The sequence below is a fragment of the Balaenoptera physalus genome (assembly GCF_965194825.1).
Source record: "Balaenoptera physalus genome assembly, contig: HAP1_SCAFFOLD_1307, whole genome shotgun sequence".
NCBI lineage: Eukaryota > Metazoa > Chordata > Mammalia > Artiodactyla > Balaenopteridae > Balaenoptera > Balaenoptera physalus.
Window position 1 is genome coordinate 137,967 of NW_028125489.1, and position 72,089 is coordinate 210,055.

The 72,089-nt window shown below is 41.5% G+C and overlaps 2 protein-coding genes across 2 annotated transcripts; one reads left to right on the plus strand and one right to left on the minus strand.

Moving 5' to 3' along the window:
* Positions 1-2,094: 2,094 nt before the first annotated feature.
* On the minus strand, positions 2,095-58,220 carry LOC309653852 (cyclin-Y-like protein 1; the record flags this gene model as incomplete). The annotated part of the gene is made up of 10 exons (XM_082478643.1): positions 2,095-2,515; positions 4,084-4,246; positions 7,528-7,694; positions 11,518-11,637; positions 12,610-12,661; positions 14,863-14,898; positions 18,451-18,551; positions 24,607-24,641; positions 26,527-26,601; positions 58,005-58,220. Coding segments are annotated over 10 exons (1,082 nt in total), but the record flags the coding sequence as incomplete, so codon positions are not given.
* On the plus strand, positions 20,927-21,670 carry LOC309653850 (10 kDa heat shock protein, mitochondrial). The gene has a single exon (XM_082478642.1). The coding sequence runs from the start codon at positions 21,359-21,361 to the stop codon at positions 21,665-21,667; it is 309 nt and encodes a 102-aa protein (XP_082334768.1). The 5' UTR covers positions 20,927-21,358; the 3' UTR covers positions 21,668-21,670.
* Positions 58,221-72,089: the final 13,869 nt, after the last annotated feature.

The window sequence follows — 72,089 nt, forward strand, 5'->3', positions numbered from 1 at the left end:
TAATTAAAACAGAGTTTATTAGCTTTTCTTTTAATATAAACATGAGGAAGAAAAACCACATAAGTTGTAGCATTCTTTTCAAAATAAAACTGCAATCAGTACTTGAATTTCCAAGCTCCAAACTCCATAAACAATATTTTTTGAGGTGGTAGATTGTAGTATTTTATATACCATAATTTATCATTTATGTCTCTGTCCCTTAAAAATGATGGAACCTGCAGCACTCAGTATAATGTGAAGCCTTGCTATAAAGAGAGAAAGTACTTCTGGCCCAGAAATGCTTTGTTTACAGGCAAAATTCCTAGGATTACATTTGAGAAGGTAGGAGGAGAAAGATTTCACATAGTTGAGAACACTTTTTTTTTTTTTTTTTTTTTAATATTTCAAGTTTAGGTGACATCGTTACCAATCTCCAAAAAGACTGATTACTGGACCTCCCTGCCTTTTAAAGCCTGAGGTAAGGGTTCCTAAGGTTTATATGTTTCCTCTTACATAGAACTTGAAGTGAGACACCTACAGCCAGGTTAACACACAGGATAGAAAAGCTGTTTCGTATCACTTACTCTCCTGTCACTACTACTAGGGTCCAGTTCTTTTCAATTTATTACATGTGAATTAACACTGTTGTTCATAATTCCTTCACCAAATCTAGAAAAAAGAAACTTAGGTGATCAAGCAGGTAAGCAGCCCAGCCTTGCAAAGGACTATTTTAAAAAGAGGAGGGGAGGTATCCCCTCAAGTCTTAGTGCAATTTTAAGCTTTGATACTTGTAGAAGTATAAATGCCACAAACTTACGAAACATCATTTGAAAGTTTAATCGAATTTCTTCTAAACTCATTTAGTTTTGTAAATTTTAAACGTTAAGCGTTTATTGTTTTATTTTTTATTTTTTAAAATTTATGTATTTATTTATTTATGGCTGTGTTGGGTCTTCGTTTCTGTGCGAGGGCTTTCTCTAGTTGTGGCAAGCGGGGGCCACTCTTCATCGCGGTGCGCGGGCCTCTCATTATCGCGGCCTCTCTTGTTGCGGAGCACAGGCTCCAGACGCGCAGGCTCAGTAATTGTGGCTCACGGGCCTTCCCAAGCCAGGGCTCGAACCTGTGTCCCCAACAAGAGAGCCTGCGACAGTGAGAGGCCCGCGCACCGCGATGAAGAGTGGCCCCCGCTTGCCACAACTAGAGAAAGCCCTCACACAGAAACGACCCAACACGCCATTAAATAAATTAATTCATTTAAAAAAATAAAAAATAAAAAAATAAAAGCTTAATGTTTAAAATGTACAAAAGTAAATGAGTTTAGAAGAAATTCGATTAAAGTTTCAAGTGATGTTTTGCCAGTCTAGCATTTATACTTCTGCGACACTGTTCTGGAGTATCCAAGCACACTATATTAAAGCTTAAAATTGTTCTAAGACTTTTGGGACACCTTCTATTTCATCACCGGCTTGTTAATTACTGGACCACCATGTTGGCTGGAATTATGAAAATATCCTTTAACACAAGTACATAACAAAGAGGAAAATCATCACAAAATCAGAAGCACCATTATAGTTAACAAGAAATGCAGCACGGACCCAATAGAAGGAAATAACCTACTTTCTCTGTTTATGATCGCAAACATGCTAATATGCTAATAAGTACTGCCTGCAAAGAATTTGGATGACATGTGTTATTCAGCAGCTTTTTGGTTTAAATTGATTGCCAATAATGACTAGCAGCTTCAATGATATAGTAGGGAGGAAGAACCCTGCAAAACCTAACGATGCTACAACAGTCTGTTCCGAAGTTTGGCTTTATGAGTTGTTAGGAGTCCCATGTTTTTTTTTTGTTTTTTTTTTTGGGTTTTTTTTCTTTTTTGTTTTTTTTTGTTTTTTTTTCTTTTTTGTTTTTTTTTTGTTTTTTTGGTTTTTTTTCTTTTTTTGTTTTTTTACTTTTTTTTTTTTTTGGAGTCCCATTTTTTGATGGTAATACTGCACTGATTCTAAAGGAATATGCAGCAGTATGGGACAGTGAGGTAAGAAAAACATAGAAGTTATATAGCTAGTGTCTTTAAAGTCTAAAAATCTAAACTATTAATTAAAAAACCTCACATAGCTCACAGCTATCAGATATCTGTGCATGGATTGGGAGCAGATATCTGTGCGTGGATTGGGAGCTTTTAGCTTTGGAGTGGTTTTTGTAACTCTGTTTACAATAAAAAGGACAGAAGAGCGTGTTACATTGACGAGGTCCCGTTCTTTCCTATGAGCATAATCTTCGCTTGTCCATGAGTCTCTTGAATTCAATGTCTTTCTTTAAGGTGAAAATACTAACTTTGCTGGTTTCTGAGCAGGAGAGGTGATATTTCTCCAGTCTTTGTTTCGAGGGGTTTATGATGTTACAACCCCTCACTTCTCCCTTAAGAGAGGATGGCATTGGAGCGCCGAATACCAATGAAATGATCAGCGCTGAAAGACCTTCTCATAGCAGCTCTACACACGTCTTTGTATTTGTCGTCACACAATCTGGAAATGGCCTAGGAAAGTCAATCAGGTAGAACATAGGTATAATTAGGGGGGGAAAAAAATGTTCGGACCTTAGAAAAACAAAAAAAGCATCATTGATAAGCCACACATCTCCATTCGTTTAGATAGTTCATAGTTACTGCTACTTTGGATAGCTGATATCTACACTAACTGACAGTTCCCTAAGGTAATAACCTTTAAGGGCTATGATTAGATTGCTGGGGCAAGGGGTAACTTGCCCTAATAACTTAGAGTTACTTAAAAATTGGCTTCCTAATGATAGGCTCCTAATAGCAATATCATCTGTTACCTACACACGTGATCCTTAAACGTAATGGACATACACTTGGGCAAAATCAGTGTTTACTCAGCTATTCAACTTCTCTTCAGTTTTCATTAGTTATTACATACTCTAAGAAAATTTTAATCAGGTAGGTATGTGCTGAAGGTAGGAGAGGTCTAATGACAAGCGCTGAAAGGTGCTATTTCACTTGCACATAAATTATGGTAGAAAAACATCTTATTCTAAAGTACCACCAAGGTACCACAGAAAGTATCAATTTTAAATGTGTTCATTTCAGTTGTGAATTTTGCTGTATACCCACCAAAAATCATAAGCCATAAGTTTTACGTTGTTCCATGTACGTTACCATTTATATTAAAAACTCATGTACTTTCTACATCCAGTATCTGAATCCACATTATACCTTCCAAGTATAGGTCTCTCAGGTTAGCCACGGATGCTTTGTCTAATAAACTCATGGGACTGAACTGTGATACACACACACACACACACACACACACACACACACATACACACACACACACACACACACACGAACTGCAAGCTGAGTAAAAAACAGTTAAGAGGGAATTCCCTGGTGGCGCAGTGGTTAAGAATCCGCCTGCCAATGCAGGGGACACGGATTTGGGCCCTGGTCCGGGAAGATCCCACATGCCGAGGAGCAACTAAGCCCGTGCGCCACAACTACTGACCCTGCGCTCTAGAGCCCGTGCTCTGCAACAAGGGCAGCCACTGCAATGAGAAGCCTGCGCACCGCAATGAAGAGCAGCCCCCGCCCGCCGCAGCTAGAGAAAGCCCGCGTGCAGCAGCGAAGACCCAATGCAGCCATAAATAAATAAATACATTTATTTATTTATTAAAAATATCAAGACAGTAGAAATAGTCCAAAACATCAATTATTAAAAAAAAAACAGACAGTTAAGAGTGGTAAGTAGATTATGTAGGTACATCTGATTAGGGATACAATTTTAAGAAATTATTCATGTATGGTTATATGTAAGTGTAGAGGTTCAAATGGAAAACCATTAAGAACAGATTAAATATGATTGAAAGTATTCTGAATTATGGTTACAGAAGAGACAATTTTTTTTTTTTATAATGTGGGATCCCTGTATAAACCATAAAAGACACAGGAAATATGATGCCAACGGGTCAATAAGCTCTTCAAACTGTTAACAGCTTTCCATTTTCCTAATCACTGCTTAATATAATTTAGCTACAGGTGTGGCTTCGGTGGCTGACAGAAAACCCCAGTTAGTGATTTCACAGCCTTACCTCTAAGTTCTGTGCTCTTTCTTTGCTAAGAGGAGTGAATAGAACATTCAGGTTGTTGTCATCTGCTAAGGAGCGAAGGTCAAAGTAGTATTTGGCATACACACTGAAAGGAACATTAATATTAAACTGAAGTAGCTCCACGAAGTGCCTTTCCATCTCATTCCTGGGGGAGGAGGAGAAGACAAAACCAACACAGGACAATTTTAGTCAACTGGGCTATCTTCAAAAATACCATTCTGAGCTACTAGGATGGCTCTAAATACTGTTTTGAAACCAATAATGGCTACCCAGCTGGATTAATACCCTAATGTGCAAACAAGGTACAGCTATTTGTGGTCCTTTCTGCGTCCCAGCACTTTGAGTCTGGGACAAGGGGGAAGAGGTCACGGCCCTCTTATGCACTCATGCTGCTGACTCAGGGGCTCATTCTTCAGAGTTCCATTAGTGCAGCTGTACGATTCATGCTCCACACTCACTCACGAGGCCCCGCTCTAGTGATCAGTTGAAAGGAATGATGTATGCTGTTTATTAGCTCTGAAGAACTTGCAGACATTTTCACCGGGCTGATGACAGGAAGGGGCTTACTGAAGTAGAGACGAGCCAACAAAAGGAGTGGGCACATCACCACGGCAACAAATGGATCCATCGAGAGCCACTGCTATTATCTCTGAGGGGGGAAAACTCTTGAGGCAACAAGGATTCATCTCAAGTAAATAAATAAATAAGCTACATTCGATGGGAAAGGGAATCCCCCCACCCCCACCCCCACCCCGTGCATGGGGCTGTGTCAAAGGGCATAATGCAAGTTTCTGTTCACCTTAAAACCTTACTAGGGTGAGTTGTCGTCACCATGACAGGACAGGATGCACTTTTTAAGCTTAGGAAGGCAGTAAGATTATGTCTCAGCTAGACTAAACCCACTTTACGATACGACCTCTGATAGAGCAGTTGTTGCCCCCGGTGTTAGGAGAGCAGCCCAGAATGTTCAGACCTACCGCCCCTTGCCAGGACAGACTGCACACGCCCACAGAGGGCGAATTCAATGAAGTGGGAAAGTAGAGTGCTGGGAGCAGGCTTCTGCTATATGACCATATCCAGCCATTTGCTTGCCAAATGTTTAAGTAAATAAATATAAAGTTAGAGTAAATCTTACCACTTTTCACAGCAATCACTTTAGAGAGTTGATTAGATAAAAATGATAAATACCCAAACAAACATGCAAGTGGCTTATTTTACAATACATTTGGTTTCTTGGTTTTCAAGTGTTAATATTTTATCCATTGGATAAATCAACAAATGCTCCATGTTCTCCTGTATGGAGAGCAGAGTATGAGCAGAAATGAGGTTTCTCATTTGTTGAACTTTAAACCTAACTGAACCTACTTCCAAAATTAATTTCCTGTTCATACGGCCAGAAGTCTATAGAAATGTAAATCAGATAATGTTTTGATAATCAGCTAATCAGGACTTAATTTACTACAGGAATAAATGCACTTCACTATCCCTTTTATATTTTCTCCACTAATACATTTTAATTGTGTGGAAATACAGTACTTCATAGGATTAACATGTCTATTAATAGAGCTTTAATCACTGAAGAAAAGCATTATGCCTACAGAATATGCATCTTCTGTGTTTTTTGCTGTTTGTAAATGGCTAGGTGGCTGAAGAGCCTACCACTTACAGGCGCAGCAAACTGTCTGAACAGCAGCTGCTCAGTTTAACTTACTCTTTTGAAGGGAAATATATATTTAACAAGACACAGAGATGTTAGAAAGTTTTAAGGAAAAGCTGATAGACAGCAATTTTTCAATTCAGACTCAAAATGAGACCATTACAAATAGTAGTCAACAGCAGAGGGATGAAACAAATGTGTATTAAACACTTTGTTGTAATGCTTTCCAACTCCCAAAGATCATAAACAAAAGCAGCCTATTATAAACATAACTCCTGGTGATTCTCCGTTCTACACAGAAAAGCGTTGTTTAGAATTAGTTTCTTCATAGCTGGACAGTGCCGCCAATGCTCCTGGGCTCAATGTCTATGAACACCCACACGTTTCCCTGCATGTTCTCGGATGTTGTACCTGGAACCAGAGCCCCAGTCAGCTCAGCTGCAGATTCTGAGAAAATTTCAGCTGCCATCATGGCAGGGATGGTGTTCACGATTACAAATTTTCCTTCCTTCAAGGGACCAGTTCAAAGACTGATGATAGTGTTGGTCAACGTCACTTTAGTTTCTGCAACTTCCAAAAGTACTTCTATTCATTTCAAATTCATTATCTGCTGTTCCACTGTTTGCTAAGATTGCTACCAGCAATATCACCACGACCACCTGGTTTACATGATCACCAAAGTGGGCATTTTCACCAAAAGCCACTTTGACAGCTACTGACAGTCACTGGTCCCTTCTCTTAGTCACAGCTTTCCTCGCTTCAGCTGTAAATATGCACTTTGGTAATTGTGAATTATCTAGGGTAAGGGGCAAAGGTAACAAAAACAAACTCTTGCCCCTGCCTGCCATCTTGATCGGCCTCTGCTGTCCAATATAATCAAGAGGTGTCCTTTCACATTTTCCTGAATGCCACCCACAAAGACAGGTTCACTGTCAAGCGGGCACTTCGAGAGTCTGCTGGAATTACCTCTCTGGCTCATCCTGCTTCCCACCCTTGGGGCCCTTCACCAGAGCCAGATTGGAAGCCTGGCGTTTCATGCCAATGTGAGCGTGCCATCTGTGAGGAGAACCTGCCTAGTTAACTCAAGGCCCCACAAAGTGCCGCTGTGTTTGCTGAGTGCCCTGGGTGAGGCCCCAGGGATGCTTCCCGGACGACCTGAGAGGTAGGTGTTTCCTAGCTCAGCAGACTTTAGGGGAGGAGACAGGAACACAGGGATCTGAAACCTTTATATGTGGCTACCTGTACATCATAGTTTCTGTAACAACAGAACCTCAGATAAAAAGGAGAAAAAGACCAGCAAAAGCAAATACACAATGTGTGACTCAGGTTGAAATTATAACCTGTCAGTAGTCTAGAGGCCCTAAGACCTTAACAGTGGCCACTTGCTTCAAAGACCAGGCATGTGCCCCTTAAAAATGGACTGGACCTGGTAGACAGCTTTAAGAAAGCTGTCAAGTTACTTACTGTACCATGTTGCTCTGGTAGTGAGCTTGTAAAATGTTTGGCAAAAACCACCAGAAAAATAATTTCAATTTCTCAAGCAGAATATTACAACAATAACACATCAAGACCTACCAATGAATGAGGGGAAATACAAATTGTTATACTACAGCTAGATAGAAAGAAGGCTGTAATTTTATGTCTATTTCAGCTCTCTGCACAAGGTAACCTTTCTTAAAATGTAACATTTCTTAAAAATGTAAACTTTATGAGAGCAAATGAGGTATTGGAAAATGGTTAGAAAGTTCACGGTAACCTTACAAACTCACATGTCCTCAACTGTAACGTCCTTGAGGATCTGGCAGTCGTCCACATTCCATACAGCCCGATCGTCCCAAAACTCGGAGGCAAGAAGAATGGCTCCCAAAACAATTCTTTTCCAGTTAGTGGGGCAAATGTCGATCTCAGCATAAGTTAAAAGCCTTTCTAAGTAAACCTGCAAAAGTAGAGCACTGATCTTTGATTTTCGTTCAGTTTAAGTGCTGTGATAAGAATTGTTAGGAATGACAGATTTCATCTCTTTTTGACACCCCTTTTATTCCTAGGTTCTACAAAGACTTTGCTCAGCCAAGCCAAGGCCAGAGGCCAGGTCACAGTTGTAAGTCAGATATTTCTGTGAGTCTGATATTTCTACTCTGCCCGTGTGAATTTCCAACCCAATTTTGGTCACAGGAATGAAAGGACATCTCAGCAAAGGGCATTCTAAAGACACGCATTGTATTATTACCTTCCCACTTGTCAAGGGCAGCACATACAGCCCAGTGTCGACTTCAACTGTTCAGTAAATGCTTGAGTGCCTATCACGTGCAATGTTAACTACAAGACTGGTGGTGGTTGCATGGCGATTTTACATAACGCTTGAGTGTGTAAAATTCTGGTAAGACTGAGCACATCTTTACCTTCTCTTCAGAGTCAGTCACCAGTCCTTTTGTGGCATGAACTTGAAGATAAAAACTGGTGGTCAAGAGAGCCTCCCAGTGGCTGCTGCGTGGCACAGCAGGACAGGCAGTACAAAGGGGCTTTACAACTGTCAAGTATTCCCATATTTTAGTGCCTTTTGAAGGAACACACATGCATACAAAGGGTAGTCCTTTTCATAGCCCCAATTTTTCACATCTCCATTATCATTTCATTATTCATTTCTGTCTTACATAATCTGCAGCTTAGTCAATTCTTTTGGTTTTAAGGTGGGAAGACCTGCCTGTGTCTGTATCCCTGGGGCTCCTCTAAACCTGCCGGTTTGTGAGATGATTTCACGGTTTCTTTTACATGTATCAAATGTCTACCCTACAAAGAACTGGATGGAGTTAACAGCTGAGCAAAGATTAGAGAGGTAAGCTGTGATTTGTTGTTACCTCTGTAGAAGAGTGTATATGCCATTTGACAAAAAGAAAAATGTCCAGTTTGAAAGAGTCTGTTTACTCTCTGAAGGGTTATCAGATTGACAGCTCAGATTCGCCCATGCCCTCCAAACTCTACTGTGTTTTCAAACATGGGTATTGAGATTATATGTTCTTAGTGAAATTCGGCTCCCATTCCCCAAAGAACTCAGCACTCTCTAGTACCCTAAGAACGACTCTCCCCGCAAGGTTCAACTCTCTACTTTATGGGACTCATCAGAGGCACTGAAACGACACTGGCAATCTCTCAACTTCCTCTCACCTTTGTACTGGCAAACTTGGTACACGTGCTGATATTCATTTATCCCACTTGCCCTCCTGTCTCGGAGGAAGCGAGATTTCTTTCTTTTCACTGAAGCTAACTCTCCTATGAATGAAGTTGATCCCACCTCACTTCTGCAGAGCACTGTGCCCACAGTTAGTCTCCTTTTGAACAACTTCTCCCTGTCAGAGGCTTCCTCCAGTGTGAATGCTTCCATGTCCCCAGCCTGTCCCCCACTGCCCCTAGACGGCGTCCTCAGGCCTGAGGCCAGCTCCTCATCTCCCATCCTCTCCTTAACCCACTTCAGTCAGCCTCCTGCTGCTACCACTCTACAGAGACTACTCTTGCCGTGGTCACCGGTGCCTTCACACAAACAACCCAGAGCTCTTCGTCCCAGAGCTCCACTCCCCAGGCCTTCCCTCATAAATGAAAGAGCACTGCCACACGCCCAGTCGCTGAGACCAAAAACCTGCACTTGAGTGTATCCTGCTCCAATCTGTTAGGACTTCTTGCTATCTCTACCTTCACTGGTACCCTGACCGCTTTTCTGTCTGTCACTTCTGACTTGTATCGCTGCCACTGCCTAACTTCTCTGCCTCCCAACAGACTACAGTCTGTTCTCCCCAAAGCAGCCAGGAGAGCCTCTTAAATTAAGAGTACTTTATGCGCCTGCTCCAGATCTGCCAGAGGCTTCCCATCAAACAAATACCTTCTTCCCGTGGCCTGCAAGTTACGAGGCCCTGTGCGGTACGGCCTTGTCCTTCCGTGACCTCATCACCTATGCTCTTTCCCTCATTCCCCGCTCGGATCACAATGGCCACCTTGCTTTTCCTTGAACACACAGAACAAGTTCCTGTCTCAGAGCCTTGCACTTGTCCCCTCTGCCCGTAATGCCAGCGTACCTGATCTTCCTCAGTTCAGCCAGGTCCTGGGTTCAAACATTACCTCTTTAAAGAGGCTCTTCCTGAGCTTTCTAGTAAGCCCCTCTAATCACTTTATCCCTTTACCTTGCTTTCTCTTCATGGTTTTTACCACCACTTGAAATAGTCATCTTTTAAAAAACACTCATTAAAAAAAAACACTTATACTTTGCTATACACCTGAAACTAACACAACACTGTAAATCAACTGTACTCCGATAAAAAAAAAAAAAAAAAAAAAAAAATTTACGTCTTCCACACTTGCTCCATAAAGGCAAGAACTTTATTTATCCAACTTGTTCTCTCCTCCACCCCCCACATGTAGAAAAGTGACACAGAGTAGGTATTCAGTGACATGGTATTTATGACATGAGCAACTTCTTGGTAGCATTTAGCGTTTGGACCATACTCTCCTTCTTGAACCTCTCCTGGTGTCTCTTAGGGTTCTCTGCTGGGTTTCCTACCACTGTAGCCACTCCTCTGGGGATCTGTCCCTTAAGTGCTGACAGTCCCTAGTAGGATCTATCTTCTACCCACTTTTTATTTTACATACTTTCTCTGCATTTGAACAGCTACACTTAATTCCCTCCCTCTAGCTCAGATTCATGCTCCAATCCCATATATTCAAATGATTACTAGACACTGCCATTCTGCTGTCTCGCAGGTACATCAAGCTTAACTTGTCTACAAAGAAATGCCCCTCTTCCAACCCAAATACTCTCCTTCCTGCATTTCCTAGCTCTCCATATGCAAGCACCATTCCTGCCTCTCTCAAGCATGTGCTAAGCACTCCAAGTGGCCCGTAGCGCCAAGAAAAGGCCTGTGTCTGATCCAGTACCCACTGAGGGGTCTCTTTTCAAAAGGACAAGCCTCCTGTCCTAAATTCTGCCTTGATAGGAGCAGGCAGTGAGTGGCCTAAGTATTCCTTCCCTGCAGACCACGCAGCTGACTTTCCCCCCTACAGGTTTGCTATAGGGAGGAGTAAAACAATCCCAACTACCTCTCACTTGAATATGATTTATTATTCAAATGATAAAATCTTACCATAGGAATTAGGAATGGATGACAAAAAGGTCCTTACACAGCTGTAGCTTAGCAGGCTAACTAGAGTAAAGCCTTCTGAAGTCCTACTGGCACCCTAGTCCTGGGCAACTTCACATGCAGGCAATAAGAGGACAGCAGGGATGGTTAACACCATTATCCATTATCCAAGGAACAGAGAACTGAGGGCAGTAGTTCTCAGTCAGGACACACATCAGAACTGCCTAGGCAGTGCAGTCTGGGACTCAGCTTCAAACTGCCCGGAACCTGTTTCTGCCTGTGGACCAGAGCGCTCAGTGATTGCCCCGCCCCACCACCACCACACGCGTCGTCTGTGTGTGCGTGTGTGCACTGTGCGTGCGTGTGTCCCCTCAGGTGTGGAAGGAGAAACCAGAAATCTCTCCTGCTGCCTTTAATAGCAATTGTTTTCTGATGAGAAAAGCAATGGCAACGTTTTAAATCATAATGATGATTAAAGCTCAAATGTGTATACTTTACTTTCTTTTGATAGGTTTCTCTTAATAAAGTTCTAATGATCGTTTCAGGAACCTACTTTCATTTGGGAAAAACAGGACCATACCATGTGTACAAGACAGAAATTTCTACAGATGCTTTATGAAAGAAAAAATATCTTACCAAAGTTACTACTGCACCTTCAGCAGTTAGCTGTGCGGCACTAGAAAGAGTATGAACAAATCCGTAAATGAATTTGTGTTCAGGATCATGCTCGAAGTATTCCTCTGGAATCTTTTCTCGCTGAAGGGAGAAAAAATGCAATTTAAGTATCCACGGAAGAAAAATACTTAAAAGTACCCTTAAGATAGCAGTCTTCACACTTGGGCCCACGTGCCCCTTAAAATAATTCTGATTGGGTGACATGTCTTGTAGTCTTTTAAATCTAAACAATGGGATCCTAAAATACCACAGTGATCCAGTACTCACCACCATTCATTAAAGAAAAATACAGGCACAACCGCAGAAAATTTATGTATTTCCACGTTCCTCCCCACAGAATTCTAACCAAATGTAAACTATTGGGTTGGCCAAAAAGTTCATTTGGTTTTAAGTAAAAATAAAAGACACAGTTTTCATTTTCACCAAGCATTTTATTGAACAATATATTCACTAACCAAACAAACTTTTTGGCCAACCCAATACTTTTAGGCTCAAAAGTCTTGCTGATCACCATATGTCATACTTTTCTGTAGTCAACTTTGAAAACACATTTCCAGTGTCCTGTAACCATAAGGCTCTAAGAATGTGCTGTCCTGTACAGCAGTCGCCAGCCACGTGTGGCCACAGAGCACCCGGAGAAGTGAATTTTAAAACTTTGTCATTTTAATTCGTTTAAAATGTAAACAGTTTTCTAATTTTCTTCTTAGAGGCCTTATCATATTAGGTTTATTTACAAATATTTATATTGTTTGATGCTATGGAACATCATCCTTTAAAAAGATACATTTTCTGTTACTTGGGTATGTTTACTTACCTGCTCACTATTCACACAAAGTGCAACTCGGTTCATATCCATCAACCCCTTATACAACACGCCTTCGGGAAAATGACTAGACACAACATGGCGTGGGGAAGAAGACTTAAAGGAAGATGAATTTGACTTCGAGCTGGAGGAAGTAATTTTCTTCTAGTAATTAATTTCAAAGCAAATCAGCATGAAATAAACACAACTGTATAAGAGAAAAATACCACTTCAATAAAACTGACACTTACTGTGAGTGGATGTAATCTCTCATCAAAAATATCCAAGGATCTATCTGCAACTCTATAAAATAAGAATGTGCATTTAAAAAATTAATTCAGGACTTACTATCTTAGTAAAATATCGGCTAGGAGTAGAGAGAGGGGTAGAGGAAGCTTAACCTTCAACGAAGCAAACAGTTTTATAAATTCTTCTCCTGGATTCCACCCTTAGAAAGGTTTCCTGACCTATTTTTACTCAGCACATCAAGTTCTGTGAAACCTTTTCTACAACAACCAGCCAGAGTTGCCTCTATAAGCACTGACCCTCCCTAACAGGCAATGCTAGTAAACCAATATATTTTCACCCCTCTAACCTCACACTGGAATATGCAAGAACATTTTATGAAGCAGTGGTGGTGGGCAATAAATTCTTCTCACTTCAATCAATGTGAATATGAGATTCATGGTTTTTTCCCGTTTTTTTCTCTTTAGTTCTTTATATCCTTATTGTGTATTTCTTCTTGTCTCTTTTAAATAGTTTGAGTTAAAAATGTAATTGTCTTTTTATTTTAAAAGAAACCAGGCTTTTTAATTTAAAATTTCACCACACTAATACACTGCGCTCATTTGAACAGCGGTTCTCTAAATGTGGTCTGCAGGCCTCTGGGATTCTCCCCTATCCCCTCCTTCAGGAGGCCCAAGAGGTCAAAACTGCTTTTATAAGAATACTAAGACACTACCTGCCCTTCACATTGTGTGACATTTGCTATGGATGTATAAAAGCAAAAGTGGGTAAAACTGCTGGTTTCTGAGCATGAATCAAGGCAGTGGTACCAAACTGAATTAGAAGTCATTCAATTATTCACTGCCACTTGCAGTTAAAAAATCTGCTTGAAGAACATCCTTGATAAAAGAGTAAAAATTAATAGTGTTCTTAAACCTTGGTCCTTCTTTTTAATATTCTGAATAAGTGGAAAGTATGCATTAAGCACTTTTACATACTGAAATATGGCTGTGTTAAGGAAAAGCACTTGTGACTTGGCGGTAAGTCATTTTTTTCATAGAACACCATCTTTATTTGAAACACTTTTTTCATCGAACACCATCGTTATTTGAATGTACAACTGACACAGTCATTCTTTCAAAAATGAACAAAGTGAGCCTGTCACTTCAAGGAAAATAACTCTAAAGTTATTTGTTGCCAATGATAAAATTCAAGCCATCAAGCTAAAAATATCAGGAGTTTTGGAAAACTTCTACCTTCGATTGTGAACTTGACAACTTCTCAACACTTAAAAGACTTTTCTGGTAAGACTGGTGGTGATACTAACAAAAGTGAGTTTTTGACACTGTCTAAAGAAATGTGAACCAATACTTTCCAAATGACCAATGTATAATATTATAAAGTCAGGTACAGGTAAAAAGATCTACTCAGTATGCATGACAGATCAATGGGTATTAATTTAACATAGTATTTATTACAAGTTCATTGATATGATTTAGAATTCCATTTTAACTAATTTAAGAAACTAGCACATGCAGACTTTTGGTACAGTATCAAAGAATATACCAAATTATCTGAAGGCTTTAAAAATACATCTTTTTCCAACTATATATCTGCAAGCGGCTGGATCTTCTTCATATTGTTTCTTCAAAACAAATGACTGAAGACAGAAGAGATATGAGAATCAGCTGTCTTCTATTGAGGAGATACTTTTCTCTCAATATTTTTTGTTGTGGAAAATAGTTATTTTTCATTAAAAAAAATGATTTATGTTGAACACTGGGGTTCCCAATCAGGGGTGATTTCGTCCCCCAGGGGACTTCTGGCCATGGCTGGAGACAGTTTTGGTTGTCGTAATGTGGAGGGAAGAAGGTGCTACTGGCATCTAGTGAGTAGAGGCCAAGGGTGCTGCTATATATCCTATAACACACAGGACGACACCCCACAACAAAGCATTATCTAGCTCAAAATTTCAGTAGTGCTAAGGCACACCCTGTTTTAATATACAATGAATTTAATTTTTTAAATTCTCAATTTCAATTTCTAATACAGTAAATTATCAATATAACCCATATAAACAAATACTCTTTGGGATGCTCAGTAACCTAAGAATTAAGGGTCCTAAGAGAAAAATAAATGATTCACTTCTATATTGTAATAAAAGCACTCTAATAATAAAAGCTTATGCCAGTAACATCTATAGTTATTACCTAACACTAAACTTGATACCTTGTAAATTAATTAGCTGGAATAACAAGATAGGTTTCAAAAGAGCTCACCTGTTCTTGATGTGGTAATATATTGCTAAAGTCATACTGTGGAGGAAAAAAAATACATTGTCATCACTGATTTTTATCATATCAGGCCTGAAGACATTTTTAAAAAGGGGTTAGCAAGGAGGGAAGACCTTCCAGAGGCCCAGTGGCCCCGAAATCCTCGAATTCAGAACAGTACCACATGGGTGCTTTCCCCCTTGTTTTAGGTTCTTCAGCTTTTAGCAAAATTAGGAGACCCAAAATGCTAGATATGCTGTTAGAAGGCATGTTTTGGTTGATTATTATAATATATAAATTATTACATATGTCCCCTGTCATTTGTCCTTCTACCCACAAAACCTTCTGTCCTGTACAAGTTATATCTATATATACACATGCTTAAATTTAAGCCATATAGTAGTTTGTGTGTGGGGGTGTGTGTGTGTGTGTGTGGTTTTTTTGTTAGCCCCTGCATTTCAGTTGATTTAGTTCGCTATCCACCTACCCATCCGTTTTCCATTATTTCCTTAAAAGTAAATAATAAAAGTGCTCTATACCAAAATGATTTCAAATCACTTTTACATAATTATTAGAAAATTTAATAGCAAAATTTTATAGCCACAAAACTGATGATAGGTCTAGCTATCCTGAAATAAGCAGTGCTAATAAGACAGCATAATACTACACAGTATCCTATTAATGACAGGTATTTCCAAATTATTTTAAATAAAGTATTAACGAACAGATAGATACAAGTCCTTAGGTAGTCTTTTTTAAGTTACTATATTCCTAAGTTATTCACAGATGTTGTATATTAGGCAACAAAGGGGTTCTCTGGTTAAGTTATATGCTCCCCTTTGTTCTCAGTGTCTAAAATGAAACTCAAAATAATTGAGGGAAGGCAAATCTGAATTTTAGAATAGGTCTATAGAATCTTAGCACTTGTATAAAGGCCTGTAACACCGTTAGCATCAAAGATGGATACTTCTATAGTGCTTCAAAGTTTCATCTTCAAATTGATTTTAAAATCACAGCATTAGAAGTTTTATGATGGAAAGGACCACTGAACCGTAGATGACATTTAATTAAACCACCCATTTTACAGATAAGGGAACCAAGGCTTAAAACTGACTTACCTAAGGTCCCACTAATTATCAGAAGCAGTTCTCTTTCTCCTGCCCTCTAACCAAATAGTGGCTCCCAAGCTCAGCTGCACACTGGGATCATCTGAGAAGCTTTAAAAACTGCCTGGCTTCTGCTTCAAGATGTTCTGATTTAACCGGCACTGGGTATGACTTGGGCATCAGGACTGTTTTTAAAGAGCCCCAGATGACTGCAGCGTGCAGCAAAGTTTAGGGATGAATGAGTTAGGGTTAAGATCGGAGAATCACTCGGGATGCTTTTGTCCATATAATCATGCTTCACATCATTCCCCATCTTGTCAACAGGTGTGTGTGCGTGGGTGAGAGAGAGACAGACAGACAGACAGACACACAGACACTGTGTCTTGGAGGCGGGGGCAGGCGGGTGGACTTTGTGCATCCAGAAACATATATCTTGAAAAGTTGCATAAGTGATTCTAATAAGGCTCACCTACCCCACTGAGAACAACTACCCCACTGAAAAGTAACCCCATGATAAACATTTTCAAAATCATTCCTAAAAGCCAATTGGCCCTATTAATTTTCTCAGTAAACCTTTATTTCACCAATAATGAATGTGATGAATGATCATTTCTAAAACTTCATGAGAGCAAATTAAAATTTACTGTACTTCCAAAAATTAGACTAGGTCGGGAAAAAAAAGGATGAAACCTTCTTGTCTGAGCAAGGTTAATCTTTTTTTTTTTTTTTTAATTTTATTTAATTTTACTTAATTTGGGCTGCATGGGGTCTTTGTTACTGCGCGCGGGCTTTCTCTAGTTGCCAAGAGCGGGGGCTGCTCTTTGTCGTGGTGCGCGGCCTTCTCACTGTGGTGGCTTCTCTTGTTGCACGGCACGGGCTCTAGGTGCGTGGGCTTCAGTAGTTGTGGCACACGGGCTCAGTAGTTGTGGCTCGCGGGCTCTATGGCACAGGCTCAGTAGTTGTGGCGCACGGGTTTAATTGCTCTGCGGCATGTGGGATCTTCCCAGACCAGGGCTCGAACCTGTGTCCCCTGCGTTGGCAGGCAGATTCTTAAACCACTACACCACCAGGGAAGTCCCTGAGCAAGGTTTACTTTCAAAGTACTTTTGAATTATATACTGGACATCAGACTCTTTTGAATTCAAAAGAAGCTGCGACTCTAGCCAAAGTAGAGTGGTTTTTGTACCCACAGATTCAGTGTCTTGGCTGAATAAAAACATTCAGTGATTATGTGATAAGTGCCCAAACTCAGGACTTTAGAGATGGGGCTCAATTTTTGCTGAAACATGACTTGACTGCAACTATTATTGTAAGCACAAGAGGAAAGTTACATTATTATGACTGTGAACTTGCTGTCTTTAATTAAAGTAGAAGTTACTGATAATTTAAATAGCTAAAAAAAAAGCTGGCACATTAAAAACCAATTAAAAATACAATTAGCTTATAAAATTAAGACAACAAATAAAATTAAGGATAAGGACATTAATATTTTCAAATAGCATTTCCCAAACTGTGTTCTGGAAAATCAACATTCATATCCTAAGGAGATGTTAATGTTTCGTGGACAACCGCGAGGGAGGAGGCAAGAAGCTCTGCATCCCGTTTGGTTTTTTTCTCTTAAATAAGCTTGAAAGGTTCATCATTAGGGTGTTTTGAAAGTGCATCTCCAATTGTGGACTATGAGGTGCTCCCAGAAATTAAAGAATGGTTTCCATCATCATGACACTGTTCGTGTCTCCTTAAGTATAAGCCTGACCACAGCCATGTTTCCGAAACCTCACCTCTTTTATTGTTCTCTGCTGTGATTGATACAGTGTGTTGGAGATATATATATATAAACAAAACTTAAATGTGTCTATTAAGTTAAAACCTCAGTTGAACAAATTTCATCTACAAAGAAATTAAGCTTGAGTGTGTATTTCTTAAGACTGGTTTGATATATTCTCCCCCTCTTTGGGGGACAGGAAGGAGAAGTAAAATTTCATACAGAAAGAGTGCAGGAAAAAAAAAAAAGCACAGTGGGATAAATCTGACAAACTCCAATTAAATTTAAATGCAGATTCGCTTTGGTGCCAGCAGGGGACAAGCTGTTCCTTCTTCTAAGAGCAGCTTCCAAAGTAGTGCACGTTGTTTGAGGACTACAACTCATACAGTAATAATTGTCTCTAGAAACAGCCAATCAAAAGCACCTCTCTTTCTCACTGTGTTCAACAATGGCTTAGCAACAGAAACGCGTCAAATAAAGATTTATACTTTTTCTGGGATTTCTTATTTGCTAACTGGCTTTCCCTTCTATCATGCGCTCTAAGATTAAAATGGAAACTGAAAATTCATATTTAGGTCCTTGAAATCAATCTATAGTTGACACCAGTTTTTTAACCTGATCACTGAAAAGGACAATTCAAATGAATGAACTTATGTATGTCTAGGATGCTTTTAGCGATAAGGGGGTCTGTCACTCAGCCCTTGGCAACCTACTTGTACTCACCATTTTACTGTGGTTCTAAGATTAGGCTGGCTGACCGTGCTGTCATCTAGAAATATTGTTGAGCATGAGCTATACTTTTTAGTAAGCTGCCCTGGAGATACCTGAAGGGGAAGGGAAATAGAAGAAAATGTCACAGTAAGTTAAACCTATCAAGTGTGTGTTTTTCCTCGGTTAAAATGTCAAACGATAAAGCATTAAGATTTTTCTTACACTCCATGAACTGCCTGAGTGTGATATCATGTGCAGCTCTATGGGAAACCTCTATACTCTGACTTCCACAGACGAGCTTTGAGAAATGGGTTATAAAATGCTGCCTTGATATAGTACCTATAATCAAACCTGGCAAGCACCTATTATAAATTACCTTTATAATAATGTAAAAAGTTTAGAATAAGATTTCAGGGTTTTTTCCTTAAGCAATGAAATGCAGCTGAGATTTCCTATTTCTATTCAGTTACTACAATAAAACGTAATGCTTTATGTAATACCGATGTAGGAGCATTTCACTGCAGTAAATGAACACCAATAATAAATGTATTAGTTCAGGAGACAGTGTGACGAAACAAACGTTTTCCAATCAGAGGCTGGGCATGCCAGGGCTGCTCTATCACTAAAAAGCTGGGGGCCATAAGTCTCTCTGGGCCTCAATTTCCTTATCTGGAGGACAAAAAGGTACTGCTTAAAGATTCTCTCGCATCCAAAAAAAACGGATAAAACAACTCTGAGAATTTAACTTCTCACTTCATGTTTAAGTAAGACTGCCAGTACATTACTCAAGTGAGAACCTCAGAGAATACTTGCCATTCATTTCAAAATTGTACTAATTCTGTTCTACGTGTTATTTGACACTCCTGCCTCACCCATGCTGCTCTCTGCCTGCAATGCCTTTTTCTTCCTCCTGTCCCAGCAAGCTTGACCCCATCTGCCTCTAGGATCCCTTTGCCAGCAGGCACACCACAAAACTTCTCACTTTCTGCACACTCACACATCTAATTTACCAACTGTTCCATGGTCTCAGCTGCTTGCATAGTACCACCCTCTTAAGTAAACAAGATTCTCCAGGTTAGGAAGATTCTTCTCCTACCTCCAGCTACTGAGCACAGAATCTGGGACAAATTAGGATTCGACAAGTGTTTGAGAAATTATTTAAGATCAGTTACAACTGGAGGTAAATCTTACTAAAGATACAAATTCGTGAGAATTTATCTACAGTGGTGTTGGATAGGTGACAAAGAACTTTTTGAGACCCTCTAGAGAATGAACTATCTTTAAAACACTTTAGAAGTATCCATTTATTTGTGAAGAGCCCATGAACACGGCAATAGTCAAATACTAAAATGGCCTAAACTATGTTAGGACAACTCTGTTCCTTAAAGTAAGGCCAATAACCAAATCCCAATCACTGAAAGCCACTGGAAGGAAGAGTAGCATTCTTTAATACCACAGAATACGAACAATTTTAAAGCTGGGTTTTGGTTTTGGTTTTTGTTTGTTTACTAATTCAGATGAGCCTTCCTTCCTCCTATTAATATAAAATAGTTTTCACCATGCTGTCACACTCTCCCATCAATGTCCTCCACAAATACATGAAAGGTGAGGCAGGGAGAAAATCTAGTTGATGCTTTTTAAAATACAGAGCATTTAAATAAAAATTGCCAGTATCCAATAATCAGAAATATCCAAATGGCATATATAAAACACCATTTTGCTTGTTTCAGATGCTTTATGCAAAGCCACTTATTCCTTATTAACAAAAAGTTCTAGATGTAACATATTTGAAACAGTATCACTATTTGGAAGACTAATTTCTCCTTCAAGCTAGAAATGTTTTAAACTAAAACTCTGATATGGTCCTTAAGCTATTTGGTTAATGTGTAATTTTAGAATCTCAAAAAACAGATACAGCATGAAAAATGAAAATTCACTCATTCAAATACTTTGATTCTAAACGAAGCAGGTTATCTTTTAAGGTCACTACTATTAGGGTATAATATGACATACACTACACGTAATAAAAGTCAATGCTGACCAAAAATCTATATATATGAGGGGAATAAAAATAGTAAGGAAATGTACCAAAATATAGACTAGTTGGTAGAGCTTTGGGTGCTATTTATCCTGTTTTCCTCTATTAAAAACTTTTTTTTCTATTATGAATGTATATTGATTTGTCTTTGGAAATATTACTGCTAAAACATTTAAAATTTTTAATTAGATGTGCTCTATAATCCTATGGGGGCTCATTTAAGTTGTATCAGCAACTTACAGTCTACTGGCTCGATCCTACAAAAGAAACACTTCCACAGGCCTACTCCTGAAACTATTCAAACTTTCCAGCATCTAGTGTTCACTAAAGGATGGCAGAATTGAAGCCTCTGAGCAAAGCCTAGATATGTTAGCTGCCAGTAGATTACTTTCCTCTCATCTTGCTTGAAAATTTAAGATAACTGTCCCTTATGATTAAAGCTTTACCATTGCTGGCTCACAACCTCAATAAACTGCACTGACACACATAAGGGTATAAAATGCAAATACAAAAAAAAAAAAAAACAAGTAGCAAAAAACACTACTGACAGTTTAATGTTCATAGGTATTATTTCAATTGGTCACTGAAGAAGAGTATTTATCTTCATTCAGCACTAAGGACAAAATACATGGACTTTTACAATCTTTATAAGGGGAAAGGTTGCTTAGTAGACTGCAGGTTTAATGGTGAAGACTAGAAAATAATCATACCTAGGAGGCTAGTAAGTAACAACCCTCAAAGCTTATCATTAAAGGTCAAGTACCTGTTGAAATCCTGCCCCCACCCAATGACTCTTCCCATTGTGCCTACTGCCTCTGATTTTAACCCATTAAAAGAATAAAGCTGGAGAGAGCGAGAGTACGAAGTGCGGCAACCCGAGTCATGGCAGGACAGGCATTTAGAAAGTTTCTTCCCCTCTTTGACCGAGTATTAGTTGAAAGAAGTGCACCCGAAGTTGTAACCAAAGGAGGCATTATGCTTCCAGAAAAATCGCAAGGAAAAGTATTGCAAGCAATGGTAGTAGCTGTTGGATCAGGCTCTAAAGGAAAGGGTGGAGAGATTCAACCAGTTAGTGTGAAAGTTGGAGATAAAGTTCTTCTCCCAGAATATGGAGGCACCAAAGTAGTTCTAGATGACAAGGATTATTTCTTATTTAGAGATGGTGACATTCTTGGAAAATATGTCGACTAAAATAAGTCACTATTGAAATGGCATCACGTGAAGCTGCCCGTTCCCCCAATGGCATCACGTGAAGCTGCCACTGAAGTTCTGAAATCTTTCATCCTGTAAATAATTTCCGTGTTTCTTTTATAATAAAGTAATGATATCCAAACTAATGATATTCATTGTCTCTGAAATTTCGTTTTCTCTGTATTGATTTAAACATTCCCAAATAAAAGTATATAAATGAAAAAAAAAAAAAAAAAGAGAGAATAAAGCTGAAGTTCACTTTTTTCTTCCCCCTTTTCACAAGTTTTGGATACGTTTATTAAGCATCAATGACTTTCACTGAAAAGTCTGTAATACTCCATCTATGTTGCACATTAATGGACAATATGGTAGGGTGAGTGGTTTGAATAGAATTCATACTCAAGGCCTTAGTAGAAAAGTATAATATTCTAATTATAGGTATAATCAAAAATATTGTCTGAATTAATATCGTTAATTATATTGCATTAAACTTCAAACTCAGAACCTATATTCAAAGAATAAATCTAAGTTTGAGTAGACTGACCACAAATCTATTTCCTCTCCCCCTTCTTTCAGATATCATCTCATTAGAATTAAAGGCATTTTTTAAAAAAGCTATACATAAGACAGGATAAACAGCAGATGATTTTTAATGTTTGAAAGGTGAAAAGTCTAGATAAAGGAGTGGTAACTGACCTGGCAGAACAGAGGAAGCACAACCTTGGTACCTACAGAGAGTGACTAGGACAGGAACAAGAAAATCAGTTTGTCTTACAGAACCCAAGGCAGGCTCAGAGTTCAGAGGCGTGGTCCCCAAATCCTTGCAGTGAGGCCCATCAGTTAACGAGTTGTCCAAGTGATGCTTCCAATTAGATCTTAACAGACAGCCAAGGACCATCACGCGTTTGAGGGAAGCCCCCAACAAGTAAGAGATCAAAACAGGAAGAAGGAATGGGACTTCCCTGGTGGCGCAGTGGTTAAGAATCCGCCTGCCAATGCAGGGGACACGGGTTCGAGCCCTGGCCCAGAAAGATCCCACATACCACAGAGCAACTGAGCCCATGCGCCACAACTACTGAGCCTGCGCTCTAGAGCCCATGAGCCGCAACTACTGAAGCCCGCACGCCCTAGAGCCTGTGCTCCGCAACAAGAGAAGCCACTGCAATGAGAAGCCCACGCACCCAGCAAAGAGTAGGCCCAGCTCACCGCAACCAGAGAAAGCCCACGTGCAGAAACCAAGACCCAATGCAGCCAAAAAATAAATAAATAAAATAAAATATAAGGACGCTTTAAAAAAAAACAAAACAAAACGGGAAGAAGGAATTGATGGGAGTGATAAAAACTCAGGAGCAAATGAAAACTTGAAATTGCATCAGTGAAAAAAAGAATGACAGGATATAAGAGAACTCTATAAATTGAAAATAAGGTAGACAAAACAATATATTCAATAGAAGGATTAGAGCACAGTCAAGGAAATCTCCAGGAAGCAGGACAAAAAGACAAAATGCAAAGCAGGAGGGGAAAAAAGTTAGCGATCTGGTAAGTCTAAGACTTCCAACATCTGAATAATAGGAACCTGGAAGAAAAAAACAGAATATCAAAGAAACACACAAAAAAGGTCTATACCAAACCAAATTATGAAATTTCAAAATCCCAGGGAGAGGGAAGGTACTAAAAGGTTCCCGAGAAGGAAGGGATGGGGGAAAATGACTAAAATCGGTAATGTACAATGTACCATACAATGTCAACAGGTTTAAGAGCAACAGTGTAAATGAGAAGATGAGAGGGAAATGTCTTTAGAACGGCAAAAATTAGTTTCAACTGAGAATTCTATACTTTATCAAATAGAAGGAGTTTCAGAGAGGCTAGATCTCTCTAAACTTTCTGCCCATGTGCCCTTTTCCCAGGAAAATGTGCTCCAGTAAAACAAGGAAGTATAACAAGACAAGAGGGAAACAGAATCTAGGACATAGGGGATCCAACATAAGAGAGCAGAGTTATGTGAGATCCCAGATGACTTCACACAGATATCCCAGGAAAAGAGGCATAGAGCAGGCCTAGGGGAACACTAGTCTATATGGGAGTAGGAAGACAAAAGATTGGGGCAAAGTGTCTCCAAGAAAAAAATGGAACAGATGTGGCTTAGTAGACGGAAAATAGTTTTCATAGGCATGTGACAAATGTTAAAACATTTGGGGAAAAAAATAACTGTTAGAAAACAGGCAAGTGAATATAGTCAGGAAATTAATTCCACAGAAAAAATGAAGAATGTGAAAGCAGGGAGACCGGGCAGGGAGCTACTTACTGCATTTGGCTGTGTGAGATCACGTTGGCTAGGAAAAGGGGGATTGGGTTATCCTAGAGAAGTGCAGAAGTGCTCCAATTTCATTAATATTTAAGAAAAAGAATGAAGGGTGTACAAGGAGGAGGCACAGTCAGAGAACTATATGGCTCAGCAATGCACAATATTTGCAGAGTCGTAGTAATGTAAACATTGATTCTGATTTAATAAAAACTGATACATGTTGAGGGAACACAGGGAGGGAAATAACGTCATGGTGGAGCGAAGAAGCTCAGCTTTCACCTGCTATGACAAGAAGTCAATGGACAGTGCTAAAAATTAACTTACCTGTTATACTTTTATTACTTTGGTTAAAAAATAAGATCAAAAAAATAAGGCAAAAGAATTTAAGGCAGATCTTTATACTACAACCGTATTAGTGAAATTTAACGTAAATGTCAGAACCCTTAAAAAATGGGCACTACTAAGTCAAAGACTTTCCTGAATCCATTTGATAATTAGGAAAATAGAGATTTAGAAAATCTACAAAAAAGAGGTCCATGCTAACAGTATTGGATCCATCATATTTTTAGGAATCATGGCAGACATATTTTTAATTCAAACTATTAATTTCTTAACTTTTCAACTGTTTACTTACATGGTTGAAATGGTTGCTCCTCCTCTTTTCCCGCACTAAGAATAAAAAAAATTAACTGATGAATTCTGATACAAATGCCATAGAAAAATAAAAGTAGTCACTAATTATCTGATGGATTACCAATAACACAATGAGATAGAATTCCATTCTATTTTTTAAAATAATTTCCAACAAAATATATAATTTAAATCACCCAGCAAGATGAGTCCTATAAATAAAATCTAAAAACTTAGTTTCACTTTTTTGACCTAATAGATATTCTGTATTAGGCACAAATGAAAGACTCCCCATTTACAAAAGAAAAGGACAAAGCAAATCAGGCCAGGTGAGAAACTTAGCTAATAAAAAAATGTACCTGCTGCATAGCTGAACTACTAGCCAGGAGTATTTTCTAAGTCTTCATTTACACACAGCTTACTTTAATTACCACAATCTACAGATGACGACTCTACGAACCAGTTTCTGGCCAGGCACTCGTCTCCGAACGCACCAGGATCTCTGGAAGCATCCTGAACCACTTAATGGTAACCTACTCAAATACCTTACTGAAAAAATACACAACTGGAAAGTAACCTATGTTAAACGTAAATTTTAAAATGAGTGTGCTGACCTAAATGAACATATCTACAGCACACAAAACGGTTTTGCTCCAACAAAGGCCAGAAGAATAAAAGCCTGAAGAGGGTCTTAGGCCACACTCTTGCTCACATTGCCTCCTTTAACTCCAGACAGGCATCACAGGCACGGATTCCTTAAGGCTGAAGAGAGAGACAGGCATGGGACAGCTTTTCTTTTACTGTCTCCAGAGCCCCTCTACATGTGAGCAGCTCATGGCTCTGGAAGAAACTGAGAAATAGAGCAATCCTAACCAGAAAGGAGTGGCTCAAGTACACACACTAGAAAAATGCAAGTTAGAAACCCCAGGAGCTTCCAGGTTGGTGAGCATGTAGTACCCTTGCAGAGGGCATCAAAGCTCTGTGCCCTGTCCCCATGCCTGGCCCTATGCATCTCTTCCATCTGGCTGTTCCTGAGTTATATCCTTTTATAAAAACCAGTGATCTAACGGAAAAAAACAAAAAGCAAAACAACAACAACAAAAAACCAAACCTCCGTTTTTTATTGTGCTGCATCACTTTAAATATTATGGAATGTTCACTTCTTGTATTCCTGCTCTCGTAATCAACTGAAAAACTTGGTCACGTATGGCTTTTTAGCAAATAAACTAGGATTTAACATAACATTCAGGAAGACAAGCAGGCAAGCAGGAGTGCAAAAAATTCTACGGTTCTGATTCTCATCTTAAAACAAGGAGGACACAGGAAATGTATATGAGTTTCACATGCTGAGGATAATCTTCTGGAAAACCCCATATGGCATGTTGCTCTTATTACCCTGGCACAGCACTACATTAGGATGAGAAAGTTTTGAATAGCTTAAAAGTTCTGAGTAGCATAAATCTGGATGTGAGATAGGCTCGTCTGGTTGAACACTGTGTAAAACAGGGCCAAAATCACAAGGCTCAATTCCCACATATAACAACTGATTTTTCTGATTTGATCAAATGAAAACCTAACTGTGACCTAAACCCTATCATTTGTCTTTAACATATGTGCTCTTCGGAGCAAGGGGAAAAGGACAAAGTAGCATGGAGAAATAGACCACATCTAAATCATGTGGCCAGTTGACTATGTTGATAAAGAGGTGGCAAAATGTATAAACAGATAGTCTAAGTGTTCTCCTCCCTAAAACACTGACAACTAAAGGAAACTGTATCATCAACATATTAAAATAAGACAAGTGAATACATAAAAAAGTGAAACATTTAAACCACTGTAAGAGTTTTTCTAAATACCTCCTATAATACACAAAACAAAAACAGTTTTCACTCTTTTTCTCAGGGAAAAAAAAGCATTGCCTTACCATCTGTTTGAGATTTGCTCGGAAAAATGGTGCTTGCCCTTGGGTGGTCAGAAGGGTTTGGTTCCAAAGCTAAGTCTGTATAGGAAGAAGAGAAAAAGGTGTGGTGATTTAGTTGAGTAGAAAAATACATGATTTTAAAGATAGCTACACATTGATTGAAACCAGTTATTAATAGTCTTGAGAAGAGCTTTTAGTAATGACAAAAAGGCAATTTTAGTAAAGGCACAATATAAAAATTCTATTGGGAAACAGCAAAATTGTAGAAACTCTCCATACATGTGGACTAAAACCATGGCTATGTCTTAGACTTCTTTAACTTGCACCTAAATAATCTATGCCATTTTTAGATGAATCATATATGTGACTCCCCTCCTATTTATCAATTAAAAATTCAGTCACCCTCTTTTAAAGCTGATATTACTAGCACATTCCAGGAACAGTCTCAAGAAGCAAGTTATGCTGTGGCCAACTACTGTCAGATACCAGCTCAATATATCAAATATGCCAAAACGAAGTGAGTTGCTTTTGGCAAATGTTCTTCAGACAATCAAATGGCTAATTCTAACTCCATTCAACAAATGAACTCATTTCATTGGCTGTGGTTTATCTGGGGGCTATTCATCATGGCAGATTTAAGAGGACTACATAAAAGTTCAATGTTCTAATCTAGAGGAACACTTCCATGAGAGTGATTTTTAACTTTGCCCTCTATTTCCAAAGCTAAACTCACTTCTTCATTCCACGCTGCATGATTAATTTGGGGCTTCAATAAGAGTACTTTCTGGAGCAGATCATAGGGCTACTAGAAAAAAATTTTGGCCATACCTACACGAAAAGGTGGGTCTGCCTGTAGCCCACCTTGCACCAAGGTGGGATAGCGTCTTCTATTTAGGCAGAAATACAAAACAAGCACAAGCTACCACACAGGATAGTACGGTTGTTGTTTCAAACAAACAAACAAACATAAAAGCCCTATGACACTTCCTCAGCAAAGTCCATCTCAAACCATTTAACCAATCTTTTAAGAAACTGGACCAAGATTCAGATAAAGAGTAATGGTTAAGGCAATTATTTCCCAAACCACATAATAACTGATCTGTTTTTGAAAGATGGCTTTGATGGTCAAAGTGAAATACAAATATATCCCTGCCTCTTAGAGAATCCAAAGAATACACACATTGATATATTAAAAACTAATTAGTCTAGTAGTGAATTCTGTCTAACCCAGCATTTCACAAATGTATCTACCTAGAATCCCCTTTTCCCACCCAGAAAGAATGTGGCACGAACAGTAATTTTGGACTTCCCGTTTTAACAGGAATCTGAGCCATCCATTTTAATGTCATTGCCAGCACTAGTAATTTACAGAGCTAAACCAACTGCTTTGTTCTTCATGAAAATTCCTTCACTGAATTTGAAGTTTATCAAGCTGCTTTTGGAGAAAATATTCTATTCAACATTTTTATGTAAAAGACCCATACAATTATTTTAAAGTTTTTTTCTCCTACATATTTGAAAAATTAAGACAATGGGAAAATAAATTATTTCAGCTGTACACAAAATGGCAGGCAGAGACTTTCACAGCTGCCTCTAACCTATAGCTTCCGAAAGAATTCATGACTACTTACCTATACCAAAAAGAAAGTAAATAGACTACATTTGAATCTAAAAAATAAGCAGAAATGTTTGCAAAGTAGCTGTCTTATTTATCAGTGTCTATGGCATGGTAAAACTTAACAATTTTCAATGGAAGTCCAGGAAAATTAAGTGCCAGAATCAAAGAGAAGCAAGCTTTAACACACACACACACACACACACACACACACACACAGCCGCCAAACCAAGATGTGCTACTACAGATCTAAATACAAAAGTCAAGAAGGCTGGGATAAAAGAAATGACAACATGCAAAAAAAAAAAAAGTAAACTTAGCCCAAGTGACCAGAAAAAAGCTGGCACTCTCCCTACTCTATCCTAGGGGGTTCAAAGGTAGGCACAGGACCCAGGAACGGCCAATCAATCACAGCTGTCCTGGGGCTTGCCAAGAAAAGAGAAAGGCAGAACTGTACTCTAGGATCCTTAGCTAGTCTTGAGCTGCTGGACACTCCCCTTGCTATCATGAGGGGAAAGGCTTTTCAGGAGACATCAACAGAGGAGAGCAGAACTGAGGAGATCATTTAACTCCTGGGTCAAGTAGTGCTTAACTCTGTGATGTTCTTTTAACTTGCAACTGAAGGAGACCTGGTTAATCAGCAGTACTGATGATCACACTAAAGGTGGGGAAAGGTAAAAGTCACTTGCTCATTCCTTTAACAAATATCATGAACAAAAATCTGCATGAGACAAAACGATGCTCTGTTTAAAAGTTACACACAACCATTCACAATCATTAACACACAATGATTCACAACCGTTACTTTTAGTTGCTTTTCTTATACGTTAAAAAAAGCTCTAATTAGTGTACAATTTATGTCTTCTTGTTACTAAGAAGCGCTCTCCACCCCACTGTTGCATATTTATTGTTTAATGAATACACACTGGCCCATCAAGTGTTATTCCTATACTGGACTTAGCCAATCCCCTATTGCTGGGGATTGGTGCTTACAAAGTTCTATTCTTAAAATATTATGAGGAAAATCTTCATGTACATAGTTTTTTAAAATAATGGTTTTATCTCCTTAGCAAAGATCTTCGGAAGTGGAATGACTAAGCCAAAAGGTTAGATCACTTTCACGGCTCCATGTACAATGCTAAATTGCTTCCTAAAGAAGGTGGGGGGCACATTAGGGTATAATGCTACCAATCATGACATTTTGAGTTCCTACCCTTGCTTTGGATACTTGAAAAAAAAAAAAAAATTCCTACTGATATGAATGAGGAACCTCACTGTAGATCTAATTTGTATTTCTTCTGATTACACAGTTTGACCATTTTCCCACAGTTATCAGTGTTATTTCCACTTTGGTGAGTTGGCCTATCATTTGAATGTACTGTAAACACCAGGGCCCTACTGCTGTCAGTTTGCATGAGGTTTTCAGAAAATATTAATCTTTTGTTTATAGCCTATATAACTTGCACTTTTTGCTAATGAAAAATACCACATCACTATCTTATAGAATGGACATGTGAGCCATTAGACAGTAAACTCATACATACACACAATATTTCTGCACTTCCCATGAACTATCTTCCCAAGAGCCTAAGGAGACTATGATAAAACCTACCACACTCTTCACTATCACAAAGGTAAGACTGCCAACTATTAAGCAAAGCTTTACCACCCACCATCCCTCTCATCCCTCTCCCCACCACATGCACACACAGTAATTTAGAGACTTCAGGGAATTACTGTGCATTCAGGAAATTACATGGATTCTTCCGAAAGTTATTTCTTTAGAAACCTCTAAGAATGTTTTACCCAGGAGAAATATTCTTGAGCTCATGATTAGGGGTTATGATTAAAACTGTATTTTAAGACCCATCATTTTTGTATTATCAATTTAAATTGCAACTTATTTGACAGCATGATAGGTCGATGTAGAAAAAGTATGATTAAAAAAAAATTAAACTCGGTCTTCATGTAAACATTCCTCAGAGGAAACCTGTAAAACACCACCGACACTGAGTACTGTTTTTCCTCCAATCTAAGATTCTACCAGTTGTTAAGATCCATCTCAATTGCAGTTGTTAAAAGTGTGAAAACATAGGCAACTTAGAACAAATGAAATGCATTACTGAAGGCTAAAAGTGTTAAAACTATGCTATCAAACTGTCGATAAATGATTTGTCCTTGTTAAAATATTAGAGGGAGAGGGAAGTGACCAAGAAAGCATCTGACAGAAGCAGCATATTTCAGAAAGCGATTAATATCGACATATTGATTTCAATATATTCCAAATAAACAGGAGATGTCAGCAGTTTCTGGGCCAACTGCTGAGCACCAGTTTACTTAACGGTAACCACTGCATTTACTGAATTGCCCTAGCATCCCTATACTGTGCAGTGTATTAGTTTTATGGCTCATAATACAAACATTACAATCTTTACAATTACCATGTAAACTGATGATTTCATCTCTTTGCGTCCACACTTTCCACCGCAGTCAGGGAGTTCCTGCCAGCCAGCCCTGAGCTGGGCTGCCTCACCAGCGGGTACACAGCAGGCTCCTGCACCTGCCAGGCTACTGCTCACCCAAGCCTTGATCCTGCTTTCCTAGCTTCTGACAATCCTGGCTTCCAAACTTCCCAGCTCTGGTTTCCAACTGCTTCTGTACCTGCCTCTACCCTGGTTCTCAGTTTTGCCTTATTTTAATCCTCAATCAGTGTTACAGTGATCATGACTGAGAGGTGACACATAGGTAAGTACACCTGGCTTTATATATTTCTAAAGAGCACTTTACTCAGTTTCTTGGACTTTTAAGAACCTTTCTGGGTTGCAAGTTACCTTCATTTCATTTCACATTACGCAGTGTTACTGTTTTAACTCTTAAGTTTTATTACTTTAATACACTAAAACAACAACAACAAAAAAGGCTGAGAAAAAAGGTAGTATTCCAAAGAAGCTCACATAATGTCAACAATAAATTCTGTTCCTATATGCCATGCATTTGGAATTTACAGTCCTACTCTCTATCAATACTCATTTTTAAAACCTTGGACAACTCAATTTATACCTAAGAGAAGAATTCCTACACTACCTAACTCAGAACATGGTGAGAATCAAATGAAATGCAAGAGCAATCTATATACTACAGCCTATTTTAGACCCTTATTAATATCGCTTTTTTGTTCAAGCCACTGTTGGCTCTCACCTGAGCTACCGCACCAGCCTCCTAACTGGTCTCCCTCTCTGCTTCCTTCCACCCTTACAGTCTATTCTCACACAGTAGCTGGTCTGATCTCCCTCCGCCCTCTCTACCCCCCTTCCCTTTTTCTAAGAATTAACATCATTCCCCTGCATATAATCCTTCAATGGTTTCCCATTACAATTAGACTAAAATTCATATTTTTTGGTCAAGGCCCACTAGGCATACAAGGTCTTAATCCCCCATATTCCTCCTGGCATTCATTCACTCAGCTGCAGCCACCCATCTTTCTGTCCTTGGCACGCATCAAGCATATTCCCTTCTTAGGAACTGCACAGAAGCCTCTTCTCCCACAGCCTCACACGGCTCTCTTAGGACTGCTCATGGGTCGCTTAAGGAGAGAAGCTGTCTTTAACCACCCCTTGTAAAACTGTCCTCCTCCCCAGCCCATTACCTTCATTTTCTTTCTTAGTGTTCTCACTACCTGATGTTATTCTTGTGTCGTCAGCCCCCAGGCACCTCTAGAAAGTAAGGACCTGAGTTAGGATACGGGTTTTGTCTTGTCTAACCACTGTTTGTCCTGCCTCTGGAATGGTGCCTAATAATCATGTTTCAGTGTACCCAAAACCAGTTAAGGTTTTCCCAATTTTCCCACATCATCTAAGATTTCTTCTAATGCTGTCTTTTGATGTGTCTGTCACCTAGGACCAGAGTTAATTTCAGATCTCTTAGAGTAGTAGTTTAGTTACTCAGAATCAAAGACACAAGACAGGTTACCAAGAACCACGAAAACCTAAAAGAGGAAATCTAATGTTCAGTGAAAAATCAATGGTAACTTTAATTTGGAAAAAGAACATTTAATGTTAAAATACCTTTACTACAAAATGACTCACCCTATGAATTTAATTAAGTCGTAAGACAAAGTGTACAATCAGAATGCTATAGGGAAGTATCAATACAATGCATCAGTTTTTATCTGTGTCCCCTGACTAAAGCATTATAATGGGATTATAAAAGATGCTCAACCATAAAGGCTGGGTAAATGAATTATGCTCCAAGGTTATTCGATGGCCCAGTAAACAGTTGGTAAAAGGCAGGCTGTAGAGCTATGCGCAGCTGCATGGAAATACATCACCCTGGAGCACTCTCTAGGTGTCAGCACGGTTACAGGAGCTTCATGTTGTTACTTTTCTTTATAACAAAAAGTTACAAAGTGGCACATAAAGAACAATCCCATCTTTGTAAAATAAACACAATGTTATGTTTATATGCATACAAAAGGTTCAGGAAGAATCAACACCAAAATATTAATAAAAATTCTGGATATTCTGTGTGTGAGTGAAGGACTTTTCTGTGTTTTCTCAATCTTTCACATCAAATGTTCATTAATACTGTCACCAAAAAAAGGAAAGATCTGTTGCTCAGAGGTTTTTCCACATCATATTGCCAATTCCTTCCCTACCCACTCTTCAGGGGGATGGGAGGTAGGGGTCACTTGAGAGAGCACCTTTCACCAGAAAATTAGCAAAGCTCCTAAGGTCAGAACATAAAGGCTGTATGAAAAGTTGATGAATAAAAATAAAATCAGATAATAGGACCGTAGCATCTTCTTTTCTATTATGACACTACCATCAGTTATATTAGATATACTGTTAAAGACAAAGTAGTAAAAAATTCTTTTGAGTCTATCTGAAATCTATACTACGTTCTTAGGAGTTACTTTTTTGAGATGGCTTGAAGAAATCATGTTCTTCTCCAATGTTTCTGAAGAACAAGACAGAGCATCATTTATGTACGATTTTCTCTAAGTAACCAAATAATTCTTCACTGTAGAAAAGCCAAAATGTTTTATATCTGAGTAGGTATTTCTCAGTTTCCAGGGAAACTGATACAAAATTGTCTGAAATAAAGACATGAAGAGCAAACTTCCAATGTGCCTGTACTTTATATTTGGTGTTCTGACCTTGTTTCTATGGAAACTTAATTAATAGGCAAATGCTGAAATTGAGGTTTCTCTTATCACTTTATCGAATGCCCCCCCAAAAAAGACAAATTGAAATGAAATTTTAACAATCATGTTAAACATAAAAAGGTAAATTCTGTACTCATGAACTCTATTTTTCCAGTTCCTGATTTAGCACTCCTTCCTTATCATACATAGTCGTATGCTAAATGCTTAGTACCTTACCTGCCCGCTTACCAGCTTCCCCTAATGTCCCTCTGTCCAGGGCATTCTCGGCTTCAATTGGATTTCACCAGAACAAACTCTTTAAATTATATCAACGTGTTTACCTGACTGATAAATTTAGGCTATTTCATGACTTCTACTTTTATTCATATCCATTGCAATGTATGTACAGACAGAGAATGGAGAGGTAAATGTTGCTTCTGAGTTGTGTACAATAAACTGGAATGGCAATAATCAAAACTGGAGTATGCTGAGATAGGCCTAACTTATGGATAAATTATAATAAAATATAAGGTGCACTCTAAACAGTTTCTTAAGCATCCCAAGAACTGAATTTGGCATATCTACCACCTCCCAAGTCTGTCTCTTTTGTTCAGTAGCTGTGTTACACAGTCATTTCAGATCTCTAAGTCTTGGCTTCTTCATCGGCAACAGAGGGAGAATATATACGGGCCTTATTTGTAGATGGAAGGGCCGAGTGAAATACACAAGAAAATGCATTGTAAATCTTAAAAGAATTCTATAAAGGTCCAATTTTCGTCTCTCATCCTACACTAGCCAACTACTAACTGTTTTTAAAAATCATTTAGAGGCTTACCTTATAGCAACAAGCAGAGCAGTTTTCACAAGTACTTACATGCTTTGTGTTTAAAGCTACAATTAATTCACATAATTTGTTCATTCTTTCACAATATCTAACGATTCTGAAAAGGGAGTACTTTCCACTTACAAAGCCACGTCCATCATAAGGGTGAATCCACAGGCTTCATTATTCTAACTTTTAAAGAAATTAAATAAACCCAACTAAAATTTAAATAGAAGAGCTGTAAGACATTTCGTCTATGAAATAATGAAATAATCTCTGGCATTTAAATGAAACAAATGGGCCAGTGGGGCTTTAACATCTTTATGATACAATGTTTTATACTTCAAAGAACAGTCTTTATTAAAGTGCCACTATGCTACCCAGAATTTTTTTTTTTTTTAACCTAGAGCCATCCCTTTCCAAAATTCTAGAGGCAAAAATCAAACATTTCCTCTCTTCTCTCTCTCCTCTCCTCCCCGACAACACCCACCCCCAGCCACTTAGTCTACAGAACTTTTACCTGAACATTCCTAAAGTTAAATAGTATTCTACTGGGGGGGGGGGGGGGGGGCGGAGGAGGAGGGAGCCATGGAGACATTTTTCTGCAGGATGGATGTGGTATGTTAACTCCCAAACCTTTATATTACAAATTACAATCTGAATTTGTTTTTTCTCCTTTGAAACTTCTGTCCAGCAGTCTCAGGAACCACCTCACCCCTCCCTTAGAACAGGCAACGTGCAAAAGAAGTCGGTTAAGGCTGTGCAACTGAAGACATACTTGTGTCAAAGTGGGAATTTAAAAGTAATCAGAACTCCATGGGGTCTCCTTTGGTAAAGAAAAAAAACCCAACAACTATTCTCTGCAGCCGTGGCAGTAACGTTTCACACCGTTCACAGTTATTTTAAGCCCCTCTCCCACCATTTTCTTTCCTATCGTGTTCAAATTATAGTTAGAAGGGATAAAGTAGCTTCTATCAGGGCGACTGAAAACATTAAAATCCAAAGAATTTTAGTTAAGAACACCACACTGACTCTGTCCATCTCTATTTTGAATTTAAATGACAAATCCTCTAATGTTTGTCTTAATTGTCTCGAGTATCAACTACCTTAAGGAATAGAAATCTGTCATCAGGCCCTTACCTAGTTCCTTCGCTTAGGTACCATCTGGATAGGGAGACGGGATGGATACGCCGAAGTTAGAGTATTTAAGTTTGCATTAAGAAAAGAGAGACTACACCAGAAAGTCTCTGCTAAGTCCCACGAGATGTTAAATAGAACCACGAACAGGAAGGGCCGCGGATTGGAGGGTCTCAGGCCGGGCTGGGAAATGGGAACGGGGGAAAGAATTGGGCATTCGGGTAGGGAAGAGGGAAGGAGACTGGCCGGACGCGACTGGTAAAGAATAAGGGGTGGGGACGCCAAGCAGAGCCAGCCTTCGTCCCCGGTGCCCAGCCCTGGGAGAGCCAACTCCGGGCAAGAAGGAGCCCTAGGCGGCGTCTCCCTCCCGGGGGACCCTGGGGGCGGCGGAGGCCAGAGGTAAGCCCGAGAGCAGACGGCGCCGACCCCGCGAGGGGCGAGGCGCGCCCGCCGCTTCTTACCTTCGGGCATCTCCTGGTCGCTGATGTGCTGCAGGTGGTGGCCTTCGCCACCTGCGAAATCCAACTCGGCGGGTTCCACGGTAGCCGCCGCCGGAGCTACTGCCACCGCATTCCCGGCCGCCGCCTTGTAGACCTCAGACTCGCAGTCCGGCTCCGCTGACCCCCTGCGCCGGCCCGACTTGGGGCTGGCATTGGGGGACAGGCAACAACACAGCGAGTTCCCCATGGGGCGCCTTCACTCCTCGCCGCCGCCGCCTCCGCTCGTCCCCCGACTCTGCCGAGCACAGAAGCCGCCCCCTCCCCCAACAATGGCGCGGCGGGCACTGGCAGCCCCGGGCTATGCCGGGGCTGTGCCGCACATGCAGACGCGACTTCGCCCGCCGCTCTCCTGTCCGCCCAGCCGCCGGGGCCCCGGGCAGGGGTACGGCCCCGGCCGCACCCCTGCCCAGCCGCTGGGCCCCGGGCAGGGGTCCGGCCCCGGCCGCACCCCCGCCGCTGCCTCCCCGGAACCAACTAGTCTGTGAGGGCGGTGACCAGACCCGCTTATTTAAAAGGGCTGGGAACCAGACAAGCGCTGAGACGCGCAGCCACTGAGGGAGAGAGCGCAGCCGGAGCTCCTCCTCCTTCCGCTGCCGCCTCCCGACTGAAAGTAGCTAGCCCGGCCGGCCCTTGCCTACCGGAATGTGTCCTTCGGTTACCTGGTTACGACGGACCAATCACGACCAGAGTTCCCTCCACGCGCCCTCCTCAGAGCGCAGGCATGTGACTCACAATGCCCCGCCCCCGCCCGCGGCTGCCCCGCCCCCCGAGCGGCGCGCCCCAGACTCTGGTTTCCATTCATCTCTCGCGCTCCGAGCTTTCCGGTCCTGCGGGAAGCGCCGCGGGAGTTTGTTAATCGAAGCCGTCCTGAGTCAGTGGGCTCTGTAGAAAGCCCCTGTTCGTAAAATGCCAGTTCAGTTAGCAACTCGCTTTCACCGGGTCCACAGTTGACTCATTTGATGTATTGCTCAACGAACTTAGTTTCACCCCAATTTTTGACCGTTTTTTATAACTGAATGCTCCTCCTGTCTTGCCTTCCAAAGAGTGTTAGTTTCCGCCTACAGTTTAACCATAGCAACCCCCGGGGCCCTGGTCCTACTCTCAATAAAGAGCTGTGGCTGTGTCTTGAATGAGACTCGAGGACACGTCACCCCTCCACTTCCTCATCAGCAAATTAGGGACCAAACTCCCCCCTCCCACCTCTGAGGCGCTGGGATTCAGCAACTCGCTTTTCTCGCCTGTTGCTCTCTTCCACGGCAGGAGTTTCCAGGTTTCCCTACTTTAGCCAACAACAACGCATAAAGCACGATTTTCTCATACAAACTTGAGAGTCACAAAGTGAAGTACCACGGTCTTGATTTGATGAAGATGATAACGATAGTTAACATTTGGCAAACACTATGCGCCCGCCCCCGTTCCAAGTGAGGTACTCATTTAACCCTCGGGAACAAAATCCTCAGAAACCTTCATTTTACAGATTTTACAGACGCTAAGTCACGTTCCCAAGGTCACATGATTGCTCAGGGGTGTGGCCAGGATTTGATCCCTGATTGTGTGGATCCCCAAAGGCACCTTATTGTGATCATCAGAAAATAAAGGTCGAAGTCAAATTTGGTTGGAAGTGGCATAGTGTATCAGGATTTTCTTTTTTTAAGGAGGAACAATTTTTTGATGTGGATTTTAAAATACTTTCCCTTCATTCAACATTGATTAGTCCCTCCTACATGCCAGGCACCCGTGTGTGAAAAATAGTCCTGCCCTCAGTGACCTCAGGCACGGTGAGAAAACAAAGGCTTAGAAAGCCCAACAGTCTGAGGTCACACTGCTGCAAAGTACTTAAACCTGAAATTCAAACCTAGATCTATTAACCCCAAGTAGATGCTGGGGTAAAGAGCTTGGTTTTCTTCCCAGAAACATGAGAGCCATTGAATGTTGTGAAGTTAAGGAGTCACTATCAGGTGGTTTGTAGTGAGGTCACGCTTGAGAATAAGTAGGACTGATGGAAGCAACAAAACCCATTAAGAGACTTTATATTCATCTAAGAGAGGAGTGAGGGCTCAAACTAAAGGCAGTGGCAGAGATTGGAGTGGAGGGAAAGGATCTGAGGTCATCTGGGAGGTAGAATAGAAGTGCTCAGTGACTAGATATGGAGCGGGAAGGGGAAAAGAGAAGCAAAAATGGCTGCTAGGGTTCTGGCTTAGGGAACTATGTAGAGTGTGGTTACTTTTTCTTAGATAGTGCAGGAAAAGGAAGAGGTTTGGGAAGGAAGATCATTTTGGGTTCTGTTAAGCGGAACATGGAAATGGAGCTCTCTGGTTGAAAGTAAGCCTCTGCAGGCTAAGTCCATTTTGTGATATCCCAACTTATGTTTTCAAAAATAACACATTAGATTAACCAAGATGGCGGAGTAGAAGGACGTGCTCTCACTCCCTCTTGCGAGAGCACCAGAATCACAACTTGCTGCTGGACAATCATTGACAGGAAGACCTTGGACTTCACCAAGGAGGATACCCCACGTCCAAGGACAGAGGAGAAGCCACAGTGAGACGGTAGGAGGGGTGCAATCAGAGTAAAATCAAATCCCATAACTGCTGGGTGGGTGACTCACAGGCTGGTGAACACTTATACCACAGAAGTCCACCCACTGGAGTGAAGGTTCTGAGCCCCACGTCAGGCTTCCCAACCTGGGGGTCCGGCTACGGGAGGAGGAATTCCTAGAGAATCAGACTTTGAAGCCTAGTGGGAATTGATTGCAGGACTTTGACAGGACTGGGGGAAACAGAGACCCCACTCTTGGAGGGCACATACAAAGTAATGTGTGCATCGGGACCCAGGGGAAGGAGCAGTGACCCTGGGGGAGACTGAACCAGACCTACCTGCTGGTGTTGGGGGGTCTCCTGCAGAGGCGAGTGGTGGCTCTGTTTCACCGTGGGGATAAGGACACTGGCAGCCGAGGTTCTGGGAAGTTCTCCTTGGTGTGAGCCCTCCCAGAGTCTGCCATTAACCCCACCAAACAGCACGGGTAGGCTCCAGTGTTGGGTTGCCTCAGGCAAAACAACCAACAGGGAGGGAACCCAGCCCCACCCATCAACAGTCAAGTGGATTAAGGTTTTACTGAGCTCTGACCGCCACAGCAACAGTCAGCTCTACCCACCACCAGAGCCTCCCATCAAGCCTCTTAGATAGCCTCAACCACCAGAGGGCAGACAACAGAAGCAAGAAAAACTACAATCCTGCAGCCTGTGGACCAAAAACCACAGTTACAGAAAGATAGAGAAGATGAAAAGGCAGAGGGCTATGTACCAGATGAAGGAACAAGAAAAAAACCCAGAAAAACAACTAAATGAAGTGGAGATAGGCAACCTTCCAGAAAAAGAATTCAGAATAATGATAGTGAAGATGATCCAGGACCTCGGAATAAGAATGGAGGCAAAGATTGAGAAGATGCAAGAAATGATTCACAAAGACCTAGAAGAATTAAAGAACAAACAAACAGAGATGACCAATACAATAACTGAAATGAAAACTACACTAGAAGGAATCAATAGCAGAATAACTGAGGCAGAAGAAAGGATAAGTGACCTGGAAGACAGAATGGTGGAATTCACTGCTGCGGAACAGACTAAAGAAAAAAGAATGAAAAGAAATGAAGACAGCCTAAGAGACCTCTGGGACAACATTAAACGCAACAACATTCGCATTATAAGGGTCCCAGAAGGAGAAGAGAGAGAGAAAGGACCAGAGAAAATATTTGAAGAGATTATAGTCGAAAACTTCCCTAACATGAGAAAGGAAATAGCCACCCAAGTCCAGGAAGCGCAGAGAGTCCCATACAGAATAAACCCAAGGAGAAACACGCCGAGACACATAGTAATCAAAGTGGCAAAAATTAAAGACAAAGAAAAATTATTGAAAGCAGCAAGGGAAAAACGACAAATAACATACAAGGGAACTCCCATAAGGTTAACAGCTGATTTCTCAGCAGAAACTCTGCAAGCCAGAAGGGAGTGGCATGATATACTTAATGTGATGAAAGGGAAGAACCTACAACCAAGATTACTCTACCCGGCAAGGATCACATTTAGATTTGATGGAGAAATCAAAAGCTTTACAGACAAGCAAAAGCTAAGAGAATTCAGCACCACCAAACCAGCTCTACAACAAATGCTAAAGGAACTTCTCTAAGTGGGAAACACAAGAGAAGAAAAGGACCTACAAAAACAAACCCAAAACAATTAAGAAAATGGTCATAGGAACATACATATCGATAATTACCTTAAACGTGAATGGATTAAACGCCCCAACCAAAAGACATAGACTGGCTGAATGGATACAAAAACAAGACCCATATATATGCTGTCTACAAGAGACCCACTTTAGACCTAGGGACACATACAGACTGAAAGTGAGGGGATGGAAAAAGATATTCCATGCAAATGGAAATCAAAAGAAAGCTGGAGTAGCTATACTCATATCAGATAAAATAGACTTTAAAATAAAGAATGTTACAAGAGACAAGGAAGGACACTACATAATGATCCAGGGATCAATCCAAGAAGAAGATATAACAATTATAAATATATATGCACCCAACATAGGAGCACCTCAATACATAAGGCAACTACTAACAGCTCTAAAAGAGGAAATCGACAGTAACACAATAATAGTGGGGGACTTTAACACTTCACTTACACCAATGGACAGATCATCCAAAATGAAAATAAATAAGGAAACAGAAGCTTTAAATGACACAATAGACCAGATAGATTTAATTGATATATATAGGACATTCCATCCAAAAACAGCAGATTACACGTTCTTCTCAAGTGCGCACGGAACATTCTCCAGGATAGATCACATCTTGGGTCACAAATCAAGCCTCAGTAAATTTAAGAAAATTGAAATCATACCAAGCATCTTTTCTGACCACAACGCTATGAGATTAGAAATGAATTACAGGGAAAAAAACGTAAAAAAGACAAACACATGGAGGCTAAACAATACGTTACTAAATAACCAAGAGATCACTGAAGAAATCAAAGAGGAAATAAAAAAATACCTAGAGACAAATGACAATGAAAACACGACGACCCAAAACCTATGGGATGCAGCAAAAGCGGTTCTAAGAGGGAAGTTTATAGCTATACAAGCCTACCTAAAGAAACAAGAAAAATCTCAAGTAAACAATCTAACCTTACACCTAAAGAAACTAGAGAAAGAAGAACAAACAAAACCCAAAGTTAGCAGAAGGAAAGAAATCATAAAGATCAGAGCAGAAATAAATGAAATAGAAACAAAGAAAACAATAGCAAAGATCAATAAAACTAAAAGCTGGTTCTTTGAGAAGATAAACAAAATTGATAAGCCATTAGCCAGACTCATCAAGAAAAAGAGGGAGAGGACTCAAATCAATAAAATCAGAAATGAAAAAGGAGAAGTTACAACAGACACCGCAGAAATACAAAACATCCTAAGAGACTACTATAAGCAACTTTACGCCAATAAAATGGACAACCTGGAGGAAATGGACAAATTCTTAGAAAGGTATAACCTTCCAAGACTGAATCAGGAAGAAACAGAAAATATGAACAGACCAATCACAAGTAATGAAATTGAAACTGTGATTAAAAATCTTCCAACAAACAAAAGTCCAGGACCAGATGGCTTCACAGGTGAATTCTATCAAACATTTAGAGAAGAGCTAACACCCATCCTTCTCAAACTCTTCCAAAAAATTGCAGAGGAAGGAACACTCCCAAACTCATTCTATGAGGCCACCATCACCCTGATACCAAAACCAGACAAAGACACTACAAAAAAAGAAAATTAGAGGCCAATATCACTGATGAATATAGATGCAAAAATCCTCAACAAAATACTAGCAAACAGATTCCAACAACACATTAAAAGGATCATACACCACGATCAAGTGGGATTTATCCCGGGGATGCAAGGATTCTTCAATATACGCAAATCAATCAATGTGATACACCATATTAACAAATTGAAGAATAAAAACCATATGATCATCTCAATAGATGCAGAAAAAGCTTTTGACAAAATTCAACACCCATTTCTGATAAAAACTCTCCAGAAAGTGGGCATAGAGGGAACCTACCTCAACATAATAAAGGCCATATATGACAAACCCACAGCAAACATCATTCTCAATGGTGAAAAACTGAAAGCATTTCCTCTAAGATCAGGAACGAGACAAGGATGTCCACTCTCACCACTATTATTCAACATAGTTCTGGAAGTCCTAGCCACGGCAATCAGAGAAGAAAAACAAATAAAAGGAATACAAATTGGAAAAGAGGAAGTAAAACTGTCACTGTTTGCGGATGACATGATACTATACATAGAGAATCCTAAAACTGCCACCAGAAAACTGCTAGAACTAATTAATGAATATGGTAAAGTTGCAGGATACAAAATTAATGCACAGAAATCTCTTGCATTCCTATACACTAATGATGAAAAATCTGAAAGAGAAATTATGGAAGCACTCCCATTTACCATTGCAACAAAAAGAATAAAATACCTAGGAATAAACCTACCTAGGGAGACAAAAGACCTGTATGCAGAAAACTATAAGACACTGATGAAAGAAATTAAAGATGATACCAACAGATGGAGAGATATACCATGTTCTTGGATTGGAAGAATCAACATTGTGAAAATGAGTATACTACCCAAAGCAATCTACAGATTCAATGCAATCCCTATCAAATTACCAATGGCCTTTTTTACGGAGCTAGAACAAATCATCTTAAAATTTGTATGGAGACACAAAAGACCCCGAATAGCCAAAGCAGTCTTGAGGGGAAAAAAATGGAGCTGGAGGAATCAGACTCCCTGACTTCAGACTATACTACAAAGCTACAGTAATCAAGACAATATGGTACTGGCACAAAAACAGAAACATAGATCAATGAAACAAGATAGAAAGCCCAGAGGTAAACCCACACACCTATGGTCAACTAATCTATGACAAAGGAGGCAAGGATATACAATGGAGAAAAGACAGTCTCTTCAATAAGTGGTGCTGGAAAAACTGGACAGCTACATGTAAAAGAATGAAATTAGAACACTCCCTAGCACCATACACAAAAATAAACTCCAAATGGATTAAAGACCTAAAAGTAAGACCAGACACTATAAAACTCTTAGAGGAAAACATAGGAAGAACACTCTTTGACATAAATCACAGCAAGATCTTTTTTGATCCACCTCCTAGAGTAATGGAATTAAAAACAAAAATAAACAAGTGGGACCTAATGAAACTTCAAAGCTTTTGCACAGCAAAGGAAACCATAAACAAGACGAAAAGACAACCCTCAGAATGGGAGAAAATATTTGCAAATGAATCAACGGACAAAGGATTAATCTCTAAAATATATAAACAGCTAATGCAGCTCAATATTAAAAAAAAAAAAACCCAATCCAAAAATGGGCAGAAGACCTAAATAGACATTTCTCCAAAGAAGACATACAGACGGCCACGAAGCACATGAAAAGATGCTCAACATCACTAATTATTAGAGAAATGCAAATCAAAACTACAATGAGGTATCACCTCACTCCTGTTAGAATGGGCATCATCAGAAAATCTACAAACAACAAATGCTGGAGAGGGTGTGGAGAAAAGGGAACCCTCTTGCACTGTTGGTGGGAATGTAAATTGATACAGCCACTATGGAGAACAATATGGAGGTTCCTTAAAGAACTAAAAATAGAATTACCATATGACCCAGCAATCCCACTACTGGGCATATACCCAGAGAAAACCATAATTCAAAAAGACACATGCACCCGAATGTTCATTGCAGCACTATTTACAATAGCCAGGTCATGGAAGCAACCTAAATGCCCATCAACAGACGAATGGATAAAGTTGTGGTACATATATACAATGGAATATTACTCAGCCATAAAAAGGAACGAAATTGAGTCATTTGTTGAGACGTGGATGGAGCTAGAGACTGTCATACAGAGTGAAGTAAGTCAGAAAGAGAAAAACAAATATCATATATTAATGCATGTATGTGGAACCTAGAAAAATGGTACAGATGAGCCAGTTTGCAGGGCAGAAGTTGAGACACAGATGTAGAGAATGGACATATGGACACCAAGGGGGGAAAACTGTGGTGAGGTGGGGATGGTGGTGTGCTGAATTGGGCGATTGGGATTGACATGTATACACTGATGTGTATAAAATTGATGCCTAATAAGAACCTGCAGTATAAAAAAGCAAACAAAACAACTAATACTAAACTTTCATTGGGTTATTTGTATGGAAATATGTTAATATAAATGTTTCAGACATTACATGAAATTTCTAAAAATCTTATATTTGTATTTGTATGGAAATATGTATGGAAATATGTTAATATAAATGTTTCAGACATTACATGAAATTTCTAAAAATCTTATATTTGTATGGAAATATGTATGGAAATATGTTAATATAAATGTTTCAGACATTACATGAAATTTCTAAAAATCTTATATGTTCTGGTATAATGTTATAAGTAATAATCCTAGTTATTACTTTAAAATGTATATCTCAGAAATAACTAATTTTCTTGTCAACTGCATTATTATGAACTTTCATCAAATCTTTTACCGTGGTCATTTTTAAGGCTTTTGTCATTTACAGACAGTTCTGGGTGTACTCTGATGATTTTGCAAATATGTTCCTATAAAAGGGTTTCATCTTCAAGAAATTCATGGAAAAGACTCTGACATGTACAGGTTTCTGGTAACTGACTGTACTGCTGAACTGAATGAATAAGCATTTTCAGAACTCTGATGAAAAACTGATGAACTCATAAAAGTGCTAACAAAAGATCAAGATGAAAAAAAACAATTAATTACATGGGACTGAGTGAACTGATGAGGATGAGTATAATTTTTGTGACTTTCTGTCTGAATTAAAAAAAAAAAAAAAATCCCACAAGGACTCAGAGGCAAAGAATATACAAATCAATTTTCACTGCAAAGTAAAGGAGCTGTTACAGTGGAGGATTACTGGACTGAATGTCAATATTATGACATAGTATGAGTGTGTTTCATGTTTGGTAATGGCAATCATTGTTGCTTTTGTTGTGGTCATCCATGTACAATGCTTGGTGTCAGTCTATTTATCTCTTGTAAAAATAAAATACAGTGTGTGTGTGTGTGTGTGTGAAAAAAAAAAAGGAAATGATATAAATGTGACTATGAATGAGTGTATTCAATAGTTAAAATGATCTATTATATTAGTGATATATATTGTGGAATTAGTATTGTTTTTCTCTAAAGAGCAATGTGGAATAAAAGTTATTTGTTTCATTTAAAAAAAAAAAAATAACACATTAAATCAATTTAAAAATGTGATTGGGGAAATTCCCTAATGTTGACGGCTAAGAATATCACATTTTTCATGGAGCAACTTGGAATCTATGGTTTTAGTAAATGAGGCATCCTATGTAAAATAAAACTGGTAAATGAGAGCTCTACCCACCACCAGAGCCTCCCATCAAGCCTCTTAGATAGCCTCAACCACCAGAGGGCAGACAGCAGAAGCAAGAAAAACTACAATCCTGCAGCCTGTGGACCAAGAAACACAGTTAGAGAAAGATAGACAAGATGAAAAGGCAGAGGGCTAGGTACCAGATGAAGGAACAAGAAAAAACCCCAGAAAAACAACTAAATGAAATGGAGATAGGCAACCTTCCAGAGAAAGAATTCAGAATAATGATAGTGAAGATGATCCAGGACCTCGGAATAAGAATGGAGGCAAAGATTGAGAAGATGCAAGAAATGATTCACAAAGACCTAGAAGAATTAAAGAACAAACAAACAGAGATGACCAATACAATAACTGAAATGAAAACTACACTAGAAGGAATCAATAGCAGAATAACTGAGGCAGAAGAACGGATAAGTGACCTGGAAGACAGAATGGTGGAATTCACTGCTGTGGAACAGACTAAAGAAAAAAGAATGAAAAGAAATGAAGACAGCCTAAGAGACCTCTGGGACAACATGAAACGCAACAACATTCACATTATAGGGGTCCCAGAAGGAGAAGAGAGAGAGAAAGGACCCGTGAAAATATTGGAAGAGATTATAGTCAAAAATTTCCCTAACATGGGAAAGGAAACAGCCACCCAAGTCCAGGAAGCACAGAGAGTCTCAGGCAGGATAAACCCAAGGAGAAACACGCCAAGACACATAGTAATCAAACTGACAAAAATTAAAGACAAAGAAAAATTATTAAAAGCAACAAGGGACAAACGACAAATAACATACAAGGGAACTCCCATAAGGTTAACAGCTGATTTCTCAGCAGAAACTCTACAAGCCAGAAGGAGTGGGACGATATATTTAAAGGGATGAAGGAGAAGAACTTGTAACTAAGATTACTCTACCTAGCAAGGACCTCATTCAGATTTGATGGAGAAAGCAAAAGCTTTACAGACAAGCAAAAGCTAAGAGAATTCAGCACCACCAAACCAGCTCTACAACAAATGCTAAAGGAACTTCTCTAAGTGGGAAACACAAGAGAAGAAAAGGACCTACAAAAACAAACCCCAAACAATTAAGAAAATGGTAATAGGAACAAACATATCGAAAACTACCTTAAATGTGAACGGATTAAATGCTCCAACCAAAAGACACAGTCTCGCTAAATGGATACAAAAACAAGACCCACGTATATGCTGTCTACAAGAGACCCACTTCAGACCTAGGGACACATACAGACTGAAAGTGAGGGGATGGAAAAAGATATTCCATGAAAATGGAAATCAAAAGAAAGCTGGAGTAGCAATACTCATATCACATAAAATAGACTTTAAAATAAAGAATGTTACAAGAGACAAAGAAGGACACTACATAATGATCAAGGGATCAATCCAAGAAGAGGATATAACAATTATAAATATATATGCACGCAACATAGGAGCACCTCAATACATAAGGTAAATGCTAACAGCTATAAAAGAGGAAATCGACAGTAACACAATAAGAGTGGGGGACTTTAACACCTCAATTACACCAATGGACAGATCATCCAGCCAGAAAATTAATAAGGAAACACAAGCTTTAAATGACACAAGAGACCAGATATATTTAATTGATATTTATAGGATATTTCATCTGAAAAGAGCAGATTACACTTTCTTCTCAAGTGCACATGGAACATTCTCCAGGATAGATCATATCTTGGGTCACAAATCTAGCCTTGGTAAATTTAAGAAAACTGAAATCATATCAAGTGGCTTTTCCAAACACAACATTATGAGATTAGAAATCAATTACAGGAAAAAAACATAAACAACACAATCACATGGAGGCTAAACAGTACATTACTAAATAACCAAGAGATCACTGAAGAAATCAAAGAGGAAATCAAAAAATACCTAGAGACAAATGACAATGAAAACATGATGATCCAAAACCTATGGGATGCAGCAAAAGCAGTTCTAAGAGGGAAGTTTATAGTAATGCAATCCTACCTCAAGAAACAAGAAAAATCTCAAATAAACAATCTAACCTTACACCTAAAGGAACTAGAGAAAGAAGAACAAACAAAACCCAAAGTTAGTAGGAGGAAAGAAAACATAAAGATCAGAGCAGAAATAAATGAAATAGAAACAAAACAAGAGCAAATATCAGTGAAACTAAAAGCTGGTTCTTTGAGAAGATAAACAAAATTGATAAACCTTTAGCCAGACTCACCAAGAAAAAGACGGAGAGAACTCAAATTAATAGAATTAGAAATAAAAAAGGAGAAGTTACAACAGACACTGCAGAAATACAAAGGATCATAAGAGACTACTACAAGCAACTCTATGCCAGTAAAATGGACAACCTGGAAGAAATGGACAAATTCTTAGAAAGGTGTAACTTTCCAAGACTGAACCAGGAAGAAATAGAAAATATGAACAGACCAATCACAAGTAATGAAACTGAAACTGTGATTAAAAACAAAAGTCCAGGACCAGATGTCTTCACAGGTGAATTCTATCAAACATTTAGAGACCAGCTAACACCCATCCTTCTCAAACTCTTCCAAAAAATTGCAGAGGAAGGAACACTCCCAAACTCATTCCATGAGACCACCATCACCCTGATACCAAAACCAGACAAAGATACTACAAAAAAAGAAAATTACAGACCAATATCACTGATGAATATAGATGCAAAAATCCTCAACAAAATACTAGCAAACAGAATCCAACAACACATTAAAAGGATCATACACCATGATAAAGTGGGATTTATCCCAGGAATGCAAGAATTCTTCAATATATGCATATTATTCAGTGTGATAAACCATACTAACAAATTGGAGAATAAAAACCATATGATCGTCTCAATAGATGCAGAAAAAACTTTTGACAGAATTCAAAACCCATTTATGATAAAAATCCTCCAGAAAGTGGGCATAGAGGGAACCTACCTCAACATAATAAAGGCCATACACGACAAACCCACAGCAAACATCATTCTCAGTGGTGAAAAACTGAAACCATTTCCTCTAAGATCAGGAACAAGACAAGGATGTCCACTCTTGCCACTCCTATTCAACATAGTTTTGCAAAAAACTATGTAAATAGTGCTGTCAGGTAGTGCTTCTTCTTTGGAAGAAGAAAAAGAAATAAAAGGAATAGAAACTGAAAAGAAGAAGTAAAACTGTCACTGTTTGCAGATAACATGATACTATACATAGAGAATCCTAAAGATGCCACCAGAAAACTACTAGAGCTAATCAATGAATTTGGTAAAGTTGCAGGATACAAAATTAATGCACAGAAATCTCTTGCATTCCTATGCAGTAACAATGAAAGATCAGAAAGATAAATTAAGGAAATGATCCCATTCACCATTGCAACAAAAAGAATAAAATACCTAAGAATAAACCTACCTAAGGAGATAAAAGACCTCTACTCAGAAAACTTTAAGACACTGATGAAAGAAATCAAGGATGACACAAACAGATGGAGAGATATACCATGTTCTTGGATTGGAAGAATCAATATTGTGAAAATGACTATACTACCCAAAGCAATCTGCAGATTCAATGCAATCCCTATCAAATTACCAATGGCATTTTTTACAGAACTACAACAAAAAATCTTAAAATGTGTATGGAGACACAAAAGACCCCGGATAGCCAAAGCAATCTTGAGGGAAAAAAACGGAGCTGGAGGAATCAGACTCCCTGACTTCAGACTATACTACAAAGCTACAGTAATCAACACAATATGGTACTGGCCCAAAAAAGAAATATAGATCAGTGGAACAGGATAGAAAGCCCAGAGGTAAACCCACACACCTATGGTCAACTAATCTATGACAAAGGAGGCAAGGATATACAATGGAGAAAAGACAGTCTCTTCAATAAGTGGTGCTGGAAAAACTGGACAGCTACATGTAAAAGAATGAAATTAGAACACTCCCTAGCACCATACACAAAAATAAACTCCAAATGGATTAAAGACCTAAAAGTAAGACCAGACACTATAAAACTCTTAGAGGAAAACATAGGAAGAACACTCTTTGACATAAATCACAGCAAGATCTTTTTTGACCCACCTCCTAGAGAAATGAAATAGAAACAAAAATAAACAAATGGGACCTAATGAAACTTAAAAGCTTTTGCACAGCAAAGGAAACTATATACAAGATGAAAAGACAACTCTCAGAATGGGAGAAAATATTTGCAAATGAATCAATGGACAAAGGATTAATCTCTAAAATATATAAACAGCTAATGCAGCTCAATATTAAAAAAAAAAAAACCCAATCAAAAAATGGGCAGAAGACCTAAATAGACATCTCTCCAAAGAACACATACAGATGGCCAAGAGGCACATGAAAAGCTGCTCAACATCATTAATTATTAAAGAAATGCAAATCAAAACTACAATGAGGTATCACCTCACACTGTTCAGAATGACCATCATCAAAAAATCTACAAACAGTAAATGTTGGAGAGGGTGTGGAGAAAAGGGAACCCTCTTGCAGTGTTGGTGGGAATGTAAATTGATACAGCCACTATGGAGAACAGTATGGAGTTTCCTTAAAAAACTAAAAATAGAATTACCATATGACCCAGCAATCCCACTACTGGGCATATACCCAGAGAAAACCATAATTCAAAAAGACACATGCACGCCAATGTTCATTGCAGCACTATTTATAACAGCCAGGTCATGGAAGCAACCTAAGTGTCCATCGACAGACAAATGGATACAGAAGATGTGGTACATATACGCAGTGGAATATTACTCAGCCATAAAAAGAAACGAAACTGAGTTATTTGTAGAGATGTGGATGGACCCAGAGACTGTCATACTGAGTGAAGTAAGTCAGAAAGAGGAAAACAAATATTGTATATTAACGCATATTTGTGGACTCTAGAAACATGGTACAGATGAACCGGTTTGCAAGGCAGAAATAGAGACACAAATATAGAGAACAAACATACGGACACCAAGGAGGGAAAGCGGGGGCAGGGTGGTGGTGGTGTTGGGATGAATTGGGAGATTGGGAATGACTTATATACACTAATGTGTATAATATAGATAACTAATAAGAGCAAATGATTTTTCCAAATGTGCTATAACATACACACACACATGCACGCACACACTGTCTCCTGTTTGTAATCAATTCTATCCCACCTGGATCTTTTCTTATTAATCCCCCTCAAAAAAAAGAATTAAATGATAGTCATTATTCTAGAGATATGAGTATCCTCCCTATTTTTCTCCCGACCTTACAGGTGAGTCACACAAAGAAGTTGGTACCTGCTCACCGTCGCACAGAGTCACCTGAGAGCATCCAGGCCCCAGACTCTGGGGTCACAGAGCCAGGGTACAACCGGGCAGCTGATGGTCCAGGCAGCCTCCCGAGACGCCAAGCTGAGCACTTATGATTAACACATACGGTATTCTCGGAAGGTCGTGTCTCTCTCCCTCATAACAGCCATAAACATCTGCGATCATGTTTTCCGTGTGTCACTCTTTTCCTGTGCACACAGCCACAGCCGCACCCCCAGCAACAAGCAGCAGTCACCACTCGGGGCAGGAAGGAAGCACCTGTCGCCCGCCACTCACGCCCCCCTGCCCCGCCCCAAAGCCTGCGCTTCCAGAATCTACCTCCGCTAGTGGTCATGGGTGGGGGGAGCTGGGGGGTGCTCACCGGCATGCACCTTGTGTCTGGACCCCTTCTGTCCTGCTTTGTCCTCTCAGCTCCCAGCACAGCTCCTAACAGGTGCTCACACTTTGCTCTGTTAGTGATGTACACGCATAAATGGTGTGCACGCAGGTGCAGGTACGTACACATCTGTAACCACAAAGTACTTTTCCAAATGACATTTAAGTTTACCTTCATAAAGTCCTGACCCCTTCAGGAAAACCCTCACGGCTGTGGAAAAGGCCAGCTTGGCGCCACTTCTCCTGGCTGCCCTCCCCGGCAGGAAGGCAGTGAAACCTCTGGCGTTTCTAATGCCACAAATGCAGAAGCTGCTATTTGTCTACCTTGTCACACAAGCCATGACAGCCTGGATCTATCACCAAGATGACAGGACTAGCACTGCCTATGTCGAGCCCACACACCTTCCCCAAAGCACTGCTGCCGCCTCAAGGGGTCCGAATGTCCCCAGGTTTACAGTTGAGGAGTAATTTCATGCTCCTCAGCACGTAACAAAAACTTAAGATAATTATAATGTGAAGAGTCAACTAATGGAGCCATTTGGTAAAGTATAATTATCTGAAGAGAAATCATTAAGGATAATATTCAGCAGGATAGAGATGAGAAGAGAATACGGTATATTTTACCATTAACAGTTATGCTGATTTGTAAAATTGATATCAAAATGCAGCAATTATAAAAATATAAAGGCACAATTTTATTCAAACCCGAAATAGCTAATCAGGGATTCCCTGATGGCACAGTGGTTAAGAATCCACCTGCCAATGCAGGGGACGTGGGTTCGAGCCCTGGTCCAGGAAGACGCCACATGCCGCGGGGCAACTAAGCCCGTGCGCCACAACTACTGAGCCTGCGCTCTAGTGCCCACGAGCCACAACTACTGAGCCCCCGTGCCACAACTACTGAAGCCCGCACGCCTAGAACCTGTGCTCTGCAACAAGAGAAGCCACCGCAATGAGAAGCCCACACGCAGCAACGAAGACCCAATGCAGCCTAAAATAAATAAATAAATAAATAAATAAATTTACACAATAGCTAATCATAAATATAAATTCTCAGTACAAGAGTCAGAAACAGAACTTCCTCCCTCTTACAGCATGACATACCATTAATTCAGATAAATACTTATGATTCAACAGTGCGTATCAGCTGTTACGTACCAGGCATGTAATTTATTCACCCAGTCTTGCGTCTCTTTCTGAAAGAAAGGGGAACTTCCCCCCTCACTCACAAGCAGCCTCACTGGCAAAGCTGCAATCATGCCCTTTCCAAAGGCAATCATTGACTTAGACTGGTCCATATTTACACCTGAGGGTGGGATGAGGCCCATAAAGCATACGGGCACCAGATACCCAGACAAACGTGGGTTCTGAAAGCAAGAGAGAAGGGGCGCGGCTGTGACTGGGAATGAGCAGGGCTGATGGAGGCTGGGACAGAGGCCAGGGACGGGGTCAACGTCCAGGGAGAGACGAGAGCGTGAGCAAAGGCCCTGAGGCGGCCTCAAGGGCACGAGCACATCAGACAGAGACATGAGCTGGCTGGGTGGTGCTGCCGTTGTCTGACATATAAACACAGAGAGAGAGCGGGGTTTCGGGATTCAGATTAGGCGGAGGATCTTGGAAGTGTTAACTGGACAGCCAAGCGGGGCTCACCGAGGCACCGTGTTGGGCATCAGTGGGTTAACCAGAGGCAGGTGAGGCCACCTGGAAACATACAGCGAGAAAAGAACCTGCAGCAGAAGGTCTGTACACCGCACTCTGAAAGGCAGAGCAGAGGACCAGGTCCCCAAAGAGCCGGAGACGGAAGGAGGAAAAGCAGAGGGTCGGGGAGGGAGGCGTGCCAGGTGAGCCGTCAGCAGCTCAAACCCCTTGGAGGTGAAGCCAGAGGGGCAGCAGGTCTGGGGACACGGTGGCCTAAGTGTTGCAGGGACAGAGGTGAAGATGGCCAGCTGGGGGCAGGGACCACGAAGGGACAGCTCCCAGGGCAACACACTCGGAGGGAAAGAGTCAGGGAGGTGGGTTCAGCTCCCCTGCCACCTCTTGGATTCTGACTTAGCAAGGGAAGCTGGTCTCCCTTTAAAGAAGACCCGACGGCCACCGCACTTAGTTTCTGAAAGTCGTGTCACGCAAAATGTGTGCGAACGTTGTCAAATGTGACATTTATTGTCAATAGAAAGTGTTGTAATTCCTGATAGGAATAATTGGCAGTTATGTCACACTTTATAAATACAGATTATTCTCCTAAACACTAGCTCAATGAACAAAAATGTCCTAATGTAGAATCTGGGTGCATCCATGTGGTTATATTCTTACTGATATGAATTCATAAAACAGACAATAAAATATACACCTGCTGAGAGCATTCACATTCATTCTAGAAATGGAATTGGATTCTTACAATGATTTGTCATTCAAACTACTTCGATTAAAATACAAATAATTACAGTTACTTCTCTTTTAGTCAACGCTTAAATGCAATTACCACTCACTGGAAGGGGAGGGGAGTCAGCCTTCAACTAAAATCAGCACGAGAAATAAAACAGTATGAATGCTAATAACACCATGAGATTTACAATACTGAACCTTACCATTTATATGATCGTATTTATAATAGTACAATTCAGCGCCATAATACAATGGTATTCATCCAAATTTCAAATGAATTTTGGCGCCTATCAAAACTAGAATTGCTGTCAAATGTCAACAGTTTAGAGTCAGATTTATTCACTCAGAATAATAAGTGTGACTGTAAATAACCTGCAGACAGTGTTGAGTGCAAAGCGCCGAGACTCAGCCGCTCTGGAAACTCTCACAAGGTCATCGCCGGTGCCAGGGCTCCACGGCAGGGCAGCTCGGCGCCCACACGTAACTGGCCTTTTCTAACTGTTTCCAACAGGGCCTGCTGAGTGGTCCGCTAAGCAAGCTAAGAGTCACATTCACTTTTTAAAAGTCCTACTTCTTTGCTTCATTAAAAGATAGCTAGTTAACAATATTTATGGATGTAAAACTACAGCCTCCGTAGAAAACAGAAACTGTCTCACCAATAATTTCAATTGAGAAATCACAACAGCATAATATTCGCCACACTTTTGCAACAGCCTTGAAGATGAGACGCAAGAGAGGAAGGAGGTGAGGCTGCGGGGAGGCCGGAGGGCGGGCGTCCAGGGCGCCGAGCCTCCGCCGCTCAGCGCAGAATGAGTGGGGACCTCGGTGGCCTGGGGGAAACTGACATCCAGTGTTCCCTGAAAACAAGCCCAAAGCTCTCCAAAGGTACAATCTGAATGACAACATGCAGTAACCAGCTGATACTAAGGAAAAGCACACGCCAGTCGAAACACAAATACTTTTTTCCACGAAATTCGCATGCACTTTTCCCCCAAAAGCATTTCTTGAACCTGCCTTGGTACATTGCAAAAAATACAGGTAGATTCTAATTAGCGAGTTTCTGAGGATGTCGGAATCAGGTCTGAAGTGACTCAGAACCCAGACCACAGGTTCTTCGGGCGAGGGGGAGGCAGGGGACACACGGTTCCCCGTCCCCGTCCCGCCTGGAGCGGCCACCCATCACCCGTGTCCACGTGCCTCAGAGCGAGTGTCTGCTCTGAGAAGGACAGCGCGGGGGCCTGGGGTACAGAGACGGACCTCACGTGCCCGACGCCACCTGCTTCCTGTGGTGGCAGGCGAGCTGCTCTCATAATTCTGCAGCTGGGGTACCCGTGTGACAGAGAGGGAACCGGGCTATAAACTCACTGACACGAGCTCCCTCCCTCCACCCAGCGATAAAGCAGCTCGACGTCTCCGTCTGCCACTCACTCCCTTGACCGAACTCACATCAGTGCTGCCCTCTTGTCACCCTTCGTAAGTGTGTCTCCTGGGACATCTAGGGACATGGAACTAAATTAACGTTGAAATTTAAAAAGCCACATTTATGTTTATGTAGCTATACAGGCATGTAGATATAAAAGGTCGCTGTTCTACACATGTTTGGTGAAATACGGCAATTTTTACATCTGGTATTTTCAATAAATAAGCACACTTTTTAAACTTGGATCTTGGAAACCTATCCAAGATAGGAAACCTATCTCCTGGTAAAGTCAGGTAATTCCCCATCTTAAAATATGTGAATCTTGCTTATGACATCATAGAGATCATCAGAAATTCTACACTTGAAATCAAAGATGAGTCAGCAAGGATGAGAAACACGTGACAAAAGCCTAGAACAAACGGACATCCTTCCCCAGAGGTTACCTGTTTCCTTTAGCTCCCGCGACAACTCACATCTCTAACTAGATGACGAAGTGGTGACATTACTAGATGCCTACTTTAAATGACCTGACATGCTCTCACCTTCCAGTCGCCAAGCTCACCGTGAGAACTCACATATGACTGGCTCTCCCAGGCTTCCAGCCCCTCGACTGAAGCAGTGATGTTAATTAAAAACAGAAAATTGTGTTCAGCACAAACCAACAGCAGTGTTTGAACAGGAAAGCAGGACACCTTTACACACTGCACTGGCGGTTCTCCACCCAGGGGTTTAACCACAGGGACACAGGAGACTCAGGGACACAGGTATATGAACTGGCTCAACTTAGGGAATACATGTAACAGGGTACGGCTACCTAAAACGAAAGAGAAAAAGAAGTTCCAATCCTGAGCAAGAGACATTCAAATGTGGCCAAATTCTCATGATTCAAACCAGCAGTAGTAAAGAACATGTTGTTTTTCTGACTTCAAAAAAATGTTTACAACTAGAAATATAATGGGTTTGAAACGATTTTCTTGTATGTCATCATTTTTCTAATTAGAAGCACTAAGTTCTCCTTCTTAACTGAAATGATTAAATAACTATGTAAACTCAATGATGTTATGGACAGTTACTGATAAGAAAAGCAGCAAATCTGCATGCTTGTCTAGACTCCAAGGATTCAAGTGAAAAATTTATGGCCATCAGAGGTCCACAGTGCAAAGATGTTTAGGGCCATTTTCCAGCCAAGGTTCCAGCCATGATTGTGAGCTATGAATGTTCCCGTTTTAAAAGACACATGTGTAGACAGAACAGTTAACAGATTTGTTATAAATGAGCAAGAATCTGAGCTCTGCTGTAGGCCGGAGCACGCAGCATCTGAGCACACCTGATTACTTAGGACACCGGAGGGACCATTCCTGCTATTACGGGATCCATGTTACTATTCCAACACTTGTCCTTTGGTGCTGACAGAACTTCCTGGCTGGAACACAATCATGGCTGGAACCTTGGCTGGAAAATGGCCCTAAACATCTTTGCACTGTGGACCTCTGATGGCCATAAATTTTTCACTTGAATCCTTGGAATCTAGACAAGCATGCAGGTTTGCTGCTTTTCTTATCAGTAACTGTCCATAACATCATTGAGTTTACAGAGTTATTTCATCATTTCAGTTACGAAGGAGAACTTAGTGCTTCTAATTAGAAAAATGATGACATACAAGAAAGTCGTTTCAAACCCAGTATGAGGCACATAGGATGCATCTTATAATCAAGGTTCTTATTACAAATAAGCACTAGTTACAGCCTCAGCAAATGGGGTATGGAGCCCCTTTCTGAGCCCCCAATTTAGTATCTTAATGGAGTCAACATTTAGCACCCTGGAGAGTACTTATTTGAGAACCTGCAGTTGACATATTTTTTAAAAACTTAAGTTATTGCCAATAACTCGTCCACGGAGTCAATTATGCAGTATGATCAATCCACTTGGTTCTTCCACTATAATTACGGTGGTTACACACAGGACGGCTGCAAGAACACCTCAAGCAGATGCGCAGCTCCTAACCAGCGAGCGCATGGCCGCAAGACTCCAGGCAGTGACAGAACTCCCAGCCTCTTTCTTAAGCACTTGACTTCCGACTACCCCAAGCACGTCTTCCCGGTTTAAGGAAAACTGCTCCGTGACAAAGTACTTTACACAATCAGCACGGAACTTCACATGAAATTTAATTTCAAGATTTTGTGGAAACACCCCAGAATTGTATAACTTGATGGAAGAAGCAACTGTCTCTACATAAGCTTTTTTTTTTTTTTTTTTTTTTTTTAAGAAAATCATACAGTCATTAGTACTGCCCTGGTTTAGAAGCATCCTGACACACAGGAATTTATAAAAGCCTTCAACCCATAGTCTCCGAAACATTTCTCTGTTATCCTGAAAAGGACTGCTAGACACACGCCGGTTTTTACTGTCGCTCCCGGGCTTAGGGAGTCTGTGAGGACAAACCCGAAGGGAGGCGGTTCCAGCCGGATTAGTCAATCAGTCGGGGAGCCTCGGCTGCGGTTCCTAAACTGTTTCCAGAACACTCGGTTATGCTGGGGGTGGCGACGCGAAGGCTTCCAAGAACTTTTCGTTTTTGACTGAGCCACATTTCTGTTTTCCCCCAACAGTTAAGTTATTTAGAAGTAAGAGGGTGGAGGGGAGTCGTCTGGGGCAGGGATAAGAAGAGATGTCACACAGACACGCACGCACGAATCGGTATCACGAACTGGGCGTCCAGAGCTGAGCTGTCCCCTAAGTAGCGGGGCGCTCGGCCGGGGGGGGACCCCAGCCCGGGCAGAGGCCCCCCCCAAGACGGAGAGGAGCTCAGGAGGACGCCCGCCGCGGCCCCCGAGGCCAGGAGCCGCTCGCAGGGAGACAGGAGGGGCGAACCCCCAACCCCCAACCCTGGAGAACCTGATTCCCACGGGCCACGGAGCCGCTGCACCTTCACGACGGGGAAAGGCAGACCCTACAAGTTTCCGTCTGGGATGCTGGGCCGGGAGGACGGAGGGTCAGGGGGTCTGCGCCCGCCCGCCCGCACGAGCCGCCCCGGGAGATGGAGATGGGGACGCAAGAGGGAAGGGGGCGCCGGGTGAGGAGGGGGCGGAGGATGAGGAGGGGGCACGGGGAGGGAAGACGGGTCGCGGAGGAGAGACAGGGGCGCTGAGAAGGGGAGGGCCTGGAGGGAGAAAGGGGTGCAGAGGGGAAGGGGGCGCAGGGAGAGGAGGGGCGCGCGCAGAAAAAACGGCCGGGAGGTCCGGCACTCACCCTCGCGGGCACTAGCAGGCGGCCGGGGCGCCCGCGGGGGGCAGCCGGGGGGAAGGGTCCCTCGGCGCTCATCGCCGCCCACTCGGCGGGACCAGCGCTCCGGGCCGCGCGAGCTCAGCGCCGAGGACCCGCGCGAGCCTCCTAGGGCCCCGCGGTCGCCACGTCCGCGCCCCTCTGCGCTTCGGCGCCGCTCGGGCTCGGCTCGGGCTCCGCGGGCTGCGGCGGGAGCAGCCGAGCACCGCCCACCGCCCGTGAGCACCGCCCACCGACCTGAGCACCGCCCACCGCCCGTAACCGCCGCCCGCCGCCCGTGAGCACCGCCCACCGTCCTGAGCACCGCCCACCGCCCGTGACCACCGCCCCCCGCCCTGAGCACCGCCCACCGCCCGTGACCACCGCCCACAGACCTGAGCACCGCCCACCGCCCGTGACCGCCGCCCACCGTCCTGAGCGCCGCCCACCGCCCGTAACCGCCGCCCGCCGCCCGTGAGCACCGCCCACCGTCCTGAGCACCGCCTACCGCCCGTGACCACCGCCCCCCACCCTGAGCACCGCCCACCGCCCGTGACCACCGCTCGCCGCCCGTGAGCACCGCCCGCCGCCCTGAGCACCGCCCACCGCCCGTGACCGCCGCCCACCGCCCGTGACCGCCGCCCGCCGCCCGTGAGCACCGCTCACCGCCCGTGACCGCCGCCCACCGCCCTGAGCACCGCCCACCGCCCGTGACCACCGCCCACCGCCCTGAGCACCGCCCACCGCCCGTGACCGCCGCCCACGCGACGCGCCGGGAGAGGAGGGGCGCGCGGCTGCCGAGGGGCGGGACGCGTCCCGGGCTGCGGCGCTCCGGGGGAGAGCGGGAGAGGTGATAGCCTCTGGGGGCTGCCGCTCCCCCGGGCCGGGGCCGAGCGCTCCTGCCGCTCGGCGGCCCCTCCCCGCCCCTGCTCCCCGGTGGATCTGACCTGGGGCGTCCCCCCGTCCGCAGTCGGGTGCTTCCGGGCCTTCCCCTCCCTCGGAGGGTCGCAGGGCAGCTGCCTGCCGGGTCCCTGGGGACCCCTCCGCCGGGGTCTCCCCGTCACGTGGAGCTGGTGCTGGACCCTGGGGACTGTCCAGAAGAGGAAAGGACGCCTCTCGCGCCCGCGCGCCCCACCCGCGCCCCGGGCTGGCGGCTCGGCGGCGCCCGTGTCCTCGCTGCGGACCCGGCGACGCCCCGGGGCGCGGGGCTGGGCGCACCTCCGGGCAGTGGGGCAGCAGCCGGTCGGCGAGTCCCTTGCTTTCGCAGGACAGTATCAGGCTGCGTAGACTCAAGTCATCCTCGTTCAAGCGTAAATGAAAGTTTGGCATAAATCTCAGGAAAACACACAAACCCCCCCCTCAAGCTACCAATGACTGGTAGTTTTCTCTTTTAAGGATTGTGTACAGAGTAGTAATGTCAGGGTTATAAACACAATGAAAAAAAAAGAAAAAAAGTATGATAAGAAACAGGATATGTGCATATTGTCAAATTATCTCCTCACAAGATATTTTTTAATTTCAAAGGAGAAACAGTAACTTTACAGTGGAGAATCCTGGCAGACACAACTGTAACCAAATGATCAAGGTTAATCTCACCAGTAACGAAACATGCTGACATCAAGTGTTCCCTGATATGATGCACTGAGAAGAAGATAGTTTCGATTCTGTAGTATTCTTGCCAAAAATGCATAACCTAAATTTAATCTTGAGGAAATACCAGGAAAACCCATTCACTTAACAGGTGGCCAATACTCTTCACAAATGTAAAAATCATGAAAGGGAAAGAAAGATTCTGAAACTGCCCAGATTGAAGAAAACTAAGAATATACCACAACAAAATACAATGTGGGATCCCAGACTAGGAAAAAGACATTAATGGGGAAACTGTTGAAACCTGAATAAAATCTGCAGGCCAGTTAACAGTATCATATCAATGTTATTGTTTCTTCATTCTGATCATTGTGCTATGGCTATGTAAGATGTTAACATTTTTAAAAGCTGGGGGAAAGGGATATGGGAAGATTGTGTACTAGTTTTGCAACATTGTAAGTCTCAAGTTTCTGCAGAATGAAAAACTAATAATAATTTTTCTTTTCTGCACCCGGTCAACAGCTTTTGGAGAAGCAGGTGGACTGTCAGAAAGACACTCCCAAGTCAAATTCTGGATCTGATATTTATCTAGCCACGTGACTTCAAGGTAGTTATTTACACCCACTAACCCTGAGCTAGTCCTCCAGCTGTACGGTACTCACCATGATCCCCACTTTACAGATGAGTCAGCTGAGGCAGTGCACATAAAGTGCTTATGACCTGGTATATATTATTATTGTTATTATTATTATTATTATTATTATTAGACATAAGGGAATGTCATTATGCAAGCAAAATCACCTATTTCAATTATTTTTATTAAGAACTTCCTCATCTAACGAAGAATCAAAGGAAGAAGGCAGGGATGCAGTGAGTGGGAAAGAAAAGAAAAAAGGAGCTAGAAGGAGGAGGCAAGGGCTAGAGAGAGGGAAGTGGGAGGCAAAAGAACTGCTCCTTAAATGATAATAAAAGCTACTTTTCAGTAACATGAATAAGCCACTGCACAAAAAAATAATGTAGGAACTACATCCTTTTTTCACCCTTTTTTAAAAATATTTATTTATTTATTTATTTTTGCGGCAAGCAGGGACTACTCTTCATTGTGGTGCGTGGGCTTCTAACTGCGGTGGCTTCCCTTGTTGTGGAGCATGGGCTCTAAGTGCACAGGCTTCAGCAGTTGTGGTGCACAGGCTCAGTAGTTGTGGCTCGCGGGCTCTAGAGCTCAGGCTCAGTAGTTGTGGTGCGGTGCACGGGCTTAGTTGCTCCACGGCATGTGGGATCTTCCCGGACCAGGGCTCGAACCCGTGTCCCCTGCATTGGCAGGCGGATTCTTAACCACTGCGCCACCAGGGAAGCCCTTTCACCCTTTTTATACTGGGAGTTTCAAAAAATTCATATTCACACTAATATAGTTAACAAAGTAACTGCTAATGTAAAAATTGAATTCTACATGATATTTAATCACTGTCTCCTCATTACTAATCAATCATGGTAATTGATAATGATGATGACAAATCCATTTCCCTCCAGAAGCCACCTCAAGTCTAACCTCTTACCTAATACTCTCCATGGAAGCCAGGGTCACCCTACCCAGGTTAGTGCTTCCTATCTGGAACCTAATTACAGATAGGCAGACAGATAGATAGATAGACAGACAGATAGATAGATAGATATGGACAAGAGAATAGACGTATATATGTCAATCCCAACTAATAAGAACCTGCTGTTGAAAAGTAAATAAAATAAAATTCAAAAATTAAAAAAAAAAAGAGAAGAGATGGATGGATGGATAGATAGATGATAGATCAGTGAATAGGTAGAGGGCAGAGATGGATAAACAGATGATAGATTGATAGATAGATAATCTTTGGATTTATGCATTCATATCATCACTGGAAGAGTCAGATAAAATTCTTGAGTAAAGTGATATCCAACTAACATAAGTACGATACATCACCCGAATCAAAATTACTATTTAGGAACACATTTGTATATTAATTTATTTACATAACATATCATTTATTCACTCAGTGAGTACCAGCTTCTAGACACTGAGGTGGAAAGCAAGGAACAAAACAAATTTCTTGCGCCATCAAGATTACTTTCCAATGGAGAAGACAGAAATAAAGTTAAAAATGTATTATGGCAAGTCGAGACAAATGCTATGAAGAAACATAAGGCATAGTAAGGGGCAAGAGATTTCAGAGGGGCTATCTGAGCATGAATGGTCAGAAAAGGCCTCTTGGGTGAATAAAGAGCCATGTGCGTATCTGGGGGAAAGGGCTCCAAATCAAGAACGCTGCACGTGCAAATGCCCAAGGACTCGACTGAGGAACACAGAGAAGAACATGCTGCTTGCACATCGAGATAGGAGAGAACAGTAGATGAGAGGGAGTCAGCGGCCCCATCGCTCAGGGTCGAGTAGGCCAAGGGACGCCATATATGTCACCACTGGGGGTACGCGTGCATATCATCACGGGAAGACTCAGGTAAAATTCTTCAAGATTACACAGGAACTTGCAAAAACCCATGGGAAGCCAGCTCCTGTTTTTTCTCTGGAGTCCACCGGTTCCTGAAACCCAAGGCAGCCTGAAACAGGTGTGCACAGGGCTAGTAAACCTTGGTGAGGTGAGCAAGACTCTCTAGGTGAGACAGACATCTCTTCCTCGCTCTGTTTTTCTTGCCTTTCACATGTGACTTTCGTATGTTACTTTCAGACAACGCATGTCTGATTATGCAAAAGGTTCAGAGCCAGGTAGCATGGAAAAACGTAGCTTTCTGTTTATTTCTAGGCCCAAGTCTCTTCAGGCAGCGATGCCCACAGATCTCCACCCTTACTGGAGGCGGCAGAAGGAAAGGAGGCTAGAGCCAAGCCCAGCCTCCTAGAGCGTCCAAACCTGATTTAAAGCTATTTTGGAGCCAAGGACATTTTCCTGAATCCATTCCAAACAAGAATGAAGATGTTGGTGCATGATATTTTTGCAAAATATGCAGGCTCAGGAATTGACAGACTTTACATTTACATCAAACATGAAGAACCATTTGTGAATCCTTGCTGCAGAAAGCTGCTGTCTGCAAGCCAAAAATAATAGCATAAAGAATAATAATAAAACAAAGCTGGCACAAAACCTTGTCTTCCTGGAAGAGGGCCAATTTTTAGTTTGATAATAGCGCTGACTCTTGGAACCCGAAAGGAAAATAAATTCCTACCCACACAATCTGCATTGTTCCTCTCCTCCTCGTGTTAATTTTATCTCACACCTCAAACACATACAATCATTTATTTTTTTCTTATTGAAAGTGCAAGGTGTTTGTTCTAAAAGTAAGTTGTCTGCATCTGATTCCATAAACAGTTTCTTCCTGATGATTGCTATTTTTAAGGCTGTTGCTTTAACTAAAGTTATAGTAAAAAATTAGAAATATTTTCTTCCAGTATTCTTTTGAGATATGTGTGTGTGTGTACATACAGTCTTTATAACATGAGAACTAACTGCCCATTAGGCCTATTCAAATACACAATCAAATATTTCCATAAAGAAAAAAATAATAATCAAACTTGTTTGCTGCATGTTGAGCAAGAACTAGAAACTCCATTTTTTACCCCCAGTCAAGGGCCACACACAATGAAAAACTCATCCCGTCCAAGAGCCACTCAAGTCAGCTAGTATTTTTAAAAACTGGATTATAAATATAAACTCACCTGATTCTTAAACAACACAATATGAAATGGTCAAGCACACAAATATTTCTGGAATGCTTTGATTCCACTAGGTGACCAGTTACCTGGAAGAACACCCAGAGCAAGAGATAGAAAACAGGAGCTGACAAATTCATGCTCGCATCAGAAGCCCCTGCGGGGCATGTCATGATACGGACTGCTGGGCCCCACTGTCAAAGTGTCTGATTCTGGAGGTCTGGGGTGAAAACTGAAACCCTACAGCTCTAACACGCTCGCAGGGGATGCTGATGATGGACCACAGACCATACTGAGCCATAATGAGAGACTGGAGGGAGGAAAACAGGAGAGGAAGGAAACATGGAGGGGAAATGAAGGAGAGCAACGTAGAGTGAGGCAGGGGGGGTGGTGTGTGAACCTGTCACCGCCTTGGCCCACTGAGAGGACCATCAACACATACTCCCCCAACCCCCTCTGCAAGCCAGCAGTGCAGAAGTAAAACAATGAACTCTAACAGACCTTCTGAGTTGGCTGATCCCGCCCCTTCCACAGCCCTGGTTAAGTAACTGACTTAGTCCTGGCCAATGAGAAGTAAGTGAAAGCCACAGGGTAAGTGCGGCTTCAAGGAAAGTTACACTCTTGGTCCCACTGTTCCTTTTCCTTCTTCCTGCCCATACAGAGACCTGAGCCAGGAGATGCAGTAGCCACTCAACAGCCATGTAGGCATGAGGACACAGGCATCCTCCTATGCCAGGTGGAGAAAAGAAAAAAAAATGGGAAGTGCCTGCCTGTATCACGGAGCCACGGTCCCACCACGCCCACCATGACGTCCTACGCCCAGTCTTCACGATGGGCAAGGCAAGAACATCCCTCTCTGTTTAAACCTCTGTTTGTTGGGTTTTCCAGTACCTTCAGCTGAATGATCCCAACTAATATAAAAACTAGCCAAGTACTTACTAGGTGCCTGACACTATGTGACTGCTATACATGAATTATCTCATTTAAAATAATAATGATTTAATCGAGCACAAAACTCTCAAGTGCTCTGCTGATGCATTCAGAAATACATTAAGTTCCTACTTTATTCCAGCCATGGAAAGCACAGAACCTGAACGCAAAGGACTCACAGGTAATATTCGTACCATAGTGATCCCATAGGAGAAGCAAGCAGAGCTTGTGGTGGGGGACCCACAAGAGCCTCCGAACAAAACCAGGTGGATGGAACGATCAGGAAGGCTTTCTGGAGGCAGAGACCCCTGAGCTTGATACTTAAGGATGAGTAGGAACTGAGCTTATTCTTACACATGCAGCAATGCCTCTTTAAATGTGATGGCAACCGCAACCCAAGGGGAAAGAGGGGAAGAAAATCTTTTCTGGACTTCTACAGCAGTGACCAAACAAGGTGCAGCCAACTCTAAATGCACATACAAGTGGAGGGGACACTGGGTGGATGGTGGTTAAAAAAAAAAAAGTTTGATGCCATCATCAAAGATACACGCTCTTCTTTGTTAGCTACATCTTGAGATTAACTGCCTTTCTTAAATACAAGTGAAACAGATGCATGGCAATCAAAGAACAACAGTCTGGGGAAAAGGTTGACGCTTCTGAATATGTCTTTTCTGCAAAAATTAGGACTCAAATAGGACCTGGGAGAAAATAATTGTATTTGTAAATAACACCAAAATACATTTTTCCGGTAGACATGAGAAAACTGTGCAAAGCTCTGTTCTTTGAAAGCAAAGATCTTATGCCCACAACACAGACTCAGCTATGGTCTTTAATAATTGTCAAAGGCATCATGTTTTATTTGTTTTTGAACCTTAAAAACAAAAGAAACACTTTAGAGACTCACGTTGCATTTCATCCCTCAGCTATGTTACTAGATGGCATCAAATCACCAGGGAGAGTAGGTCCACCTGTACCTTCGGCTACACAGGCACACAGTAAAACAGAAGAATGGGCAAAGGACTTTGAGAACTTTTTCAGACTTTTTTCCTGATAAACAAGGACTTCTTAAGTGGTGCTGAATTCAAGTTATATGACAACTCTGTTTCTGCCACAAGCAAACTGACTTCCCATAGTCATCACTTGTCCTCATGTGCTGGGGCAGCCTGGGTATATGTGCTATTTATTTGCCTGTATATCTGAGGATCCAGAGACAAAGTCTAAGAACAATAAGATACTGGAACATAAGTAGACCTTAATGTTTCATATTTAAAATTTAAAGCTCTAAATAATTTAACACAATTATTTTCTACCGATGACATCATTTATAATATGCCAGGAACCAGGATAAATGCTTTACACATATTATTATTAATCCTTATAAAACCTGGCAAAATCAGCATTATTGTCCCTGTCTTCTTTAAAAAGATGAGCAAACCCAAACTGAAACAAAGAAAGGTTAATTCCCTGCCCAAGATCACACAGCAAGTAATGGAAAAAAAAAAAAAAAAATGGAAATACAAACCCAGGTGTATTTGATTCTTAAGTTCTGGCTTTTAACTGACATTTTATATTGTTTCTCATCATCTTCACCAAGGGTTGGCAAACTTCTACCCATGGGCCAGTGCACACAATATAATGAGAGGGGGTGGAATTGCATCTGATCTCCCTAGCACCTAGCCTATCGGCAACGGCTAATTACCTAAAGGCTCAATTACACACCACTCAAACTCTGCAAAGGAGCAAAGAAATCTATTATACGCAGAAAACCTTCATCCTAATAAAATCATTAGCTTCAAGAGGAAAAGGAGTAATTCAAACTTGGAAAGCAGAAGTATCTGATGGCTTATGGCATTACAAGATTCTATTCTGCTTGTAAGAGAAAAAAAAAATCTGTTGGCATGTTTTATGTGTCAGATGAAAACTGTATCACCCAACAGAGCCTGCCTACATTCTAGAAATTAATGTGTTTGTGGGGAGGAGTTCTTTTTCAAACCAGGTCATAATGTACGCCTGCCAAGTGAACCCTCTCTCTTCAGGAATATTCAAAGCACAAGTAGCAACAGGACAGAGGCAGAGCTGCCCCTGAAGGAACAGCCAGGCGTGTTTTATTACCAAGAAAGAGGGAAAGCAAAAGAACATTCTGCGTAACCAAATTAAGTTGTGAAATACCCAAAAGTAACATGTCAAGAAACTCTTATTTGTAGGTGGAATTAAAAACAACACAACAAAAAGATCAATTTATGCTTGAGCTGCATCAGGGGCCGTTTCAGGTCTTCTGTTATAGAAGGTCTCGATCTGCACTTACAGACACAGCAATCAGACTTCATTACAGACAGTATTTACGTCTGAAAATTCTGTTTCAACTTCCCCACACCCAGCCCCTGAGAAACTTCGGTGTGAAATTATCCTGAAATCAGGAGAGCACAAATAGCTTTTCCAATGGGAGGCAGGAGGTTCCTTTTTCCATTGTGGATGGCATGTCCACCTCCAACACCCTGTGCAGACAGGCTCCCAAGCTCCCTACCTCTTCACGCCCCTGACCCTTTCTCGCTATCACAGCTTCACAGCTCTCTGTCCTGTCCCATGAGGACCAAATCCCAGTTGTGGCGTAAATGGCCCTGGCCATGGAAGAGCACAAGGGTCACAACGCTACCCAAGCCACACAGAAGCATTTTTTTTTAATTAATTAATAAATTTATTTATTTATTTTTGGCTGTGTTGGGTCTTCATTTCTGTGCAAGGGCTTTCTCTAGTTGTGGCAAGCGGGGGCCACTCTTCATCACGGTGAGCGGGCCTCTCACTATCGCGGCCTCTCTTGTTGCGGAGCACAGGCTCCAGACGCGCAGGCTCAGTAATTGTGGCTCACGGGCCCAGTTGCTCCGCGGCATGTGGGATCTTCCCGGACCAGGGCTCGAACCCGTGTCCCCTGCATTAGCAGGCAGATTCTCAACCACTGCGCCACCAGGGAAGCCCCACACAGAAGCATTTTAAAGAGCTCTTCCACAGAGCACTTACAATCTTCTAACATAGCATATAATTCTGTTATTTGTTATTGTCACGCGTTGCCTCTCTCCCTCCGCTAGCATGCAGAGCCATGTTCCTTGGGCACCTCTGCATGTTTTATACATGGATATATTTATCCCAAATATTAAGTGCAGTGCATGGGAATTCCTGGCAATAGGTGCTCCAACAATATGTGTTGAATCAAGATGTGTTGAATGTGCTGAGACTTCCCATTTTTAGTGCACATACTTTTTAGCAGTATTGCTTTTAAGCAGAATATATTTATGCCTCCATGGGGAATTACAACAGCTATGATTGCAAAAAGGAAACAGGAGAAATAAAGAGCATACAAAAAAGACTGAGATAATATGTCATCCTGCATTCATGTAACAGAACGATAGGCGACCAAGTGAAGATGATTAAGGTCAGATGTCAAGGACAAATGGTGGCGTCTTCAGGTCTTGTGCTGCGTTCATGCAGAAGATAATCTGGGTCCATGGAGCTTTATCAACCCCATAGAGGTAACTATGCCTGGCATGATGATCATTTTCGTAGAAGTCTACAGAGTTGACCCCTCCATACTTTTTAGGTTTTGAAATGATAACTGTCTTGACTTAACAGGATGCTGCTCGTATTGACACACTCAAGAGCATACAGGGAAAACAGGTTAAATGGTAGAGGACTGTCCCACTTGCATTTCTGAAACTCAGATCTAACGATGACATTCTCATCTTCACATCCTCAATGATTGCTGGTTGCCCATGTGCTAAGGGCTGATTTCTTCGTGTGGCAAACTTGCTCAGCTCTTTGGAACATTCTCCAGCTATCCATCTCCATATCCAAGTTTTCATCACCCCCTTTCCACCTCCCTTCCTCCAAAGATCTTTAGACCTGGGGCTCCAGGTCCACCCTCATGAAAAACTGAGAAAAAAGCATCATTCAGTTTGTCAAATTTTCATAACTCCTAAGTCACTCTTTGTCCAATAACCATCCATTTATTTTAAAACAAACAAACAAACAAACAGGTTCTAGTTAAGGAAAAGCTATGTACCAGGCATGGGGTTTTAAAAAAAAAAAAAAAAAAAAAAGGAAAAAAATTCATTTGCATTATTTCACTTTAATACTAAAAAACAAAATCCTATCAACACAAATGTCATTCTGCATGTATATATATAGACGCTCAATAAGTATAAGTGCACTTCACCCAAGAACAGATAAAGATGGCCTATAAACACAGGAGAAAATGTTTAGCATCTTTAGCCATTAGGGAACTGCAAATTAAAATCACAATAAAATACCACTATTAAATGGATAACTTTTTTAAACCGACCGTACCCAGACTGGCAAGGGGGTAGAGCAACTGTGACTCTCACGCACTGCTGGTAGGAAAGTAAAACAGCACAGCAACTTTGGAAAACAGTTTGGTGGGTTTCTTACACAGCTGAACACTCATTTAATGCACGAGGCAGCAATCACACTCCTGGGGATGTATACAAGTGAAATGAAATCACGTGTTCACGCCAAGACACAGGTGTACAAGTATGCAGTGACTTTATTCATAGTCACTCAAACCTGGAAACAACCCAATGGCCTTCAACTGATGGGCGGATAAACAAACTACAGTAAGTACATCCATACAAGGGAAGACTATGCAACAGTAAAAAGAAAAGACCACTGATGCTCTCAACAAATTGGACGACCCTCAGAGGTGTTATGCCAAGGGAAAGAAGCCAGACACCAAAGCCTCATGCTGTATGATTTACTTTCCATGAGATTTCGGAAGCGGCAAAACTGTGGACAGAGATGAGATGGGTGGCTGCCAGAAGCTAGGAGGGGGAGGGCCTGACCACAAAGGGACAAGAGAGAACTCTGGGAGGGTGACGGAACAATTCTATATCATGATTGTGATGGTGATTACATGGTTATAAGCGTTTGTCAAATCTCAAACCATATACTTAAAGTGGATGTGTCTGACTGGATGCAAATTACACATCAACAAAGCTTAGCGTAAAAAACAATCAGTCACCAGAAAGAAACACAAGTGCCTTGTCGTAGACCACAAGGCTCCTGAATGGTCAAGCCGGAGTGTGCATCTGCAGTATGCTTATTTATGTATTTCCAAATGACTTACCAGTACTGCTGCCGCTCAGGAATATAGTACAGCACAAAAATACGTACATAGGAAAACATCTATCATTATCAAACTTGGACATAAAACCATATAGTCTTCTTGATCGTTTTTATTTATTTTTTCGGGGGCGGTCAACTTTTTGCCAGATGTGACAGGGACAACGTTCTGACCTCACAATATAGCAAACAACAAATACAAATCAGACATTTTCTTGCGGTTCGTTGTGCTTGGAGGAGTACGCTTGGTTTTAACAGGTTGTGTGTTTTCAGACTTCTTTTTAAGCTACTCAAATGTCCTGTGGAGGTTGGCTCTCCATAAACTTCACGACATAATCTCTAGATCAGCCTGCCCACACGTGAGCGAGGCCAGGCACGTGCCAGTGTCTTGGGCGCTCTGTCCTCGGATTACCTCTCCTCCTGCTTCTGACGCGGGACACCTACCACACAGCTTGGGTGTGAGCACCAGGAAGGGTCTGTATGCGTGTTGACAATGCTAAAGACCTTCTGACACTGACACGTATTGTTTATTCTTTCAAAATGGTCTCGTATTTTCTTCCCCCATGCAACAGACTGTCACAAACACCTCCTTTTATGTTTGCCCAATGTGGAGATGTCTCTTCCGGTTGGCCTCCTTTCCCTAAGATACTTAAAGATATTTTACAGTTTCCATTTCTGTGCCAAGTCTTATACATCTTGGACCCATCATCAGATCTGACACACATTGGTCATGCATCTGACTCCCCTTTTCCTATTTATTGAAAGCAATCTTTTTTCCTGCTAGTATCATTCTGGGACATTTCTTCAAGAATGACATTTCTAGGACACTGCCTTAAGAATGACATTTAGAGAAAATTCTTCAGTGTATGTTTTTTGTAGATTTCCAGAAACAAGTGTAAATAGTCTAAAGGTCTCTTGCAAGTAACTAACTTCCTTAATCCTACCTTTCAAGGCTGGGGGCTTTTTTGCTTTCCTTTGCCAATACTGAATGGAGTGCTGGGGGGGGTCACCTTCCTTTAGTTTTATGACTTTTATTGTGCTGTGCTCATTAAAACTTAGGGACTCCCACACAGCCCACTTCTGACGAGGCCTTATTTGCCGCTTCCCATTGCTTTGTTTAGACCTCCAAGTTTTCTGTTTAATTTCTCTTTCACTGTAAGCTTGAACCTATAACCATCAACTTTTTTCAAGTTTTTCTCAACTCATCACTGGGGACATTTGGGCCAAATCACCCTTTATTGTGGTGCCGGGGCCACGGGGTTGGGGGGCCGTCCCGGGCACTGTAGGACGCTGAGCAGCGTCCCTGGCCTCCGCCCACTAGATGCCAGGAGCACCCCCTCCCCCAGGTTGTGACAACAGAAAATGTCTCCAGACATTACCCAGTGTCTCCTTGGGGGCATGATCGCCCCCAGCTGAAAACCACTGCTACCAAACGACCCGTTCCATTTAAAAGAAGACCCTCAGCACTAACAGCTCAGGAAACTATATATTAAATTTGCCAGCAAGTTGCAAGTAACACCCAGCAGCCGATTACTTAACAAAATGGAAGTACTCATTTTCTTAGGGGAGACTGAGAAATTCTTCCTTTTCAATAAGAAAAAAAAAGATCATTCCAGGTATCTATTCTGCTTCTCTAGAGAAGTGCCTCCTAAAGATATCTGTTCCTTCCCCCACAATGTCCTCACAGGGATGAGCGCTCCCCTTCACCTTCCCCTGCAGAAAACAGGCTGGCCATACCAAACATCCTTCACGTTCAGCCCATCTGAACAATGGGGATAATAACACTAGTGCCCACCACATAGGGGCAGCAGGAGGATTACATGAGTTAACATAGACGGTGTGTCTAAAACAGCCCTCCTGTGCAGTAAGTGTCTTACAAGGAGTAGCTCTTAACATCGTGACAGCCAGAAAGTGCCATTACTCAATCACTTACTCACATTCTCATTTCACAACAAATAGTCTTTACTGAACATCTGTGCTATGTAGACACTCTGCTGGACCAATGTCATTGTGCTCAAGAAGGGTACACTCTGTAAGGAGATGATGATGATAAAAGTGTAAACAAGACGCAAAGGTGCCAGACAGGGTGCCAACTGTGTCTAGAGGAGTCAGGGAAGGCTTCCTGAAGGAGAAGGTAGTCGAGCTGAGATCTGAATGACAAGAAGAAATTCTCCAGGGGGCAAGGAGGATGGAGGGCACTGCATTCAGAGGTCAAAGCAAAGGCTAAAAGTCCAAGAGCATGAAGTAGACTTCAAAATCACTACCAGTAAAAATGTGATCGGGGAGCTACGGGAAATGAGGCTAAAGAGCAAGCTGGGGTCAGCTCATGACCAGCCTCATGGAAAGTACAGCCTCTCCCAGAAGGCACTGAGGACACAAATGCCACGGGGTGTTACAAGGTTGACATGTGGGAGGTGCAGGGTCAACCAAGACCATGAGAAATGCCCGGTCAAACCTAAATGAGTTTCTTGACGACAGGACTTTCCAAAACATTTAAAATGCCAAAGGTGATTATGAGTTTCCAAAGGGAAAAACTTTAAGCAGCAGTTCCCAAACTTAGGTGACAATCTCGTAAGAGCAGAGCTCCGGAAGGGATCTGGACTGGGAAATATCGCTGAGCGAATGAGAAGACATTAAAGACTGTTTAATAAAGGAATCTCATCACCAGTTTTGCACATGAGAAATGTCACTCTAATCTGACCAACATGGAGAGATTAAATGGGATTGGA

Bases quoted from the DNA above. Each gene is read 5' to 3' on its own strand.
- LOC309653850 (XM_082478642.1), top strand. From the start codon at position 21,359: ATGGCAGGACAGGCATTTAGAAAGTTTCTTCCCCTCTTTGACCGAGTA.